This window comes from Haemaphysalis longicornis, unplaced genomic scaffold (genome assembly GCF_048455015.1).
Source record: "Haemaphysalis longicornis isolate Haplotype H1 unplaced genomic scaffold, Haemaphysalis longicornis Haplotype H1 scaffold_3, whole genome shotgun sequence".
Lineage (NCBI taxonomy): Eukaryota > Metazoa > Arthropoda > Arachnida > Ixodida > Ixodidae > Haemaphysalis > Haemaphysalis longicornis.
In genome coordinates this window covers 67,496,062-67,567,680 of record NW_027526335.1, presented here as the reverse complement: position 1 = coordinate 67,567,680, position 71,619 = coordinate 67,496,062, and the positions used below count along the sequence as shown (strand labels likewise).

General features: G+C 48.8%; 2 protein-coding genes across 4 annotated transcripts in view; both read left to right on the top strand.

Moving 5' to 3' along the window:
- Positions 1-38,185, top strand: part of LOC144174577 (monocarboxylate transporter 12-B-like) — a 78,186-nt gene extending 40,001 nt beyond the window's left edge. For 2 of the 3 annotated variants that reach the window (XM_077703349.1, XM_077703350.1), the window contains exons 2-5: positions 25,909-26,107; positions 32,981-33,124; positions 35,283-36,374; positions 37,828-38,185. In XM_077703349.1, coding sequence (XP_077559475.1) covers positions 25,930-26,107; positions 32,981-33,124; positions 35,283-36,374; positions 37,828-38,024 — 1,611 coding nt within the window. In that variant the 5' untranslated portion in view covers positions 25,909-25,929 and the 3' untranslated portion in view covers positions 38,025-38,185. Of the gene's footprint in view, positions 1-8,143; positions 8,299-25,908; positions 26,108-32,980; positions 33,125-35,282; positions 36,375-37,827 lie in introns of those variants that run through there. The other variant, XM_077703348.1, reaches the window with a different exon arrangement.
- A 7,639-nt stretch (positions 38,186-45,824) lies between these two features.
- LOC144174574 (monocarboxylate transporter 12-like) lies at positions 45,825-70,255 on the top strand. The gene is made up of 4 exons (XM_077703344.1): positions 45,825-46,047; positions 48,031-48,174; positions 62,823-64,142; positions 70,083-70,255. Exons 1-4 carry the CDS (start codon positions 45,870-45,872, stop codon positions 70,211-70,213), a joined length of 1,773 nt encoding a protein of 590 aa, XP_077559470.1. The 5' UTR covers positions 45,825-45,869; the 3' UTR covers positions 70,214-70,255.
- The last annotated feature ends 1,364 nt before the right edge of the window (positions 70,256-71,619 follow it).

Below are 71,619 nucleotides of genomic sequence, written 5' to 3'. Positions count from 1 at the left end.
TGGTTGTCTTGGTCGCCGTGCATGACAGCACGTCAAAATTTCAAGAGAGGGGGGGGGGGGGGGGGGGGGGGGGCGCTGAAGCCTTATAAGCACCCCTCAGCCCCTCTTACGCTCCTGCTGGCGACTCCATCGAGAAATACGGGACGTAAGGAGAAGCGTTCAACTTTTCGATCTGCTTGGCGAAGAGGCCGCCAGCTCCAAGCGCAGAGAATGTGATAGACGCAGGAATTGGGGCTTGGTTTCTTCGTTACGCCAAGCCCCAACGTGGTCGAGAGTGCAATCACTAGCTGGAAGTTCAATCCCAACTTCTTTGCCGGATTTCTTTATCCTCGCATCTTGTTCGTCCTGGAAGGTAGGATTCTTACAGGGATGCAGATCTTAGGCCATCGGGGCATACACTGATTTTTCTTAAACTCTTACAATCTGGGATTTTACGTGCTTTATTCCTTTGCCTGTTTCCCGTGGTGCTTTTTTTTTTTTTTTTACCGAGAAAAAAAATTCCAATGTTTAAAGTTCTGCGCGTCATCCTACTTTTGGAACTCAGGAATGCAATGAGGATCGAAGCTTCTGCAAAGCATGGGTCATGGCGTAAATAACCTTGCCACATTACAGTACGCAAGAACCACGGGAGGAAGAGACGGAAATATCGGCAACAGAGAGTAACTTTAAACGAGAAAAATACGCGTAACTACCCACATGGGAAAAAGCGAATGAGCGCGAATGTGTTTTGTCGTTTTTTTTTGTTTTGTTTTGTTTCGCTTTGTTTTTCCTTAGATGGAAGGAGGGCGTGGTATTTCATGATATATGTTAATACAACAGCCGCAAAGTATGCGAGGAACCGACACGCAAGGGAAGGCGAGACTCACATGCACATTGTCCTTATGCAAATTGTCCTTGTGCTGTTTCATATTTTTTGTTTGTTTTTTAGATGGGAATTGATGCCGGTTCTCCCTGCCTGTTCCCCCTGCAGCTTACATATTTGCTAATATTTGATGACGCCTTCACAAAACGTCGAATTTTTTTTTGCCCTTTCACTATCACTGAAATAGACTAATCACATTTGAGCAGTTTTCAATAGTGCGTGGTTGTGTGTCGAGAAGGCTGGTGTGAGTATTAATCATTCTGCTTTCGTCTGCTAAATTACGCACATTTTTTTAAAAACTGAGTTCGTAGACGCAGTTGTGGCTCTTCGAAAGTGGGGCAGAAGCTTTCAGAGCACAGTTGAAACTTGTGTGAGCTGTTAATAATGCGTAGCATTCTTTGCCGAGTACCCCCACAGCCAGGGCCGCGTGACACCCTGCATTCGCACAAAAATGCAGAAGTGGCGGAAGTAACGCATTTAGTCGTTATAATAGCGTAAATACAGGTCATTGGTAAAACGGGATTTCCAAAAACCACGAATTAAGAGAAATATAACCAATAAAATGTTTGCAAAAATTAACCGACGAAATCGAAAATATGCATATTATACATGTCCTCCAACAAACGAAGACTAAACTAAAGAAGAATACCGGAAAAGAATATTGGAAATACAAATAAAAAATATCGAAAACTGGTAAAACCTGCTCAATTCCTTACATCTGCCAGAAAAAAAACAAAACAAACATAATTGGCGAGGTAAAGGCACTTAATCCGTACATTTAGACTCGCTCGTCTCCGCCGTTTTATGCTGCAGAGCAGATTTACGGAATAAGAAAAATCGCTATAATAGTGTAAATTTACGTAATTGACGAAAAGACACAAAAAAATGTTAGAAACAATAAAATAACTCAACGTCTTCGGCTACTATAATCAAATCTGCCGTAACGGCTCTAGAGAAGCGGCGCAAGTATGCTACGCATTTTTAGGCATTTTTTTTGCATTCCTGAAAACGTTTTGGTATCATAGGCAAACAATTAATTTCCCCTCCCTCCTCACCGTACGTTTTCTTCTAGGGGCGAAGCCCCTTAGGGGTTGGGGCTGTTGGCATCTCCTGTCGTCGTCGTCGTAATCGTCGTCTCATAGTCACGGTATACTAAAACACCGCGACACTCGTTTGCGCCTCGCGCTAGAACGTAACGCTTATTAAAAACAGCGGGACACTAGTTTACGCCTCGCGCTAGAGAGCTTCGTGCTTCAGAGACAAGATACTTTTACAGCAAAGCTGCATACCTCTACCCCCCAACGTTTCATCTCCGTTGGCAAAAACTCCAAGGTGCCAGAAATACACTTATACACTGCATGCTTCGCCCCTCCCCCGGTTTCACGTTAGTGGGGATGGCCTGGGATTTTTTATCTTTTATTTTCCTTCACTTGTGGTGGTGCTTACATTTGTTGAGTTCGGTGCGCCTTAGGCCTGGTTCAGCCTGTTGTCCCAACTGTCGTAATATCTTTAAATAATTACGTCACTTGACGTCTCAGCCAACCGAACTGCGTGAAACGCCGTTTTTTTTTTACGTCCATAGCGCACAATGTGGCTGTTACGTCGGTGGTCTGAACATAGCATTACTTGGTGTGCTGACCGAGCATCCTCCCACAGGGAGCCTTCTCCGGCCGTTGTCGTCACGTGTGCCTTGTTTATGAGACGGCCGAAGCGTTGCCGGTATAACCGACGTCGGGTTTCCAGTGGCGTGGCGTGAGGCGCCAACCGAACTCCGGGCAGTCGAGCGAACGAGTGTCGCAGCGCGAGCGTGCGTGTTTTGCGTCAGGCGGGTCGAAAATAACTTAGGAGAGTGGTTCAAAAGCGGTGCCACTCGGACGCATTGATAGCTTTGTTCGTGAAATCAAGACAATTATTGATCATTTTAACAGCGGAGCTGTTGTACAAGCCATAGGTTCGCCGTTGCAGGAAAAAAAAAAAAAAAAAAACTAAGAAAATAGCGATCGCTCGTGAGCGCGTGCCTCGCGGCGAACGCCGAGTCCTCGGCTCGGGCAGTGGCTTTAGCAAAAAAAAAAAAAAAAAAAAAAGAAGAAGAAGAAGAAGAAGAAGAAGAAGAAGAAGAAGATACTTCAGCATTGTCGTCAAGCGCTACAGCGCATGCACAAAAAAAAAGCTCCAGCGCTAATGAAAAGGCACCCTGCTTGGGAGAGGTCACCGCGGCCGCTACATTCTCTAAAAGCCTTAATGGATAATTCGAGACATGGCTACGAGTGTGCCACTACCTCCCGAGACTACTTGCAGATCCCGCCACCTCTGCCTCGAGTCGATGACGGAGATTCGGTGGAATTCAATGCTGAGGATGACTTTACATCCACCACTCGACGCGAAGAAGACGACGACCTCTTCGTTGCATATGACGACATTACTAGCATTGCAACTATGCAAATAAACGATGATGCTGAAACATAACTATGTGTCCGGCAGTGCTAATCAAAAACAGCTTTGCTATTCAAGTCTTGCTCGTGAGTGCTAGATTCCCTAAATTCTTTTTTTTTTTTTTTGCTTTTGCTTTCTCCTATAATTTGTGCGGGAGCACAAATCATAAGAGAAGCCTGAAGAAAGAAGACACGAGCCAAAGTTAACAATTCGAGAAGTTAACAGTATGTTTTAATTTTTCTAAAAATTCACCGCTTTTTAGGGGTTTTCGTTGGCTTGTGCATCGACGCTCGTATTTCAATAGGATTGTGCTTGCTGTCAGTAGAAGTATTTCTTACCTGTTTCACTGCGGCATTATCGTCCTTCGACGGCTGTTGTGGTTATTTTCTGTCCGTCATGGCCTGTCCGAGAGTCGCGCACGTGCGTGGTGACCTTGGTACCGCATCCCCACGTTAAAAGGAGACTAGTGCTGAATGAAATTTTGTTTTAATTGAAAGATCACACCTTTCGCAGCTCTCCCGGCTTTTGTTCGAGGAGCAACGTCGCGTTATTTGCTGAGAAGTAAGCAAACAAATCCGGCGTTTCTCTCACCCGCTTCCCTTCCATTTTCTCGTGACGTAGCCGTTGCGTCACAAACTAGGAGCGAGGCACCGGAACAGCGGTGCGGTATCCTCCATGGCGACATGCAGCGCCCCTAGTGGCCGACGCCTCTGGGTAGTGGGTAGTACAAAAGCAGACGGCCCTCACCGACCTCCATGTGTTTTCAATTGCAATCCAGAGGGAAAGTTGGTTGTACTTAAATTTAATCCATAGAGGAAAAAATACGATTTAATCACATTGTGGCGCGTTTAAGCGACTGCATACTCAATAAAACGCCCTTAAAGCAGTTGCAGAGGCTAAACAAAATATCCGCTACTGTATAAAAGCCGACTTATCGGCTTTCTTTTCAGCGAGCTTGTCGCGATCTTAGCGATGTGGGACAGTATCCATAAGTCGGGTGGTCTAACTTCCTCACGGTCCTTACAGTTCTTTCTTCTTGCGTACCGTTGACAAATGAACAGTTCGCAAGTATACCATAAACACAGAATGCTGGCATATGCATGGCGACGCGAGAAGCGCAGCCGACTCAGCTGACACTGCTGGCCTGGCACCGCCTTGAAAACGAGTGGAAATTTTATTTTGTATTTTCGCAAACTAAATGATTATTGCTTAACATTTTACGCCATACGATTTACGAACGGCACGGTACATGTATACTAGCGAGTAGGTGAGGCAATAGCGTCAAATAAAGCAATTAAATGACTCAAAACAAGCACCAAATCGCACATCCGCTACTGCAGAGATGTGTAATTTTATATTTACATAATATAACACAGCCACATACATGGTGCGTTGCCCAAATATTTACATGCGATCGTCACTAAATGTGTTGATTATATCTACTGCATGGGGTCGGCAACCTACAGCCGCGGGCCGCATGTGGCCCGCGGGGCTGTATTATGCGGCCCCCAGCACGTCGTCAGAACCCCCACCCCTCACCCTGTCACTAACAATCTGAACGCCGACACGCCAGTTTTAACCTTAAAGGAGCCATGAAGAGAAAACAGAAGTTTGTTTTATTCGAAAGATTAGGTGTTTCATAGTACCCAAGCGCTTTCCCGGAAGCAAATGATGCTTTATTCACTGAGAAATATGGCAATTTAAGCCAAAATTTTAAATCTCCCGCTAAAATTGCACATTTCGTCACGTGAACAATGGCGTCGTATACGAGCCGGTCCATGAAACAGATACTTAGTATGTCGACTCCATATAGCACCCACACGCGGGAGTCGACCGAGACGGCGGCCATTTTAAAAATACTAGTAAAACCTAGTGCACCCGCAGCCCTAGTCATGGAATCGCCTGATCCGGAGAACAAAACTCTCGCCGAGGAGCTCGGGCTTGCATTTAAGAACGCTTCTAAGTGCACGAGCGGCAAGAGTTGTGGGATACGCGGTGGACGGGAAAGCGACCATTCCGCGATAGCCACAACAGACGAACGCCCAGCCGTCGGCACCGCTGCCTCGTCAGCCCCGTCGCGACGGACGAATATAGACTGGTACGTATCTGCCGTATTTTCAATTTCAGTAGCAGTATCGCTTATGCCAGTTGGCCGGTGTCGTATATGGAAAGCCGTTCGCTCGAGCTCTCTGCTCCGACCAGAAAGATTCGAGCGTCAATACGCGGTGTGTACGGCAATTTTTTTAGGGGCGAAGCTCCTTAAGTCATGGGTCTGTCCATCCCTTGTGTCTCGTGGTACGTGACCGCCGCATGCTTTCGGAGATGTCGCAAAGTGGGCTGCGTTGCACGCGCAAGAACCGGCTGCAACCGGCAGCGCAAACTCGGCACCGGGAGCGCGAGCTTGTCTGTGTTCGCCAACGGAGGCGCGAGCGCACGTGCACTGCGAGGGGTGACTGCCGCCACGAACGCAGGCAGTCGTTCTCGGAGATCGAACGAGACGCAAGGACCTTTGCTCGTTTCCTCTCGTCTTGTTCGGGCACAAGTTCGCCCTAAATAAAAGTTCTTTCTTTACCGTTGTGTCCCATCCTACGTGACAAATTGTGGTGGAGGTGCGGGGTAGTCCTCGATGGCGCGGGGTCTTTCACCAGGTCTGGGCCTGGGAGCATTGACTCCGAAAATAAAAGTTGATTTGTACAATGTACGCACACAGTCTTACGTCTTTCTTAATGATGTAATGGGCGAACTTTCACGGGAGAGTTACGGTTACCGATGATCTCCCCCTCTCGAGCTTCGCCCCACTTATCATCATTCATTCCGTGGATATGGCATGATTTTTTTTCCCAAGGTCAGAGCGCTATGACGGCGAATTGACGTCGGCGACGAGCGCCAGCATGTCCGGGTCCCTGCCGTAATCACTTCCTCGGAAATGAAGCGAGCACACTCGTACTTCCTTTATCTCTCTTTCTCCTCCGTTTGCAAAGTTCACAAAACGTAGCCACTTGCTTCGCCGAGGTTCGTCGTTGGGCAGCACATGAAAGGAGATCTCACCGGCGGGGATGTCGCACTCCCTCGACAATTTGCCCGTACTACATGGGCATTTCTAAACACAGCAACGAAATTTCATTGTAAAGTACTCGAACAAACTGAAGTTTTCAGTGGTTGTAAACTGTAAACGAGCTCGTAGCGGCAGCAGCAAGCCAACACGACCTCCATACCGAAACCTGTGCGACGAGTGGCACTATCTCGTTGCTGCTCTGTGTTCCTTACTCCCCTTGTTTCTATTTTTACCTTTGCTGGTTGGCGATATGACGGGCAACCTCCTGTGAAGGGATTACGATACCAAGCAAGGTCGCGGCTGTGCGTGCTGGGACGGTTCGTTGGCCCCGAAGAGCCTTGAACCCGAAAATTCGTCTGCGCGACGGTGGCGACGGCGAGATGTCGAGTTCGGCTGGCGGTAGTTTCGTACGCATTGGCATACACGCTTGCGTGTTCGTTCGGAACTTCAACCGTTTACTCCACCGTTCTTTGTCATAAAAAGAATGTGCAGTATGTTTCACAGGCATTTAGCTCGCTATGCAAACTGTAAGCCCTGCCTAACATGCGTTTGCTTTTGCCGGCCTCCGCCAATCGCAGAGCATTCTCGAGTGACATCATAGGTTCTGTTGCGGAAAATGAGCTGGTGGGTCGCATGGTCATTTTCTTTTTTTCCTAATTATGTAGCTTATTTGAGTGAAGTTTGCGTTATAAGTGGTGTCGTTATGGTTCTAACGAGGCAATCTTTCGAATGAACCAAACTTGTGTTTTCTCTTCATGGCTCCTTTAAATAGTGTTTGATGGGGAGACAAGGACAGAAAATTGGTCGCTTCCAGCTGCATTAATTGTTCCCCATATTCACACTTTGCCAGATTATTGTCAAATATTATTGGAAATCCGCTGAATGTTTTCTCTTCGCCTTCAAAGCCCCCCTCTCCCTCCCACCTGATTTGCCGTCCAGCCCTCCGCCGTGTCGACTTCATGCAACTCGGCACTACACCTAAATACGTTGCCGACCCTTATTCTAGTCTGTTAAGTGCAAACTGGGGATATATGATGCAAGAGCGTGATTAAATAAAGTGAGAGCAAACAAGGAAATGGGACGGTCACTCAGTTCGCCCGACCACTATGTTTTACGACCACTACTTTCGGAATCACAAAACAGATTTCACGCTTCTGACGCTCGCTGCATTTTGTCACTGAGCCACGCAATGAAACGACAAGCCAGAGCTGCACTTTGTAGTCGTAACGGCGACGCAAACCAGCAGTGTTTATAATTGGCAGAGCGCCGTCACCGTCGCAGCACTTCTGTCGACGCTGTAAACAAAGCTTTTTTTCTAAAGCAAGTTGATCGCCGGAAGAGATCGGACGTGTCGGGGTGGGTCGGAGACCATGTCGCAAATCAATCGGGAGTATCGAGCTCGTTTTGCTTCCGTCAACACGGGATCCTATGGGACACCCGCAGCTTTGTACTACCCGGAAGGACTGCCCGGAAGTCGGTTTTGCAGCACCCCCTGGGCAGCGCAGGAGGCCTAGGGACGACTACGGCAGCGTTTCTCTAGCCGAAGAGGCTGGCTTGGAAGTTAATGATTTTTCACCGATGGAATGAGAAACGCTTTTAGATGCTCGAGGGGCCGGTGTGCCCGCCTAGGTACTCCAGATTCCCAGACCCCATCCAGCCGGCTGCCAGCGAAGCCTTGTTTGAAGCCAAAAGCGCCGTTTCGAATACCAGACGCCGCTGCCCGGGCTCCCGGCTGGCGCCGGTGATCGCAGCCATCTCATATTGCCTTCTCTCGCGCGGCACGAACCTGGCGTGAAGTAAACACTCCTCACGGCAGCCGTGTCGCGTAGTCGACAATGCCCGCTCTTCTCCTGGCTCAAACACAAGGGCAGTGCGACCCACGCTTTACGATTATCAAGGCTTGAGGCGAACGGCAAAGCACAAAGGCGGATCGGTCAAACCACTCGCAGTAAGTGCATTTCACGGGCGATTATGATTGAACACGGCGCGGGAACGCAATACCGATAGCAACATCCGTGCGCGGAGAACGGGAGACTGGAAGATCAGGCAGGTCGCTTAGCCAGCTGCTATGCGTCTTGTTGAAGGGAATTTAGCCGCTTCCTGCCTGGTATATTGCTTGCAAAAGCTCGGGCGTCCATTGTCGTATACGTTATTGACTTCGCTAATCGCGCACCGATACTTTTAGAACACTAAACTGAAAGCTCGATGGCTGACTATTCAATAGTGAGGGAAGCAACCGACGCGGCCTATCTCGCAGCGTATAAAAGCTAGTCTGTTTTTCTTTTTTTAAGATAGGGTGAGCTCACGAAATGTTTTGATTTACGTTTATTTGACGTGCTCGACAACTTCGGAACTGCATGTTTATTCGAGGAAAACATTTATAGATGCTTCTCCAGTGAGCTCTCGCCGTTCATGTTTGTGACGTCACAAACTGTAGTACCCGAAAGCGTACGGGGTGTCGTCGCCTGTTTTCGCGTTTCTGGCGTTTTATGCCTTACTTAACATCCGCTGGTTGCGAGAATGGTGTGTTTAGATTCTCGGCACCGTAATTTAGCGATACAGGACGACTTGTTTTTACCCTTTAGTGTCCCTTTAAACAAGCACCTGCGAACCCCCCTATCACGGGTCCTTCCCACGAATACCTTTTGTTTTTGGTTTTTTCATTCACTGGAACAAAATTAGTTTTTTTTTTTTTTTTTGACTGACTACGCCCGTCGATTTTACTCAATTGAGGGGACACAGCCTTGCGTATTTGTAACAGGAGCATCGTGGTGATTGTGCGTTCGAAAATTTGTGACTCACGGTGAGCGGGTGCTTTCCTTACTTGCATAGTGAACCACAAAATTCGGCGCATGATTTTCACTTCGAATTCCATTTAGGCGTGCGTGCACGCGTGTGCGTTACATGCCAAAGCTACCCATGCTTTATGGTCACGCCGCATACGCTTGAAGGTATTTCGCGTTGACGGCCTGTTTTGTGCTTCGTACTATTAGAAGCATCCGGGAGCGAACCAAACCCAGCACACCGTGAATTGCCGCAAGGCCTTCGCCTCTACGAATTACAGCGGGAAGGGCCTCTACCGCGACTATCCGATTCGGTTCTCGATCCGAAGTTGCTTTGGGCAGCGCCCTACAGCTGCATTGGGATCGGCAATGTTCGCGCACAGCTGTTCTCTGGCCGCTTTTATTTAGCGCCTGGCAATGACAGTAAGCCCTGCTCGTATAGCTGCGAAACCATCGCTCCTGTGCCGATCCGCTCGCTTACTCGCGTCCACGAGGCCGCCCGTGTGGGTAAGAACGCGTCACTTATCTGGGAATTGCTGGCACCGGAGGTTGAGGCCATAATACAGCACAGCGTCGAGGCAGTCACTCTGGCTTCGCGTCTGTGTAAAGATGCTCGGCGGCGAAGGAAAGGGCAGGACTGTAGCGACTTAGTTTTAGAAAGATGCGGTCCGGACGGAGCAGTTGCCGGCACACTTTGCAAGGCTAACTGTATGCCCGTTCATTAAAAGCAACAACCACAACATAAAGCTTTACCACTTCAAGAGCACAGACTCCCACTGCTCAAGGGAGAGGGAGTGAATGGGGGGGGGGGGGGGGGGGGGGGTGGCGACATGAATACACAAGGTGGTAGGTCGTGAGAGCGGTGTCACATTGTGGGAAGTTGTGTGGAAAAATGGACGGAGATATCTGGGAGAGGATAGTGCGGTTGTAGAAGGTTTCTGTTTGTAGACGCCTATGTATGGGAAATCAAATCGGTTATTCTCCCTTTAACAAATGAGAATGAAGTCATAGAAAGCCACTGTTGAAGGCGGCTTGACGAGGCAACTCGCCCACACGGCGATAAAGAGGCCCATCACCTTCTCAACGTCCATTGGGCTCAAATTTGTTTTTCAATGTAGGAAGATGTTCTCTTCGACTAATACTGCGCATTTCTTTGTTAATTGGTATGCGTCCGAATCTTTTATTCCCAGGACAACTTATAACCTAGTTTTATAGATGTTCTATTGCCTGTTTGGAAAAGTTACATTTGCAGAGAGTATGTCTTGCGCTGGGTTCGGACCAAAATTGCGTACACGCGACTATCGTGTCGTGTCGGCAAGTAATCGCAAGCGCGTGCTCCAAAGCTAGTGTAAAATGCTCTGTAGAGAGAGAGAGAAACATCTTTAATGAACAAGTGAGGTCAGCCAGGCGGGGCGCCCGACTTGCTACACCAAATGGGGGTGAAGGTGTGATGAAGATTAATGAAAACTCTCACTTACACATGAATACTCAAACGCACAAACTCACACAAAAAGCACACACACAATCAGGCGATATAGTCATTTGTCTGAGAGTTCATAGCTCACTGATAAGTCCAGTGCTCCGGAGGAACGTTAGGAGCACTGTTGTCGCGCGACTTGCCATGCCGGTTGTAAGCCAGGGCCCAAGGAGGTGACTCGAAGATATCTGGGCGGACGCGGGAAGGCCCAGAGAAAGCTTTGCCGTGGTACGCTCAAGTTCGTAGCGAGGACATGCGCAGAGAACGTGTTTCAGGTCCTCGCGAACTGCACAGGTAGGGCACAGAGGTGAGGAAACTCGACGTAGTTTAAAAAGGAAATGCTTAGTGTACGCCACATTCAGTCTTATTCGATGCAGGACAGCTTCATCTCGCTTGCACAGACCACTTGGCATCCGAAATCGACACTCTGGGTCTATTGTGTGCAACGGATAGTAGGTATTATTTGGGTCTGTCCACAGCAATCGCTGAGAACTCTTGGCAAGCGATGACGCCAGAGTCGCTCCGTCTCGCCTTGTGAAAGGCACTGGCGTAATAATTGGGCTGGAATGCGCTGATGCAGCAGCTCTGTCGGCTTCGTCGTTGCCAGCCACACCGCAGTGAGATGGAAGCCACTGCAGAACAACGATGTGGCGGTTGTTTATTGCCTGCGTGTGCAGGTCATTAATTTCTTGAGCAAGCTGCTCTTGTGGCAGCACCATGAGGTGCTGAAGGGCTGCTCGAGAGTCGGTGAAGATTGCCCATGCCTGAACTGGAGCAGTTAAAATGTGTTCCAATGCAGCACGTAGGGCCGTAAGTTCAGTAACCATCGACGAAGTTTTGTGACCTAGTTTTGCGGTAATTTTTGTGTGGGTTGATGGGATCCATATTCTGATGGCAGATGACGTATCCATCACTGATCCATCTGTGAAAATGTGAGTGTAATTTTGGTAGGTAGTAGCAATGTGCTCCAATGAAAAGAATTTAAGAGCAGGCAGAGGCAACTTAGCTTTGCTCTGGATGCCGGGAACGGTTAATGTTATTTTCCAGGAGGCAAATCTCCATGGTGGCTGGGTATGCTCTGGTGGGCTCTGATACACTGCTGGTAATAAGGCACGTACCTCGGCTTCCGAGTCACAAGCCAGCGGATGGTCGACAGTCCTGGTCACAAACCGCAAGCGTGCACGAAGGAGTTCTTGCTGGCAGAGAACCGTTGGAGAGAGGCGCCTACTCTCCCTGAGAGTCCCAAGGGTTGAAGTATTTTTAGGTACCCCAAGGCACACACGAAGCACTTTCGCTTGTAAGCCTTCTAGTAGCCGTGAGTTCGTTTTTGTGAGAGGCTCGAGGGCAGGCAAGCTGTAGCGAAGCAATCCCTCACAGAGTGCATTGTAGAGCTTGATGAGAGACTCCACCGAGCAACCTCCCGCACTGCTGGAGATCATGCGAAAGATCGATGCGTACGCCTCAAGCTTGTGCCTCAGTTGTCGTATATGTGGGGACCACGTCATGTTCCCGTCAAAAGTCACTCCTAGAAATTTGTGGCTGTCAACGTAAGATATAGGCACGCCTCCGAGATCAAGAAGATACCGGGAGAGATCACGCCTGGTGAAAGCTATCGCAGCAGACTTCTCCGCCGATATTTCGAGGCCACGTGCTGCCAAAAAGGTTGCCATTGAATTAATCGCCCTTTGAAGCCTTGCGCGCAAAATCCGCCGGTTGCTTCCTGAGCACCAAATGCATATATCATCAGCATAGAGAGAAATTTGAACGGATGGTGGCAAGCACTGCTCGATTCCAATTAGGGAAATGTTAAACAACGTCGGGCTTAAAATTCCTCCCTGGGGGACACCTCGACGCACAGTGTGAAGTCCAGTGTCACCATCCTTAGTAGACATGTACAGTGACCTGTCGGATAAATAATTGCAGAGCCAGGCATACATTCGGCCTTGAACTCCGACGGACTTCAAGGCTATCTGGATAGCTTCGTGCGACACAGAATCAAACGCTGCTTTAACATCGACAAACACTGCAATGGTGATGCGACTCAAGGCTTTGGCTCGCTTGACATGGCTTTTCTGTAGCTTTTAATGTAGGTCATAATCATTATCATCATTGTCGTCGCCGTCATCATGATCAGCTTGTCTACGCCCATTGAAGGGCAAAGGCCTCTCCCATTATTATCCAGTTACCTCGGTCCTGTGCTAACTGGGACCAATTTATCTCCGCAAACTTCTTGATCTCATCTGCCCATCTAACTTTCTGCCGCCCCCTGCCACGCTTTCCTTCTCTAGGGATTCGTTCTGTTATCCTCAATGACCAACGGTTATCTTGCCTTCGCATTACATGCCCTGCCCACGCCCATTTCTTCTTATTAATTTCTGCTAATATTTCCTTAACACGCGTTTGTTCTCTGACCCACTCCACTCCGTCCCTTAATATTACACCTATCATCTTACGTTCAATTGCTCGCTGAGTCGTCCTCAATTTAAGTTGAACCTTCTTAGTGAGCCTCCAAGTTTCTGCCCGGTAGGTGAGTACCGGTAAGTTGCAGCTGTTATACACTTTCCTCTTCAAGGACTATGGTAGGCTGCTATTCATTATATGAGAAGGTTTTGCATATGCCGCCCAGAATCGTAACCCAGGCTTTGAGGATCCAGTCAAGAACCGCTACGTAACTGATGATCATTCTGCGCTCTCTGCAGTGGATGGTTGATGGCCGTACCCCGAATGCTTCCGTGTGTTGTATCTGATCGCAGGAATATGCGTTAACACGGAAGACGTGAACGTTGCGTGCACCTGCCGGTTGCAATTGCTAAAAAAAAAAAAAAGAAACTCGAGGTACGCACAAGCTTCTTCGAGTCGTTGGCGCACCCCACACATGCATGATTATTTTTTCGGCTTTATTTCCTTGATCTTGGGTGTGCACTTATTACACAAGCGCTACAATCGCACGCGTCTGAGCGGCACTTGGCACGTCGCCAAATGCACGCAGGACGCGAACATGCAAATGTTTTTTAACCGGTGATGTGCGGCGACGTTCAAGCCGATACGCGACCCTCACAGCTTTTTTTTATTTAGTAGTTCTATTTTACGCGCTCGCGTATGCTACAGTCGCCGAAGTGAAGGTCAGGGTCACTCCTCTGTATCGGTTTCTCTGTTTAGTCTGCGCCTCACCGCACAACTCGTGGCCCAGTCTTTGTAGCGAATGTGTAAACAGCCTCTATATTCAGAGTGCTCCCTTCAGAGTGCAGCGGTGGCGTAGAGGTCGAACATCCGCCTCGCATGCAGAAGGACCGTGGTTCGAATCCCGTTGCCGTGCAATAATCACAGGGGGAAAAAAAGTCCGCGTGTTGATGGAATCGCAGAAGGAGGCTTGGGCGCGGCCTGATCCCGGCGACCATTGCCGGCAACGCACTTACTCACTAGAGCATGATTGGCCACCGTGGTGTTGTAATGGCCTACAACCTCCCATAAATACGCAAATTATTCTAGGTATCTCGGAACAAATCATGCTGAAATTGGCCGCTAAGGCTGGGTTCGGACTGTTGCCGCAGCTGTCGTAATAAGTTAATAACTTTAAAGAATGACGTCATTTCACCTCTCAGCCAACCGAACTGCGTAACACGCCGTTTTTTTACGTCAATAGATCACGATATGGCATTTGCGACGGCAGTCTGAACATAGCCTAAGACGACTCTATAATGTTACCGAGTTTTAAGTGCAATGCACTTCTTAAGCGACCCTGAACCTGCGTCCACCGGCGATGTCCGCGCACGTGGAGATGGGCGCGCGCAGCCTGGCCGCTGACATGGCACATACCCACGTGGGGGATTGGCCAGGAATCGCCTTGTCTTCCTTGGCAACGGGGGGAGATGGGCGCACGCTGCCTGGCCGCTGACATGGCACATACCCACGTGGGGTATTGGCCAAGAATCGGGCGTGAGAAGGGCTAATGCACCTGCTTAAAGGAGTACTGACACGAAATTTCAAAGCTGAGATCCGCTCTAGCAATCAAGTACAACGACAACACAAATAGGTGTCTGTGAATAAATGCATCTTTCTTTCTTTGTAGTTGTGTGTGTGTGTGTGATCTCTCTTTCGCGAACATTACCGAACCGCACAAATTCAACTCGTGCATTCGCACTTTCACATTCTTCCCCTCGGGGAAATGCGGGGAATTTTTTATTTGCTTGCTGTAATTAGTTCACAGTAAAGTTGTAAACGTTGCAGAATTCCGGTCTGCCACCAATACACAGCCGTCTACGGGGGGAGTATGGTTCCATAAAACGGCTGTACCTCTTGTTTTATTGAAACTATTCAGGAGCACATTACGCGATAATTAATCTAGAAATATTTCTAACAAAGTTATGCGTATGTTCGCAGTAGTAGAAGGGCTCTAAATTGCAATATAAAGATGCTTTCTGGCATAATTTCTACGTATTAAAAATGATATCTTTTAGGCCTCTTTGGGCGGAATATGCATACCACATTGTTTTGGTGTTGTGCACGGTCCCAGTAAACGCCCCGAAATTTTCTCCGTTTTTTTTTTTTTTTTTTGTGACTGGCATACACCAGCGAGAAGAGTTACAGTTGATTCCGCAAAACTGTACACGGTTAGTATTCTCCACTTGCGCATGTAAAAAAGCCGTAAGCAAAATCGCTTGGTAGTGTTTGATCTAGAATGCTGGTTTCCACTTTGCTGAAGAATGAACTTGCATATTTGGCGTTCGGGAAGAACTTTTCTGATCAGCATTTTAGAAAGCAAACAGCGTGTGGCTTTGATTGTGCGCTGCGCATGTGCGAATCTGTACCGCTATCTGGGTTGCATACTCATAGGGCGCAGTAAATACCGCAGTAAGGGTCAATTGCACTGGTAAGGGGGTTTAGATAAGAGTAATCAACTGTAAAAATCTTACGTTAGGCTAAAGCCGTTCTACATCACTTAATTGCACACAGGGACACGGTGTTCGGTTCAGTGAACTTGTGGTTTCGGACGAGCCGTGACTAGCTTATAATGAATACAAGTGGTCGCTTTGGTTTTCTACGTGGTGATTCGCTACAGGCGACCACCGTTGTAGGAACCGTAGGACCACTGATGTAGGCGAACCGTCAGTAGAAATGACTGATGGGATGGGCGAAAAATAACTCCGTAGACAAGGACTCCATGCGATATATACTTTTAATGCCTCGTAAACCGTTTCCTTTTGCGCCTATCCCCCAGGAAACATCTCCATAATAGGAATAGCTGTGCGTAGCAATGAAACAAATAGTCGGCGATGGCCACGAAATAACAAGTGACGCACGCAAATGGCGGGCGTGGCCGGAGCGAGGAAAGTCCTCCAGCTGGAAACTCTGCTTTCAAAGATGGCAACACGCGCAACTTTGCACTCGATGGCCACCGTGCCTCGTGTTGTCCATGTCCTCGCTTTGTGGGGGTTCTGCGAAATTTCCCCTTAAATCAAAGCTACTGGTCGCTCGGCGATCGGTTAGTCACTATGATGTCCCCCGTGGCTCGCGCCACTGCCGCTCGGTTGAAGAATAGTCTCCGTTGAGCTTGTCGCCGGCTGCTGGCCCGGTGAGGCGCTTCGACAGGGAGACATGACGCACGGCGCGGTGCTTCTAAGCCGTCTTGAAGCGTGTGTCCTTGCTTGAAGACGTGGTGGCGTTATTGCCAGGCTACTGTTGTGTTGTGTGATCTGGTTCTGGTGTTATGTACCCGCAGCTCGATGTACATTGAGGTTACAGAGTTGGGCACGTCGCAAGGCTCAGTGTTGCGGGTGAACAAGGTTTGGCAAAGGCTCTCACCCAGAGTAACGGAGACCAAAGAAATACGCAAGGGGAAAAGAAATTATGATGGTGATGATGAGAAAGCATTTTCTGTAATTGAACTATAGTAATTTGGCATTCATTGCATCAAAGGTAGTGCTGAGATGCACTCGTAATTCGATTATTATTATTATTATTATTATTATTATTATTATTATTATTATTATTATTATTATTATTATTATTATTATTACTACCCTGCAGCAAGATATATTCTCCTTTGCTAACTGGTGCTCAGATAACAGACTAAATCTTAACCCGGCGAAAACAAAGGTCATGTCTTATACCCGAAAAACGAACCCCATTTTCTTTCGCTACAGTATTGATGACGGTTTCCTATCTAGAGTCGACGAGATCAAAGACCTCGGACTGCTCTTCGACAGCGCCTTAACTTTCTCGCCTCATGTCACTCAACTGACTCGGCGGGCGCTCCGCTCGCTTGGTGCTGTGTGTAGGTTTTCAAGAGACTTCCAGTCTCCTCATTCGTTCCTAAAACTTTTTATGGCACTTTGTATTCCTCAACTTGAATATGCCTCTGTCATTTGGAATGGAACCTGCACATCTAATTGTCAACGTGTAGAGCGTGTACAGACGAAATTTTTATCCATATTTATGCATCGTTTTCCCTCTGAGCCTCTCCCGATAACTGTCTCTTTAAGTTACCGGCGCACCCGTTCAGATCTTGTTTTCTTATATAAACTGCTTCATGGTACAATTTCATGCCCGGAACTGCTTGCAGCAATCGGGTTTCGTGTTCCGAAAAAAGCAACAAGGCTTAACCACCCTTTCCACACAGCTGCTCAACTTAGCAGATGTTCTCCTCTTGATAGACTGCAACGCCTATATAACCTTCACTCAGGGGAACTTGATATTTTTTGCCGTCCCCTTGGGGGGTTTTTGTCCGGGCTGTTAGCCGTGGCGCACTAACTTCATTTCGACAGTTCTCGTGTTCCTCAGTTATTTTCCGCATGTGTATATTGTTTCCACAGAGTCTGTTCTCATTTGTTCATATATGTTGTTAGTGCTGCGGGCGTAATCATTGTATGTACTATGCTACACTTGTGTAGTCAACTCTTCATACATATGTTTAAGTGGCCCGGGCGAACCAAATGTTATAGAAACAAATGTTTCTATAACTTATCAGTTTATGTGAATAGTTACAAACATTTCCTGTACTTTGTTTCATACGTTTTTGTGTAATTGATGCTTCAGCCGATTGCTATGGTCATTGTACGCTGTGTTTGTGCAATGTACCATAACTTCGTATAATGTAGTTTGGATACCACTTTTAATTTTTTTCTCTGTCGTATTCCAGTTTATTGCTTTTCATTCACCCACATTTTTTCCTGGTTTTATATGTGTCCGCCGCTGATGTATTTCAATGCGGCATTTTTTCTTTTTTTTTTCTCAGTGCGCCAGCACCAAGGCTTCGGCTGTTCCTGGGCACTATAATAAAGGTTGATTGATTGATTGCTTGATTGATTGATTATTATCGTTTGTAATAATAACAGTATTCGTTTATTCGCTGCTTATGGCATACTTGCTATGTCAGTTTGTTGCCTAAGGGAGACCGGTTTGGGAGATGGGCTCCTGGCGGTTCCATCTCGCTGGCCTCATGCAAGTGTATTGCGGATGATAGAAACCAGGGCGGTGACGGTTCAGAGCGACTCACGATGATGGCGGCCGGGCAACCGTAAAAGTGCGGGGAATTCAACGTGGGTGTAAGCTTCGTCGTGCGACTCCAAATGCAAACGTGCCAAAACTCTTCAGTGTGCCCTGCGAAGGAATTGCATCCAAGGTGGCACGGTGCACCTAAGGTATGCACGTCCGGTGGCTCTGACTCTCACGGGCGGAAGGGAGGGAGGGAGGGAGGAGGCAAAACTTCACCATTCCTTCCTAACGGAAGTTGAGAGAGGGGCGAAAGCTTTCGCGCATCAAGAGTGCGTCCAACCTTCCCTGAAAGTGCGTCCGACCGATCGTCAAACTTTCGAAGACCGAAATCGCAAACGAAGAACGAACCCATGCGACGATTTTTCGCCCACTAAGAAAACGCATCTACGAGCGATCTATATAGATGTAAACCGATACGTGGTTTATGAGGTGAAGGTGTGCTATTGCACTTCTTCTCCATAATCTTTGCGTGTATTGTCTATGCGTGTATCTATGCGTCTATTCATAATCTATGCGAGTACCTAGAACCGTTTCTTTTTCGTGATTTTCAGCTAACCGTTTTGACACAATGGAAGCCCCGTTTCACGCACGTGCGTTGTGTCCAGAGATCTCATCAGAGCTTTTCGGTCGCCCAACCTGTCTATAAGGAAATGCATTAGCTTTCTGACAGAACGCCACCGGTCGCACTAAGAAAGCTCTCGCTTTAATAAACGTTCTTGTAAAACAGTCAGCACTGAGGAAGAGTCCTTATTCCAGGACTCCCTGTGTCCGTCCGGCTTCTTGGGCTCTCTTCACCAGCCACAGGCGGGCTGGTTGGGCATCATTACGCAGCCCCTTGATTAACGAGTCTCTGCAAAGGTGGTATGGCGCGCCGTTCACTCCGTTGATATGCAAAGGGCAAAAAGGCCAAAAAAAAAAAAAACCGCCTTTCACGCTGACATAAATATAGGAACGAAGTACATTTATAGCCGCACGCTTGGGTATTCGAGTGCTCGGGTGGGAAGAGCGAAGAATCTTGCGCCGACAGGAACGATGCGTACATTTTCGGAGCCTGTGGGCCCGCGTTTGTTTATGCAAATAGTTATGACGGCGGCGAAACAGTGCTCTTACTGTTGTTAACCTTAACCACGCCTAGGCGACAATTTCCCGGAGGAGTTCGTCGTGACGCATGACGCAAATGAGCAGACGCGAAATGACGTTTGTTGCTGCTGTCAAGGTTTCACATCGGCGTTCTCAATTGGGAACCAAGGTGCACCGGTACGAACAAAACAAACAAACAAACAAACAGACAGACAGACAGACAGACAGACAGACAGACAGACAGACAGACAGACAGACAGACGAACAAACAAACAAGCAAGCAAGCAAGCAAGCAAGCAAGCAAGCAAACAAGCAAACAAACAAACAAGCAAACAAACAAACAAGCAAGCAAACAAACAACGAAACGAACACACAAACAAACACACGAACGAACGAACGAACGAACGAACGAACAAATTTTAGGGCAGCGCTTATACTTCACGTGTATTTACGAAGGGATCAGTATCACTCGTGGCCCGTGGGCTCATGCACTTGCCGAGGCTCACTCACGTTTGAGAATGAGTGCGAGTAAAACCCAAACGACTTGGCCCCCATGAGCGGAAATGCAATTTAGCCTAAACTCTTTCTCCTTACTTTATACAGATGAGCTGGAGCTAACGTGGGTGTTGGTGTAGCGCATGCCAGTGAATGCTAATGAGGCCATTCTAATAAAGGGCCTGAAGTTTACTATTTACCGCTCGAGATCACGCCATATCACTGTTATTATTATCAGTGTGAGCGACATTAGCCTTTGCCGTTCGGTTCACTTGCTGTTTCTGAGACGTTGTGACGTGAAATTTTGCCTTGGTAACGTTTACATCTTGTCTACGCGGAGCACTGGCGGCTATCAGCGAGCACCTTTTCAGCCAAGTCATCGAAGTCCTCTTGAGTGCAGATTGCAGTCTCTCTCGCGCGATGTGTACAGTTCAAGTGCGCTGCATCTTTTTCCCCACCGCACCCCGGTGAAGAAGCGGCACCTTGACGACCACTTGTAATCTTTTTAGCTGTTCACACAATCGCAAGGCCGCTGACGGGACGATTGTCCTAGCGCGGGTGTCAAACAGAGCTTGTAGGCATTGCGTGTACCGGTGAGTCACACTCGCATAGGACTGTTTCCGAGCTATCTGCAGTATTTTATCAACAATGACGACGGCATTTCTTTGACAGCGAGGCGCTATCTAAGGGTCGATGTTCCGGGGTGCTTGTGTAGCCGCCAGCTGCGACCACGCCCGAAATATTTCCGAACTCTCATGGCGTTTCTCAGGAACATAACAACATCGTTCGCAAGCTTTGACTGGTGGTTCCTCGCCCGGCATGTGAGAACCGATGTTTTAGTAGTGGTTGTTTTTGTATACGTACATTGCACAGGTAAAATCGACATCACTGTGAAAAGGGTAGACTATTTGAGGTTCGAAACAGCCAGTTCTCTCACCTCGCACTATACTTTTCTGCTATCATCGCTGTCGTAGATCGATGTCTGCAGCTAATATGTTACCTCGACTACAGATCTCGTACGTAAAGTTCGTGTTACCTTTCTCTCTCTCTCTCTCTCTCTGTATATATCAGTGTGTCGAACCGAAAAAAATACCGGTTCGGTTGCGGTTCTGGTTCAGGCGAAATCATTTCGTTCCGCTTCAGTTCCGGTTCGACAAAATCACGTACCGAACCGGTTCGATGAGTTGAATTATCACTGAAATTAGGGGAAAAAAAACATTTAGTAGTTTAAAACGACAGTCAAATCAAAATAGTACAAACAAAAATTCGAAATGCTGGTATTCCGCAAGGGCATTGGCGCATTTACAAAGCAAACTTTAAACAATTACGAGATATTAGAAAAACAGACGAAGTGGCGACGATTTACCACCTACTTTCTCGCCCAGACTTTATGTTGTCCTGGGGGGGGGGGGGGGGGGGGGTAAAGAGAATTTATTATAACCCACATATCAGGGCTCAGCGACTAGTGATAACAGCGCTGCCCTAAGAACAAAAAATTATCCAATCAGTCTGCATGTAACATGGTCATTATACACACTGCACAGAATTTTTGGCGTGGTCGTCCTAGCGACTATTCATAAAGCCACCGCCAAGAGATATGACGTTGGGATATATTTTCTGCCCTTTCCTTTTTGTTGAAATCGCAATCGCCGCAATGGGATCGCCCATCACACTAACCTTGAAGCTTTAAATTTAGGCCTGCGTACTGGTGCGTTCAAATACCAGCGCTTAATATCAATAGTGCACATTTTTTATATTTGTAACAAAACAGAAAAATCCTACAACAGGCACATAAATACTTCCAATGAATTAGATTATTTAGTCACCCTGAATAATTTGTTAGCTGTCACCTTATCGAATGTGTTCGACACACTTGATAAAAGTGGATTGATAAAAGTAAGCTTTAGTTAACGCTCAGTCACTGCATTATTACTCTGACCACTGCACTTCCTTTTGCGATAGCTATGCCAGATGTGTGCATTACAATCAGTATGTCGTCGTACCGCCTGACCCCTAGCCATCGTTCCGGGTGCTACATTGAGGTATCTTATAACAGATTATGCCGTTACAAAGTGAAAGGGAAATTTGACGCGCGGAGCATGAGATGGGACTTTTTTGGGTAGACGCTCTTTAATTCGTCCACAGCAGTTCTCCCCTCCGGGGCGAGTAGCCGTAGAAGTAATGTAGCGAGTTGGGCAGTCAGTACAAGTGCACCTTCTAAAAAAAGGCAGATCTGGAAGAGACAAAACTGAATCAGCAGCAAACAGCTTAACCACTGAGCAGCCCCTGCGGTCACACTTGTCAAGTATTAACAAGGTTTTGCAGGTGTCGGACCTTTTAAACAAATTACGAAATGCAAAAAGTTTGCACACATCGGGTGTGGGCTTTCGCTGTTGCGCAGTGGAGGACTCCTGCAGCATGATTGCTCCAATAAAGCCGCAGCTAGGGAAGGGCAAAGTCGTTTTATAATCCCCCGCAAGCTGCCGAGAATGACATTTCGTTTGGTCAGTTTGCACTACGCTCGCGCTTCCAGCAGCAACAGACAGACAATTGCTGCATTGGTGCACATTCATTTCTCCTGTTGTTACATAGAGCATGATAGTGTTCAATTGTCTGGAGGGGAAAGTGCGCGAGCGGGTATGAAGTTGGTGGCACGTAAAAGAAACAAAGGCCTGAATTGCATCGACTGTGCAATATCAACAACGGAGGATCGAATCGTTCCGGCATGAACCGGTAACCGTTATTTATTTTTTCGATTCAGTTCCGGTTCGGGTTCAGCGTGCTCAAAAAATAACGGTTCGGGTTCGGGTTCAGTGCCGACAAAAATACCGGTTCGGCTCCGGTTCGACACCCTTCGAACCGAAAAAAATACGGGTTCGGTTACGGTTCGGGTTCAGGTAAATTTATTTTGTTCCGGTTCAGTTCCGGTTCGACTACTTCGATCCGCGAACCGGTTCGGTTATTATAAACGACTAACTGCAACAACAATATCAAAATAAATTACGAATAAACCATCTGAAATCAGCACATACGAAACGAGACACATCGTAATAGAAGGCTCTGGTATTTCTACCGGGAATGGTTCCTTAATGGTCACTCAAAGGTTACCTCACCGACGTTTTCGCATTCGGACTTCATCTAATTGCGTTCGACGCAGTCGGTGTAAAACCCGTGACCTCCTTATAAACCCGCTTACAAGTAGAACTCGCTAACTATCCCGCCACCTCGGCGTGTAAGCAAGTAATTGAAGGAACCATGGGGAGAAAATACAGCTTTCTTTATTTGAAAGAACTCACAGAACACACAGGAGCATTTAGGATTTACGATATTGTAGGAAAATGACATCCCGTGACGCTATTTGTTTTGCACAGCCTAATTCCAATTCTCTTTCTTCCGTGCAAGCCGCGACCAGCGCAGTACAGGCCTCCATTACTGGTTTCCATGTCATGATTCATGGATACAGCGTTTACATTCCTAAGACTGATTGAAGAAGAATTCTACCGGCACTGCGACAGTAGTGGAGCGGCAAAGTCCAGGATTGTCAAGATGGTCTGAGCGATCGGGGAAGAAGAAAAGGGATAAGAAAGGCACGCAGAGTGTCCTCAAGTGAGGATATAACAACAGATATTTCCGGAGTTTGTTGCTGGCGGGCGCTCACGCGGCCGTTTCGCTGTTGGCTGGGAACGTGAAGTTGCGGCTGCAGGTGTGGTTGCAGACAGAGGAACAGGTGTCGGCGCTGGTTCTTTAGGATCTACTGCCACCACCAGTGGTGGGAAGTCCTTGTCCATATTGACGCAAAGAGAAGACTTGACAGGCATTGTGACATGCCTGCTAGGAGGCTCTTTTTTACGATCACATGTCCTAGCGTCAATAGACTTGTTCTCACGCTGTTCTTCGAGGGCGACTTTCGCGGACTTGTAATCACAGTTATTGGTGCTCTTCAGCTTTTTCCTTCGTAAGAACCTTACAGTGTGTGAACGTGGACTCGTGCTTCTTGCCGCAATTCGGACATAGTGGGACATTGGCGGTGAACGTGGACTCGTGCTTCTTGCCGCAATTCGGACATAGTGGGACAATGGCGGTTTTCTGTTGTACAGGCTGAACGGCCGTGACGACCACCACAACGGGGGCACCACTGGGCAAGTTTGTATTCCACATGTCCATATCGCTGGCACCTGGTGCACTGTCGTGGATTTTCAACGTATGGAAAGACGCGGTAACGAGTATAACCCAGGGAGGCGTGCTCAGGGACCGTTTCCGTGAAGAAAACAACTCTCACATTCTCAGATTTTCCCCCTAGCCGCCGGGCAGATCTCACGGGTATTCTCTGGAGTAGGGCATCCGAAATATCGACATCGGTGAGACCTACCAGAATTCCTTCTATGACAACCACACCAGAAAGTAGGACGGGGTTCATACGCTTTAACGAGGAAGGCGGCAATGCTGGACACTTTCAGAAGGCACTTGGTGGCGTCAGTGTTTGGCGCGTCCACGGCTAAGAGGTCGAGAGGATGATTCGGACGTACTGGAGAACTCCATGGACTGCCGACCTTGTTTCTTTGCAAGTGGATTGAATTTAGTTATGATTTGAGCTTATTTGATGGCCTTGAAGATAACTGTAAGGCCATGCCTTAGAGGTTGCATTGAGGAGTGGCTTTCTCCAGTCAACTGTAGCTTCTTAGATTCACGGTGGCACTTGCGTGGAAGCACTAGCTGGTAGCCGAGAGGAGGCCTCCGCAGTCACGTGGTCTTTTTCAGTCGACATAGCTGTGGCAGCAGGCGTATTCAAAATGTCACAGAATGCATCATGACCATCCGGCAGAGGGTGGGTCGCTGGCAAATCGGCAGGTGCACGGGCCGCCTGACCAGCAGGTATCGGCGCTGACGGCGTATTACAAAGGTCCAGGGGAGGTTCGGGAGCATTTCAGAAAACCACCGGTGTAGAGGAAGTCATTGGTGCGAAAATCACAGGCAGCACATGCACTGACGGCACGGTATCGGGTAGGAGGCTGGTGGTGGCTGCCGGTGTCCCACGTGGTTGGCCAGTGGCAGATTCAGGCAGCGGGCCGTGAGGTGCGGCGCCCGTCTAGGAGCTCATTACCTTGCTTTCGCAAACTTCAGAACTAAGCACACTTCTCACAAACCTAAGAAAAGGCCAAAAATACAGAGCTGGCAGAGGAGACTAACCACCTCCTGCTCTGTCTTCTTTATCCGTCACGAAAAAGCTTCTCATTCAACCATCGTCGTCGTTAGACGGGGGTGGGGGGCGCTGATCTTTTGATTCCACAATGGACATGTGGCTGCGTATCGAGTCGGGTAAATTTTACTCATCGTGTTTAATTTTGGAAACGTTCCTCTCTTCAGCTGTCTCCAGTCGGTGGCTTGTGCCCTAGTCAGGGATTCGTGGGAGGGGGGGGGGGGGGGTGGAGGGTATCTTTTCCTGGTACCACGGTAATATGCCAGTGTAGCCGAGTATTCCGTGGGGACTGGCGTGTGGGTTCTTCGAGGTCGGTATCGTCGGGTGCTGGCTTCCTCTTGCAGCGCCACACACTCACTATCCTGGGTGATGTCTACGAAATCGTTTTATTGCTGGACCGGCATTCTTCCCCTCCGTGACCTTGACTGAGAGGCTTCACACTGCGACAGAACGACGTTGCCTAACAACGCTCCTTCTTGGCCTTTATCGCCGAGCTTCGTTCCCCCGCGACGCGAAACTAATACTTTCGCTTAAGAACTGTATGATAACTGTTTTACTTACCAGCCTCGGGCATTGACCGGCATCTACGAGAAATGCCTGAGGCTGTTAAGTCAAAAAGTGTATAACGCGGCCTCTTTTATTAAACAACCACCAGAAGGATGGCCACCCAGCTTCTTATTCCGCTCTTCACGTGACAAGTGATAACCTGGTATATGATTGACTCTTGCCCATGCTTACGCGTGTGGCGACCAATTTTCGCTCGGAGCCAACTTACATCATATAATGCGATAAGAACTATATGACTCTGTGCACAATCACTGACACCTAATGGCGGAGGCCTGAGGTAAGCATTTCGTTGTTAGTGTCCGAGCGCCCGGAAGACTGGCCTGCTTGCTTTACAGCCCGGCCCAGAGAAGAGGACGCTTTATAAAAGTGAAGGTCGCGCGATAAGCGGTGCTGCGGTTACGTCGTCCCCGGCGCGCTGATACGACACGCTTCTTCCCGGTGCGCTCGTCCCCGCCGATGCTGCAGGAAGGTGGAGGAGGCGGCAGCATGGATTCGGCGCGCAGCTGGGCGGTGGCCGCGGCCTGCTGCTGGATCAACGTGTTCACCTTCGCCATGATCCGCTCGGCGGCCGTCGTGTACGTGGCGCTGCTGCGCACCTTCCCGGTCACCAGGGAGCAGGCCTCGTGGCCTGTCAACCTCTCCGTCGTCTGCTACCTCGTCACAGGTGCGTGCGTGCAGGGGGCGCTGCGTGCGCTGCTGACGCAGGGAATGAGCTCATGCCCCTCCCCCGTTGTACTACAGTGTACTGGAAGAGAGAGGTGTATCGTTCGGGGCCGATTAGGGGGGTCCCTTTTGTGATGAAAATTTCTGCTGAGGAACTCCTGAACTATAGTGCCTAGAATATATATTCTAGGCACTATACCTGAACTATTGTACACTATACCTGAACTTTCTTCTGTTGTAAGCAGCGCCCCTGGCGGCCGCTGCTTACCAGTTCGTTTTAGAAGTTTTGTTTGTTTAATTAATCCTTATTTATTGCCCCAGATAGTCTTATTTCTTCTTTTTATGGTATAAAGTTTTATAAAACCCGTCAAATAACTGTTGAGTTTGATTTAAAAGCTTATAGAGGGCGCTGGCTACATCAGGAGTTCTCTGGGGAACGCCTGCGTGGACTGCGCTCCATACATTTTTTTCGTCGCAAAAGGGACACGCGCTGTCCATTGGTTTTTACCCCGCACGACACACCTTACCTCTTTTTGAGCGTAGTTGTACTGCGTACGCGCGCTTAGAGATACGTGGCTTTAACCATAGGCTTTAGCGCTAGCCACGTGCGTCAATGTTAGGTACGGCTACGTCCTAAAGCGGCTTTGAGAGCGAACTGGATACGGAGCGAAATATCAGCGCTCTCTGTGCCCACGTTGCTAGATATCACGCGACGACGCAGTTTTCGTATCTATACTGCTTAAATATTGTTTATAGACACACGCACACACAGTAAACGGAGCTAGGAAGGGGGGGGGGGGGGAGGAGGAGAGCGGGGAAGTTAAAAAGTGAAGAGGAGAGATATAACAGAAAGTTACGGTGACGCCTAGTGACGCCATAACCCGAATATTCATACGGGTGATGACGTCACGAGCGCGTAGAAACTACTTCCCAGTGTTCGACGCTGGACGCAGATCACGCTCTCACAGCGGTGTATTTTGTCAGAGCCACAGGGCATGCCCACGGCAATAGACAATCTGATGCGAAGCGTCGATGTTAAGTTCGGCCGAACGACGATGGATGGGATGCGGGATGAAAACAACGGCGACAGATGCAGCGTCACTAACATAACGTTAACGTAAAATTTTCCAGCTTCGAAGTCCTTAGTGTTAGAGAGTGGGTAGCGTCTGAAATCGGCACTAGTTACATACAATATTAATTGCATTTCAAACATTACCTACACAGAGAAAAACTCCCCCTCGCACGAAATTCGAGCGTGGATTAAGAAACCCTGCGTGGTCTAATTTTTAACTGTAATCTTCCATTATCCGGTGCACCTCACGGGTCATCTACCTCTTGGACGCGTTGAATCTCCAATTTGAATTTTTTGGTTACTTCAAGGGCGATGAAAGGCCGTTAAAGTATGTCACTGAACTTTTCTCCTTATCTGTTCATTCTTTTTAGAGTCTTTTCTCCTTATCTGTTCATTCTTTTTAGAGTTAAATCTAGAAGAACCCGTTTTCCCACGTGAGAATTTGGGTAACACGGAAGCAAAAACTAAAAAAACAAAGAATGTGTTAAGATTGCATAGATATAATGCAAGATAGAAGGAGTGGATCTTAAGTTAAACTGAAGGTGTCTTCTATAGATGAGGTAATAGATGTAAACAAGTGGGGACATCCTTGGTATACGTTTCGTACGTCGTACATGTCGTAGCCAAGCATACAGACAATGCACTTCACAGTGAAAGCTACTAATTCTATGCTTCGCTTTGGGACCTCGATGTCACGGAAAAAGGAGTAGGGTGCTTTCGGTATAAACTTAAGAAAATTCTTTAGCCACTTCGCAGGTACCGGAGATAGAAACCGGGGGACTCAGTGCTTCCAAAGCGGAGCCAGGAAAGCTCGTCCAGGATTCTTTTGCAGCAAAGGCGGCTGCTTCGTGTATCTCTCTCCGGGGCGATTTTCTGTGATGGGTTATAGGTTAGCATTGTCTGCGGCGTTTCTAAAAGCTGAACAGCGGAGATGTTATAAGCTAACTTCCCCGCTTTTTTTGCGTGCGTACACCAAAAAATGCCGCTCTCCTCCTTCTCACTTCGGCACACAATCGCCCTCAGTTCCTTAGGCCACGTGGACGTTCGCCTCGGGTGCTTCATTTTTTTTTAATATATAAGATGGTGTATATTTAGGGTTGTTAATTTTCGGGTTTTATATTTTTTTAAATCGGAGGGTACAAATTGGGTGCAATTTTTTAGGCTGAAATAAACTCAGTTTATGTTATCAGTAGGTATCAGGAGTTTCGTAACTTTAACGCGTTAAAATTGGTGTTTGTTTCAATCTGGCAATCGGAAGGACATCAGGGTTTCCTAGCAAATACTCTCCGAAATTGGGAAATTGTTTGGAAATGAATCAGTAATGATAACAGTAAAGTACAATGATAACTTCTGAAGAATGAAACACGATTCACAAAAAGCTGGTCATTTATTTTTTAGGCATTCTTGTTTACATGCATTATCATCTGCATGCGCAACGTGACGGTCTCCATTCGAGACCTCTCCAATCGTTGAGCGTACCTCAGCCGGGAGAAAGTCGTCTCGACGTTACATCTTCCATTACCTAAGCACAACAATGTCAGTGCAGCATATGCCAGCCCGGAGTAGCGAGCAGTAGAGTCATACTAATACTCAATGAGTTCGGAAGCTGTGTTTGTGGGACTTGCCCCCAGCAAGTACATGTTGAGAACGGCGAACCGTCAGCCACGATTGTGCAGATCGCTAGTTTGAAAAGGTACATTCGGTGAGAAATCGAGTTTAACGCAATTTTCTTGAAAAATGTTCGGGACGTAAAAATCCGGTAAAATCGGGTTTTACCCGAAAACGAACAACCCAATGAATATTGTCCCCGAAAAAGAATACTTTTCCCAGCAATGCACTTGTGACTAGGAGTGAAGCCGACTTAAAAAAGAAAAAAAAAAAAAAGGTCGGTGTTAGTTTAGTCTCTCTAAGCTGTCTTTCCCACATTGCGGGTGTACAGTGAAGCGTACTCATGAAGGAAAAAAAAAAAATATGCGGCAATAAGCGCGAGCGCAGTGGAAGGAGATGACCACCGACGATGATCGGGCCGCGACGCCAAGCGTGGGAGCGTGATGCCCGTCGGGACCCCGAATACCGCGTGGAGGAAAACTCGAGACGTCGACGTGTCGACAATCCCGCTGAACGCCTCCCGGGGGCGAGGGCGCGGTTTGAGTGGGAGTTTGGGACCAACCAATAACCCGCGAACAGATCCGCTGCCCATCCACCTTCACAGAGGCATTGAATTTGTTTCGACTCGGCCCATCCTGTGTTACTCCGTGCGGTGGTGCAGCTCAGGTTTTCAGGGCGCGGTGGCCTGTCAGGCATGGACAGAAGTGCCAATGCGAACAATGTAGACCTGCCCTAACCCATAGTTGCATTAACCTAACCCATAGACGAAGCGGCGTTTGGCAGCCAGCTTTCCCAGTGTTTTATCTTCCTGACGTAATGACCTATGGGGCCATAAATGTCATAAATGTAATTGTGGCCACATCTTACGACTGTGTCAGGAATATATCGTTGGTATTACGTACGGGAAGGCGTCCCGAACCGGGCTCCGTCGCCTCCATCATGCGCGTGGGGGCGTGGAGGTGAGCGGCCAGCAAAGGTTGCGGCCTTGGTGACGACGACAGGAATCCGGAGGCTAACTTTATTGGTTTACTGCATGGCGAGAGATGGGCCCAAGCAATACAGGATCGATACCCTTCCGGGTGAGGTTGCAGTAAAGGCGCGCAAATTAACGGGGCAAGAACACATGAAGACAGCACAAGCTGCGCTGTCTTCATGTGTTCTTGTCCCCGTTAATTTGCGCGCAGTTTGTTTTTTGAGATGCATCATTACCAACTCACCCAGCTTTCAACCCTTTTACAGTAAAGGACTCGAGTAGAGCGACAGCACAGATTAGCTGCTGCAAAACGAATAAACTCTCCACTCGGAGGCACCGCGTATTTATGCCCGAAGCGCTAACGGTCAAACAGCTCTAGTGTTTTTGCACATGGCCCGCAAATAGTACAGACGCACACAGCACTCTTTCCAGAGTTTGTGAGGGGTAGGCAGCAGCGGCGCTCGCTGAGCCCGAGCGAGGGGGGAGAGGAGATCTCTGCCGCGGCGTCCACCCCGCCGGGGGATGTTTCAAATTGAAGATCCGTTGGCTGTCTCTGCAACGGTTTGAGTCACCGACAGCGAGGCGCCCAGGCGGAAGGAGAACGTAGTGGCAGGCTTTGCCACAAAGCACAAAAGCATTGCGCGAAGCTTGCACTACGCGCGAACACAATTTCGCGCTAACGATGAAATACGGAAAGAACAGTGGGGAATCCAAAACAGCAGGGGTAACCAAAAAAGAGGCAAGGCAGATTGAAACGAATAAATGGAGGGAAAAAATGGAAGCTAAAACGTCGTTAGTGATGTACAGGGCTGAGAAGATGAACATCAGAAAGGAAAATTTCTACGATAATTCCCAGGGCAGTGCTTTGCTTTTTGAGGCTAGAGCAGGTTGCCTGCGAACTAAGAGTTTTGTGGGGAAGTATTCACAAAATGATGGGGTATGCGTGGTCTGCAGAAAAGAAACAGAAACTATGCGGCACATCGTGTTAGAATGTGAGGGTATCCATCCAAACCTACATGAAGGGAATATGGGGCTTTCAGAAGCCCTAGGATTTAAGGGTATCACAGAGGAAGTTAACTTCAAGGCCGTCGAGGGGACGAAAAGAAGATTAGAATGCTGGTGGATGAAAAGCAGAGAGGGGAATATTGCCTAGGACAGTTACCACCTCTAAGAGAAAAAAAAGTATTTTGTGCCTAATAAGCTTTTTGTGCCTGCCCTAAGCAGCGCTAGTATTGAACCAAAAGTGTAAAACATAGGTATATTAGTCCTTTTTGGTAAGATGACATGTCATCACCCCGATACAAAGGGGAAACCAATAGAAATCATCATCATCATCAACAACAACTGTGGCGCGCTGAATCGTAACAATGGTGAAAGACTGGATCCCATTGGGAAGTGAATTCACGTATGTATTGCACCTCCCAAAACCAACTAGTGATTTCTCCCTTAATTTCTACTTAAATTCGCCATAAAAATCAAATCTAACCCGTCTTGACCTCAAGCTTTCATAACAGCACACTCGGAAAAAGAGTATTGTTTCGGCGAAGGTTTTTTTCTTCTAATTTTAGATGAAGTTACGCAACAGACTGTACCGTAAGGATTATGTTTCTCTTCGTTTTTGTTGCCGCTTAGGTGTCTCCTCCTTGTGGTTGCCGCAGACCTTCTAACCTATGACCATTAAGATGGCCGGGCCTGGCCACAGCTTCGGGTGTTATTTCAAACTTTTTCTTGAACACGCTAACTCTGTCGGTCTTTAGGACCCGTCGTCGTTGTTGGCTCTGTACACTAGATAGTTCTTGAAGATTGAGCCATACGGCTGACGGGACCCCTATCATAACGCGAGCAAAGCATGCGGAGCAGTTTCTGGATGCATGACGCACAAGACACATGGTGCCCTGCCCGCACGGAAATCCATCAATCACACACGAAACATAACTTTCTACCGTCGTTTCGCTCGTGCTGAGTGCGTAATGTTCGTGGTAATGGCACAACTGGTGCTAGGCTTCATTAAGATATGTCCGGGTGCCTCTGACTGCGTGTGCTCGACTTTATTTTGTTCTTGGGTGACCTTGGTTGTGGTTGTGCACTCTTAATGAGCGAGTGGGTTATATCCGTGCAGAAAGGAAATGGCTCCACTGCGTCTGATATAAGACGTATTCCACATGTCGTATAGCAGAAATGGTACAATAAACCGCGAAATCAAATAAATTTGCTGTATCGTGGTGTACACTGCATACGTAGAATGAGTATTTGCGCTGATATTCTGTTTCACTGGTTCATTAACTCAGAAAGGAAACATGGCTGTTGCGAAATACGGCGAAAAAGAGCTGGAAATGTAAGTTATTCACAATATACAAAGCACGCACGAAAAATGCGAAACCTAGCTTATAGCGCTGTTGAATGGCCTAGAAGCACAACCGGTGCAGCTAACATGTCTTCTAATCTTATTGGAAGTTCCGTTTCAGCTGGTGTGATTTTAGCTCAAGAGAATAATAACCCTTTCTCGCGATGAACGCGATTACCACTTCAACTTTGTTTTGAACGCGTTAGCTTGGGCTGTAGCAGCCGACCAAAAATGTCAGTGGAACAGTTGTGATTGTATTCATTGCGGGGGACATTGGAGATCAATTCTGAATTTGTGCAATAACGTAAACGACCGTTACGGAGAACCTAAAATTATCTAAGAAATTAAGGCGCTGTTTATACTCAGTGTTTGCAGCCGCCTTGGTAGTGTTACACGTGCTGGTTATGTATGATTAGCGATATTATATCGTAACTACTACAGGAATGGCAATGCAAATGCGCAAGACCAAGATGAGTCGACCTTGATTTTATTCTAATTAATGCGTCGGAGACCTTGAATATTGCTCTGAAAAAGTCGTTACTGTTAACATTATATTCTGTTTCACCCGGCATGGGGAGGTAGGGTTCTCGGAAGCACGTTCAAAAAGCAGGGTTCATAAAATGGTTCACTTGCGTCCGTGTTTTTTTTTTTCTTCATTCACCAGAAATGTACGAAAAAAAGTTTACGCAGAACCAATCTCTTAAGACTGCCGATGGGATGGGAATATTCCTGTTTTGTGGCAGGCTTGTGTTGAAGAGCGGATTTTGCATCACCCTCCCTCTCTTTCTGGCCAGCGCCTTCTCAGTGGTTTCACACGCCCATTCTGAGAAAGGTCTGGCATCGTAATTCGAGATTGCACCACCACTCACCACTGCAGGCCCCATCGCGGGCGTCCTTGCAAGGTACATCCCCATTTGGAAGCTGACCGTGCTCGGATGCCTGGGTGGCTCGCTGGCCATCTGCGCCTGCTTCTTGGGGCAGTCGATGCTTTTCCTGGACGTCTTCCTGGGAGTCATCCACGGTCAGTGCTCATTCACTCCTTAGCAGGCATCAAGTACGTACGAGAAATCGACCAAGCACGCCCAAAATTACTCAAGGTTTGTTTGCTATAACTCGGAAGAACTGCGAGGAAAACGATGACAAATTTATGGTCTCGGTGGTGACAGAAAAAATTTTTGTTAATTTATATCTTTGCTACAAGTGCCTACAGTGTCGTGTAAGCATTTAAAAAAAAAGTGAATCATAAGCAAATAATCACACAGGCCATAGCCGCAATAAAGTACAAAGGGTCCCTAACAGGTTGCCCGATACAGAAAAGAAAATGTTTGCGTCGAAGAAAAAATTCCATTAAGAAACGTGTTGCTGTCGTTTATAGTGTTTAAAAATGATGATTATACGGACGCAGTGGTGAAGCGCTTGGTTTGACTTAATCCTTTGTATTGCATTTTAAAGCCAGCACGCACGGCGGTCTCTTCGAGTACTAATGATATAACCAACAGCTCAAACAGATCTGTGTCGGAAATAAAAATTACTGCTGTCATTGTGTTTCACCACTCGTGTTGCCGTAGAGGTTGTACGTATATGTTGTAGAGGCGGAATGCTCCAGCGCACCATGGAGCATGAGATGAGATGCCGGCGCACTTTGGAAAAAATTAGGGGATCTAAATCAATCTGCAGCCCTTCATTAGACGCGCTTCTTAGCTCATGCGTAGTTTTAGCATGTCTAACCACACATTTAAGTTTAAGCTTCATAGCGCGGCTCCACTACAACATACATAGCGACACCATGACGGCCAGTATATACGCCTTTTTTGTGCCAGGCTCCACACAGAATGTAATATCAATGTAAAGCACTTTTGATTCTCCCTTATGCCATAGTGTACAATCAAAAGCTCCGCGAGGGGTGTTTTATGATTCTCCGGTAAACATAAGAACGAGCATATAGCCGAGCGTTTTTTAGCACTCCGAAAATTCAGACTTGCTCGATATTCCGGACTTTCTCGAGGAGCCGACAGTTGTCCCATAGGAGTAATGTATGTGAAAAACGGACGTTTCGGACAAAATAAAGCCAAAAGTTCTATTTCGGCACAAAATTTTCTGCGACAGAACCACGGTGCGACTCCAGGTCGACGCCATTTTGAATCTTATACTACCATTGGATGGGGATTGGCTTGACTTCCGCCGTGCTAACAAACTTTGGTCTCAGAGGCCGCAATTTTGCATTTAGTCTGCGGCAGAAACAATCTCGAAGGCCGGAAACGGGTCACACGTAGCCAGTTTTTAGAGACGAAGCACTTTAGGGGTTCGGGATGTCGGCGTCTCCTGTCGTATCATGTAGTCACGGTACTAAAACACCGGGACACTCGTTCTCCAACGCCTCGCGCTGGAACGCATGCTGCGGTGTATGACACGAAGACAACTTACGGCCAGTCTGTGTCACATTTAATCGCTTAAGCCCGGATAAACGCAAGAGAGGGCGCCACCGCCTCAGCAAGCGCGCTATTGCTCCTCCCACCGGTGCTTCACCGACGTCCAATCAGCGCGCGCCGTGTGGCAAGAGAGAGACTTAGAGTCTTGGAATACACTTATACATTGCATGCTTCGCACCTCCACAGGTTTCACGCTAGTGAGGTGGCCCGGGATATTTTTTATACACCATTTTTTTAGGCACCAGCTTACGCTGACTTATAAGCAACATCATCAGCAGGTTATTCCTGAACTGTTCGCGACTTCTTCAGTTCTATTTAAAGGAAATAAAGTTCGTTTTTGCTACTCGCGGATTTTTCGGACTATTTTAGCTCCCCCCCCCCCCCACCAGGTCCGAAAAATCGGTCGGCTATCGCATAACAATCGATGTCAACGACAAATCTGACTTAAGTTAATCTTTCCGTGTGCTAAAGCCTCAAAAGTTCATGTAGAGGTCTACAAGGGCAAAAATTACTGCAAAAAAAAAAAAAAAACACTGTGAGAAAAACGTGTGTCAGTTGGAAAACGATGCGTCTGAATACGCGCATGCACGATATAACCCGCGTTGGCCGGGTAAGTTTTAAGGCAGCAATGTGAATGCATAAACCAAGGTTTGGAGATTGAAACCGGTAGAACGAGCACTTGATTAAACCCGATCGTACGTGCCATCAGATGGAGCTACAAGCTCTCCGTCTCTTCTGTCCCATACGCAGGCACTTGCATCGGCCTTCTAGCCCTGTTCAGCGTCGTGATCAACCAGCACTTCGTCAAGTACCGCGCCATGGCTTCCGGCATCAGCAACGCGGGCTTCACCATCGGGGGCTTCATATTTCCGCCGGTCATACAACTGCTCACGGACAAATACGGCGTCCGCGGTGCCCTCTTGCTCTGCGGTGCGCTCATGCTTAACTCGGTGGCGGGCGCCCTTCTACAGCGCACGCCTCCGCAGGTACAGACGCAACCGGCTGAACAATCGTCGTCAGCCGATGACGACGCCAATGACCGTACCTGCTCGCTTGAAGGTGCGCGGAAAGAAGACGTCGTGATCGCAAAGCCTGACCAACGCGAAGGGACTCACGAAGAAGGGCCGCTGTTTAACGGCGGTGATTTCCAGCGTGCAGATGTCGACCCAGATACCTCCGCGAGAGAAGATGAATGCAGCCAGATTGTGCCTTCAACCACGGAGGGATGCGACGGGGATAGCGGTGCAGACGATGACGAAGTTGTAGCGAAATCGCCCATGCTAAGTGTAGATAGTTCCTCCTCCCCAAAAGTACTCATCAGAAGTCCTGTCCAGCAGGACCAGTTGAAGGTGAACACTCGAAGACCCAGGAGCAAACATCTGCTCTCGTTCTTGCTTCTGCCAGATTTCTACCTAATCACGTTCTCTCTGACTGTGATACTCTTCAACATGACCACGTATATGACCGTCATCGTCGACTTCGCCGTGGACCGCGAAATAGCGAAGTGGGATGCCGTGTACCTGATATTCGCCTACGCTGTGCCTGACCTGCTGGCCCGGCTAGGCTCCGGCCTGATTACGGACCGGAAGTACCTGTTGAAGAGCACCATGATGGGCTCTCACCTGGCGCTCTGGGGAACCGCTCTGTACCTGATGCCGATCTGCAGGCCGTACGCTTGCCAGGTGGTTCTGTCGGCCCTGTCCGGCTGGTGCAATGGTTCTACGCTAATACTCATCGCTGTGCTGTTCGTGGAACTGGTGGGCGTCGACAAGCTCGGCGTCTGCTTCGGGATCGGCACGTTGGTGGCCGGACTCACCGGTCTCCTCAGGCCGTCGCTAATAGGTGAGTGTAACGGTGTAACCTTGTTCACTGTCACCGGTGTCGTTGTACATTCGCGTGTCCGCATCCCAAGTCGAGCTGACTAAAGTTACAATAATTTAACAACTACACCAGGTTCTCACTAGTTTACAGTAACCACCACGGATGTGTTATATGGAACCGGAAATGAGTGCGATAGCTCTAACAGAATAATGCGGCTTTATGACTACCCGTTCGTATACCCCTGCAAATTATAAAAAGTACAAAAACTGGGAAGGACAATACCAACCTCTTCCATCCTCGTCTTTCGTTACGCGGGTTCGATTTCACACAACGGGCCACCGCAATGAACATCCCGGGATTAGCGGAGATTGCGCTAGACGTGAACAGCCATTCGTAATTTTTGCGCGATTGCTGTGAGAAGTAAATTTTCTAACTGCGATTCAGCAGTGCAAGTAAAGGGGGCCGAGCGCATCACTTTGGTGCTCCGCAAAGGTCTGAGTGCTCTACCACAGGTTCCAATGCGTTCCACCAAAAGCCTTCTGAATGCTATCGGAACAAAAAATGGCCGCGTATCTGCTCCTTTCGTTGCAAATGTCGCCAAAAGACGATAGCCGACTGGCGCCCCTGCCAAGTGAAGGCCTCCCTTCTCTTTCCCGCTCACCTCACATGCTGTTCCTTTGCCGTCTCGTTCCTCACAAGATAACACGCTAGAGGTTTGCTCGTCAATTCAAATTTACCGCGTTCCACTGCTCCAAGACCGGTGTCTCGATGGCAGGGCTGCCGTACGGCGGAGACGCGCGTGAATTGAGGCACCCTACTACAACGTTTGTAGAACCACATAGGCCGACTCCACGAGCGTTCCAAGCGGAACGCGGATCCCACCTAGTGGAACCTTTCGTTGCTGTTTCCGTTTGATTTCTTAAAAGCCGCCAGAAGGTAGCGGTGGCAACAGCAGGCGATTGTTTTCTGCCGTTGATGTAGTATTTCATTTGCTCTCGCAAAAATCAAGCATCCATGAATTTTGAAACAAAGGAACACTGCAGATATCAAATATGAATTGATTTGCTGCCTTGTATTTGCGTAATGTCTTGTTCTTGTTCAACAATATTGACAAGTACGAACACTCACACCGGAATTAAGACGTTTCGATTTGGCTGTAAGTATATAAAAGCTATTACGTAGCTTTCGTTTCACTTTGGCCGGTTGGCTGAATCGTGTCACTGACAGGCAGATAGACGGACAGACATACAGACACACCAAAATAGCCCAAGAAAGACTATCGTCTTTTAAATGCACTTCAGTACACAGAGTAGGCAGTAGAATAGCGGGGCGCATGGCTGTGCTTTTTAAGGAGCAATATGATGATTCCTCGTCTTACGAATGTCAGTTACGTCAGGAAGAAAAGTGTTTGCTTGTGCATGATTACATCCACCACGTGACGCCATATTCTTCGTTCTTTCTCTTGCCCCTCCAGGATTCTACAGAGACAGTCGTGGCGACTACGAAGGGCTGTTCGCACTTGTCGGGGGTGTGACGGTGTGCATGGCGCTACTCTGGTTGTGCGTCTACGTGAAGGAACGCTGCGCGTCCTACAGGAAAAAGACTGATTCATCGAAAAGCGGTCTAAAGCTTGCGGCCAGCTTTACAGCCGCAGAGAGCAACCGGAGATAGCAAAAGTGCACATTTCAGAGCATTTATCCCTTGAGGGGACGAAAGTGCCTCACATCCAGTGTTCTATATTATACAACATTTTTTATTCACCGCGACTGCAGATGAGATGTTTAAGCATGAAATATAACTTTTTCATCAACCTGATGGCAGTGAATGTCCTTTGGCGAGTCGTTATATTGCGAAGCCTATGAGATGGGCGTGTTTTTCACAGGCCAGATCTCGGATCAGGCTTTGACTCGCCGCAGAAAAATTGCGGATCCCGCACAGAGGTGGGAATCGACATAACGCGAAACTTTCTTCGTGGCATACCAGGGTTGATATGAGCTGGCTTGTGACATCATTTTTAGAGCTAGGCGTAGTTGCTGATTTTGCATAACGGTAAGCCGTGACGAGTGCGTCGAGAAATGCGAGACGTAAGGGGAAACGTTCAAAATCTCAATCTCCCTGGCGGAGACGCCACTAGCTTCAAGCGGAGAGAACGTGCTACACGTCTACAGAAGAAGAAGAAGAAGAAGAAGAAGAAGTCTTTATTTTTAAGCAGACGTCGTTACAATTCCTGCTGAAGGGGCCGGAGCTAAAGGCATTGAGTGCCTGACGAGGGCTTCCCGAGGGCTTCCCCTGGGGTTTCCCCAGGCGCTCCTTTCCTCAAGTCGTGTTCACAGCCGACCCCTAAGATGCAGTTCCGGGAAGAGAAGCGTCATTCTTAAAAATGTTTAGCGAAAAAAATCAAAGATGGTACACAAGAAAGGAGACAGGACAAGCGCTAACTTTCAACTAAACTTTATTCACCGCCGGAGCTGGTAAATATATAAACGACTGGAGCGTGCGCAGCATGCGCTACAGTAGGGTATCACAAGTACGCAAATATGTCAATCACCGAAACGCTCGAAAAAAGATTTCTCTGAGTTAAAAAGGACCACCGACGTATCACTGATACAATTATCGCCTTTTTGCTTGATATAAAAGCGTTATCTCGTGCAACTTCGGCAGCTCCCCCCCCCCCCCCCTTCCCTTCCCCATCAGTGGCTCACCAGAACCTGCGGCCGCGATAAGCGGAGGCTAGCTAGCGTTGTCGGGTATGAGATAAAACCCAACGGCCAACGAGGCCATAAAGCAGAAGCAGCAGCAGCCCCCCCCCCCCCCCCCCCCAAGCCTGAAGAAAGCTTCGCTTTAAAAGGGAAATCAGGGAGTGGAAATCCCGGAAGCATCCCTCTCCTCCATTTCAGAAAGCGGAGCGTAGCCAGCGTAGCCCTTGAGCCCAGGCGGCGTCCGGGTCTAGTGGGACGGGACCTTTTTGAAGGTCAGCTTCGGATCTGAGCAAGCATGTTTCCCACTCCCTAGTGTGGTGATCTGGACATGCGATGTAAGCAGGTCCTTCTCACGTGCCGAGACATTACACATCATTACCGGCTAAAGTCGCCTACGATTGCCGCCTACCCATGCCACTTGAATATAAGCGCCGATCCACCGCCTGGGGGCAACTGCAGGCCGGCACTTTTCCCGATTCCTTAGCCTGGAGTGCGAGGACAGTGCATCCCTTGCTCACGTCAGATAATAATATCCTTCTAAGCCCTCTATGCTTTCAGGTCTTCCGTTTTCCGACACGCCACTGTGGACATGTGCTATACTCTTTGGGTATCTGGCACTTTTATATAACAGCAGAAACTGTCGGGTATGCGCTATATCTTAGGTGAGCGTTACGCTTTGAGGCCTTGCGAAATCAATCAGAACCCAGAGCTGAAGTACAATGAATGTCTTTGTCCAGAACACCGGTTAACGGCATTAAACCTCGGAGTAACGTTAGGCCTAACGTCCCGTGTGTAGGCTTAACGCCTACATGAGCTTAAAATTGTGCCAATTGAGGTGCCAAGCGACGTCATGCTCATTGTGCATCGAGCTGCGGGTTCCAGTAGACGACGTTACTTCAAAGTTCAAAGTAACGCTCGTCCTAAAGTGGGGTTGTCGCGTTCCAGTGTCGCACCCTCCCTTTACGGTGCATCAACCCTCGTGCAAGGACTTATAAACCCGTAAGTACGGTGGCTTCCCAAATGAGGCTTTACTAAGCGGCCTTCACAAATGAACGGGTTCCCGTGAAATAGCCAGACGTAGGCTGATGGTGTATTCGCATCAAATCCGTGGCAGGGACGGGAATCGAACCCGGGAAATGTGGTGACAGGAAATGACCTAAAGGGACCCTGCAACACTCTTTGAGCAGTGCAAGTAAACCTGCGCGACGTTTAGATTACACTGCCAGGAGTACCTGAGCCAAATATTACACGTGCCCGTGAAGTGGTGGGCGCGCAGATCGCTGTGAAAGACGCGGAAAAATCAACCGCGCTCTCGTCAGTTCTCATTATGCACCCCTGGCATGGCCTAAACGACGTCATTGAGGCCATGGCTGTCCGATCGGCTGGTCAACTTCGCGGCTTATTTCTGCCATTCCCTATGACGATCCGCCCTCGTCCGCGCTGTGTACGAACCTCTTCTATGCCTGAACCTGTAGGCACCGTTTTGCCGTTTCTTTTGTGTTTTGAGGGCGCGCGGAGTTTTAGGGATGAGCTCAATACTTCCCTTTCAACGGGGCCACTCGACAACAAACGTTTATTGCTTCAAAAGCTCCCTACCAGCCCGAGCGCTCGCTTGCGAGCAGGCACCTATGCCTGCTTTTTTGTGGCACCAGACCGGAAATAGGCCCCTCCAGGTTGCGGAGAAAAGGAGAAAACTCCCCGGCCTGTGATATATCGAAGGCCGCTGAAGGGAACGCCGCGAGCCGCCCCTCTCTGCGGGAGAGAGCGCACAGCTTTCGTCGCGTTGTCCGCGGGACGAGAGTTGGTCGAGTTGAGAGGGAACGATTATGCGCGATTTCTCATCGCGCGTAGTTTCGGTGGTATTGAACGGGTTTTCATAATTCTTGGGGGAGAGAGAGAGAGAGAGAAAGCTCTTTATTAGAAGAAAGCAGAGAGGTCTGCAGGCATGTATTCGCCTACATGCTACTCTGCGGGGATGGGGTGGAGGAGGTAAAGGCCCTAAAGAAAGTAGGGCGAAAGAGAGGGGAAAAAAGAAGAGGTAAAAAAGAAGGCTACATGGAGTGTTCCGTGGGTCACGTAAAAGTCCAGGTGTTCTCACAGGATGACGATGTGTGTAGTTCTACAGTGTCTCTGCGACGCCGATGTCGTGTAAATAGTCAAACAGTGCATCTAACACTCTTCGCTGGGATGATGGAGATGACCATGGTCCAAGAAGAGCTTTCAATGATAAAAGTCCATTGTTGAGGCACTCGATCTTCTTGGCGAGGTCGTTCCTTTCCTGTTTGTACGCCGGACACTCTAATAAAACGTGTTTAGTAGTTTCTGGCAAACCACAGTTATCACAGTAAGGGTTTGTGGTTTGACCGAGGCGATGCCGGTAGGAGTTCGTAAGTGCTGCGTTGAGGCGCAGCCGATGGTAGAGCGTCTCAAGTCGACGTGGGATTCGCTCTGGGAGCCTCATTCTCAGGTCAGAGTCTATGTCATACAGAAAAGGGTGGTGAGTTTCGGGAAAAGACCAGAGACGGTTTCGTTCCTCTAAGGCAAGCTGCTTCGCTAGCGCTGCAGCCTCGTGCTTTGTAACGAAAATTTTCCTTACATTGCGCAGTTGTAGCCCTCTGCGAGCCGCCTCATCTGCTTTCTCGTTGCCGAGAACGCCACAATGTGCGGGTATCCATTGCAAGGTCACACGATGCCCAGCGACGTAGGCTAGAAGAGATTACTGGGGCAATAGACTCTACCCCAAAATACATTCCTAGTAGTCGATGGTAAGTGCTGCAGGGGCTCTTTAACCACTATCAGGCATAAGACTTGAAACGTGGCCACCGACGTAGCGTCTAAGAAACGTTAGGCGGTGCCTCACGGGTGATTCACAGGGTGACTTAATCTGGCGAGATGCAACTCATCTACTATACACGGTTTACAGAGAGGATGCATGGGCGCAACCATATTGGCACTGCTGGCCTTTTCGGGCGCGTTTCTCGCCGTGGCCTTCAATGGGCCGGGGTGCATCGGCGAGCGCCGGAGCGGCTTTATGGGCGAATATTGCAATTATTTTGGAGCATCGCTGTGAATTAAGAATTATCGGACGCCTAAATATTGTGTGCCAACCTTCAGAGACGCGTTCATAGATGTGTAACGAATTTTTTTTTTCGATTTATACGTACACAACAACCATGTATATCAGGGGTGGCAACCTGCGGCCCGCTCACCCTGATGCGGCCCCCAGCATGACGTCGCAACTTCCCTCCCGTTGTCACTTCTGAAGGCAGACATGACAATTATAACCTCAAATGCGGTCAGACAGGGACAAAGCAAGATCGCTTCCAGTTGGCATGGCTTTCTATCTTCAGACTTAGCCACATAACGCCTTCTTACTTTCTTTGCACCGGTCCAAAAAAAGCTCCGCCTCCCACGCCCCTATATGCTGTCTGGCCCTTGCCGTGTCGGCTGCATGCAACTCGCCCCCCCCCCCCCCTCCCCACCCGCCCCCCTCCCCCTCAAAAGGTTGCCGACCCCTGATATAAATGAAACGGCTTTGAGCTGCTTTTTGCCACACTTTTGAGCATGTACGGATTCGTTCGCACACGGATTACTAACAGAGTTCGAAATAACGTCGAAGCTGCAGCCTCCGGCGCAAGGCAACTTTAGCTCTGGTTGCTCCAACGTGCATAATACAGGCCTGCAGTGCGACGAAACACATGCGATGCTTACTGAATCCAGGTTTATGCGCTCGTCACGAGTAGGAAGGATGGGTTAGCGGCAAAGACAAACGGCGAGGCTCCGGGCGCACCGGCAGCGCGATGAAAGGCGTTTGGTGCACTTTAAGTACCGCGGGACCAGATGTTCTACGCTGTGGCAAAGCTGATATGCGCGAGCGCGAACTAGAAAAGGATCTGGAGTCACAGCTCCGGTCGGCAGGCTGGCTCGTACGTTTCCTCCCGACGACACGCACGCAACGTGCAAGCACAACAGGAGGGGCGTGCTTTGGAACAAGCGTGACGAGGCAGATTGGTGTGTACTGCACTACGCTTGCCAGCAGCCTTCTGTTATGGTTTGAAAAAGTCACCCTTGCCGATGTTCTTGGAACAAAACTTTCAGTTGGAGAATGGCGATCGAGAGACGCCTGGGGCGGTATTCTCGTAACTGTCCCTTTTGAAAACGTCCCTTTTGCGTCCCTTTCATCGTGACGTACTTCCGGTTAAGAAGTGGACGTTGGCAGCATAGAGGAAGATTGGCAATAGGTTTGCCGCGCTTGCGTTACGTCACTTCCGGTTGTTTGCTTTTAGCCAATCAGGGCTCGCCAAAAGGGACACTTTTGAAAGGGACGCAAAAGGGACAAAACTCGAGAATAGCGCCCCTGGTCTCCGTGTCGCTCTCATGGTTCGGAAAGCAGTGCATTGCGGAAGGCCGCACATACGGGCAGTCTTTGTGAAGTTGCTGCCAGTAAGACTCGCGCGGCGATTCGTCCCACACCTTGAGGTACCGATCGCAGCTGATACATCGACTACGGCGCAAATTTTCCCCCGTGCCTTCCATACTTTCTCACTGCGCACTCCGCTGCGCACCATGGCAGCCTACGACGGAAACGGAAACCGCCCCGTGCTAAAGGCCAGTCATGGCAAGTGCGGCACTAGCGTCACCTGTTGAAAGTCCGCCCAACTGCTCGCTGTAAACGGTCTATACAAACGCATGTTATGAATACGAGTGGCGCCACTGTTGGCGGGGTCTTCACCATCCGAAGTTCGCTTATTCGCACGTTTTGCGTTCTCATCTAGTAAGACTGCGCTTAGGAATCCTTTGCAACCTTTGGTGCAGGAGTCATTGTTACAGGGCGAAGCGTATGTTAAATAATATTGCTACAGCGGAAGATTGGGCGAGTAGGTGCATTATTAACAGGATAACCAACGCGAAATGCTGCAACACAAGAAGAAAGCTGTGTCTGTTTGTACCCTTTTCCTTTTCTTTCGTCGTTTCGTACTGGTTATCCTCTAAAAAGTAAGGTTGTAGTAGATGCTACTCAGCCAATTAACTTGTGGTTGCAATGAACTTGTTGGCCATAAACCTGTCAGTTTGCTACTTTTGCCAGAGAGCGCTTTCTGGTGGTCACAGTTTTGCAGTCCGTGAGGTTGCCCAGTTCAACATAAGCGTGACGCAACGCCTCGCTTACGCCTTTGCGGCGGTTACGTCGAAAGCAGCCTGCGTCAACGACACCACAACCGTGCGTCAACGACGTCGTAACTGCGTCTATCGCAGAACCATCAAAGAAGAGTATAACATTGTGCTCCTGGCTGCGGCTCAAAAAAAAAAAAAAAGAATGCTGACACAACGGAAAGAGCAGAAATCGCAGGCTGACGTTCCAACTCTAACCGTAGATTCGGCTGATTAAATTGTAGTTACTTGTAGAAGCTGGAGCGGGATATTAAAATTAGAATTGCGGGGTTTAACGTGCCAAAGCTACACGCGGGCTATGAGACATGCCGTAGTGGAGTGCTTCGGATTAATTTTGACCATATGGGGATCGTCAAGGTGTGCCGAAATCTCAACGCTCGGAAATTTTCGCTTTTCGCCTCCATCTGAAAAGGAGCCACCGTGGCGGGAATCGAACCCACGTCTTTGGGCTTATCATAGCGCAACGCCTTAGCCACTCAGCCACCGTGGCAGGTGGGATATTAAAATGTGTGAGGGTGTAGCATGGTGCGAGATATGTGACACAAGTTAAGGGAGAGTGAGGTGAGGGATAAAGATGCCAAAATGCAGCACGGTTTCTTAAAGGGACCCTGCAACACTTTCGATAAGCGCTTTCACACTTTCCTTCGCCTGTGGAACCATTGCCAAAGCTATACTTATCGCCAGCACGGGGCGGCACTGCGTGATTTGCTCGTCGCTCAAGATGCGCCTTCCATTTCTGCTTTCTTTTTGTGGTTTTTTTTAAGTTGCTTTCGAAAAGCGTTCATTGCTGCAAGGAAAGCCGGCCAACAGCCGCTACATGGCCTTAGTGGCGTAATTAGAGCCGTTGAAGAACGTCAAGACCGAGAAAGCGAGAAAAACCTTTTGAGCGTGTTTACAATTTATCTGATGGGCATAGAAAATTTTTGGCTGAGGTACTTTGCGACCCCCTAATCTTAGTACTGGGTGTATTGGGTTATTACGTACTGCAAGCATTTTAGATTTCAATAGAGTCGGAAAAGTGTTGCAGGATCCCTTTAAACCGCCGTGTTTTCTTTCTCGTGGGAGATGTTCAGCTAGGGACTATCTTCTGCATGCATGACAGGAAATATTGATCTGGAAGCATTCTTTCTTCACAGCGTCGGGTTGACTGAGAAGTGTTGGAGGGATATATCTCTCTCTCTGCCTGTCTGTCTGTCTGCCAGTCTTTCCTTCTTTCTCTCTCTGTCTCTCTCCATTCAGTCATTCACCCGTCCGTCCGTCCGTACGTCTTTTTTATCTCTCTATCGCTCTGCCTATCTCCCTCTCTCACACTCTCTCTCGCGTTAACCGTTTCGCCGTACTGTGTATGCAATAAAGGCATGCAATAAAATTGTTCCAGCCCACTTCGCGCATAGATGGGACAAAAGCGTTCACTCCCTTTCAGTACATTCTCAAGTCACAACTTTTCAGAAAGCACAAATTATACTTCCCGCAAGGTGTTAACGGATTAGCAAATGGAATCCCGAATACCCGTTTACGACAGCCGGCTGGCCATGCGCTAAGGACTGCGCGATAAGCACCAAGGGCTCAGATAAGAGCCAAACGCCATAACAACCGAGCATAAGCAAGGACACCGTGCTTCCAACTTCGCCGGTGCTCCATTCCGGCCATGGACTCCCAGAGAAGCTGGCTCGCGGCTGCCGGTTGCTGCTGGATCAACATCTTCTCCTTCTTCATGATTCGTTCTGTGGCCGTCGTTTATGTCAACGTCATCGATACCTTCCACACGACGCGGGAACAGGCATCCTGGCCAGTCACCTTGGCGGTGACGTGCTTCTTTTCCGCAGGTAAGTACCATTGGTTTTCTTGGGTCCGCGAGTTATCTATGCTGTCGCGGTAAGCGTCGTTCTGGAGGCTTATTGAGGCGTTAGACCTTTACACTACATGTCAAGGCAAGGCAAGTGCGTGGAATTTGAACATATCTACATTTGGTAAAGCGATTGTTGCATCTCAGGTGCTTCCGTCGAAGCGTATACGAACAGCGTTCGCGCTTTCGGGCTAGAAGACTCCTGTTTCGTTTGTTACACAGTAGCATTTATTATGTGCAATTGCACAAAAAAAGACATGAAGCGGACGCTTCAATTGCACAAAAAAAAAAAAGACATGAAGAGGGACGCTTCAGGACTTTGCTGGCTGATCACTATTCACTCAGACAGTGAACAAAAAGTCGCACAGCTTGCAGTCGTGGTCCAAGGCTGGAGCAACAGCAGAGCTGGGGGTCGGTACACTGACAGCGGATCCCAGGAGAGAGAGAGAGCAACCGGACCCCAGCAGTGCAAAACCGTTTTTAACGGCACTGTGAAGCAAACACCGTTGAAGTATTTACAGTGTTTTATTCAGTAGCAATCGTCGTCATCCCTTTCGTCGTCGTCTTCCGACGGCATAGCCGCGTAGGGCAAATCCTCTTGTACCGCGTCCACGCCTCGGTAGACCTCCACTTCTTCGACAACTGGCCCGGCGGCCGTCTCCACGTGTGGATGGTGGTGGTGGCGGTTCCAGAGACATGGCGCGTACCCACTCAGGGGGATTGGCCAGGAAATGGGCGCCTTACCAAAAGAAATTATGTAATGTTTATAGGGAAAGAAAAATATTTAAATATTAGAATGGAATAGCAGTAGGTGACTAGAGAAATAAAAGTAAGGAGATTAGAGAAAGAAACAAAAAAAAAAAGGTAAAAACGAACACCATTTAATGAAAATTGGAAGTAAGAAACACGAAGAAAGAAAGTGGTACACACGAAGCAGTGAGCTATAGGCGCGCATATACTTGACAGGGGAATCCAGCGGGGCCAAATGATGTCTAACACGGCAGACGGCCTGATTCCAGGATGAATGAGTGCAACGCACGGCAAAGATCCCCGTGGCAGAATCCCAGTTCCTTCGCCCCGAATGATTGTGAAGGGATGGCTTGACAGATTCGTCGTCATTGCCTTCGGCGAGGCGGACCCGTAACGCGCCGGTTGCTACACGATGACGACGACGACGAAGGCGGGTGGTTCTCATGTGGCATAAGCCCACGCGCAAGCCTGCACGACGCCGTGTGGTCGCCGCGAGGCACGACAGCACACGATCACTCCGCGAAGTACGCTCAAGGTTTTCTGTCTCCTTTCTGTCACAGCTTGAAATAAAATCGAAGGCCGCGTTGTTATCATTTGATTGATTGATTGTGAGGTTTAACGCGCCAATGCAACGCAGGCGATGAGGCGTGCCGTAGTGGAGGGCTCCGGATTAATTTTGATCACCTGTGGTTCTTTAACGTGCGCCGAAATCTCGTACGCATGGGGGTTTTTGCTTTTCGCCTGCATCAGAAAAGCGGCTGACGCGGCCGGGACCCGAATGCGCGTCCTCGCGCTCAGCAGCACAAGTTATGATTTCCGCTCCAGAAAAAAACAGGAGGGCTGGGTTCGCGATCCCCCAAATTTCCCAACTCGTGAAGACGTGTTGTTTTTCATATCTATTTTCGGCAGCTCATGCGCCGTAATAACGGCGACGGTCACACAGCGACACAAACACGGCGACTGGCACATGGTGACGCCGCTCCCACGGCGGCTGCAGTCACAGACCAGTGCGAGCTCTCAGTGGGCAAGATCCGTTTTACAATGAAGCATTGAAGCACACTGCACACAGAAGCACGCTTCTCTTGCTATACCATATAGTCTGTCACTGTCTCACCCGTCGTTATACGAAGTTGAAAGCCTTTTGGCCTTGCTCGCGTGCCGTGCGGTTTGTTTCGCACATGTGCAGGTCCTGTTTTCTGGTGTCTGTTTGCAGCCCTCATCGCAGGAATTCTCGTGAGGTACGTTCCTGTCTGGAAAATCACGTTCACCGCTTCCATCGTCGCCGGCGCCGCGGTTTCCTCGTGCTACTTTGCCACCGGGATCACCTACCTGTGCCTTCTCTACGGAGTCGTATACGGTAGGTACTGTTCAGAGCAGACTCTCCGGACGCTGGTGGCGCTTCCGACCGATGACACGTACAATGGCTGAAAATTAGACATGGTGAGACACGCAGATGGACGCACATATGACTCACTAAACGACCGGGGGATCAAAGAATAATAATAAAAAAAAAAACGGAGGAAAGAAGGCACGGAGTGGTGCAAAAGTTTTCAGGGAAGCTAGCTCCTATAAACAGTGTAAGGTAATGAAGTTGCAAAGAAAATCTCGCAAAACCTGGGTCTGCGAATGGAAGCTGGTGCCTTCAGAATGCGAGATAAGCAAGAATCTCCAACGCCACCGCAGCTCGACGACTCTAGTTGATTAAAGGCGTACCTAATGAATTCCTTCCGGCCGTCGACTTAGAGGTGTGTGTTAAAGGCATGTATTAAGACCTATATGCGTAATTTCAGCATGCTTATTACAAAGGTAGCGATCAGGTAAGTGGCAAAGCACGTCTCCGCTAGACGCCCTCTTTGCTTGGCGATGCTAACGAGGATGTGTGCCGAATCTTGGAAACGGGAACAAGAATGGAAGGACGCAGAGGGGAAAATCAGCGATAATAAGGAGAGGAGACGTCGGCAATTGTTCCCTAGTGCTTTCGCAATCATCACGTCGTAAGGAGGGAGTAGATGTAACCGAACTATTTAACGTACGATTGGAGAAGTCTCTTCCGCAGTAAAAATTTTGCATGATCGTTTGTTTTGGTGTAGTCGCACTAGAATAAAATTTATGACTATCTGACGCACCCAAGCGCGCTGTCGTCCTTGTAGCTGCAAGCCCGCCGAGTTCCGCAGCGCGCCAGCCCACATGCAAATAAATAAAAAAGACGTGTTTGGACCCAAACTCGGCGCATGCACTAAGTCGCGCGACGCGTTTGTTCTGATTTTGAGGTGCGTTGGTGCCCTGATCACCTGGAAAAGGCGTGCCTTTGTGCCCCAAAAGTTCATGTTTCGCATGCTACGAAAAATGCGCCCTCGTCTATTCGTTCACCTGGAGGCTGAGTTCGCCGCGCTGGGGGAAGAGCAGTTTCTTGAGCGGGGCTCCACTCGGTTTATGCGTGTGGTAAACAAACAAAGACAAGTCTCTATTCTACCCTATTTATTGTTGTATTGATGGTGAAGTTTTGTCGTGAACTGTAGGTTGTGATGTACAGTGATCTCTCGGTGTAATAGTTGTTATAGTAGTGTGTGCTCTAGTGAACTGTGGAGAACTGCAGTGAGTGGTGTGATATAGAGTTGTGAAGTGATACATGTAGTGTGCACGGTTTCCTGCTTGAGAGGCCTTTTAGTATGTTTTCGATTACATTCTTTGGAAATATTGATATTTTCAGGCGATCCGTGTAGTATTTAGCACACCGGGTCTTTTGTATCGGTTATTATTAAATTTTCTTTTCGACTTTCTGCAGCCGATTTGCAGAGCTTTTCTTTTCAGACACTTTTTCAACCTATATGCCACTGTTGTTGCAGTTTGAAAAGTGGCGCAAATTCTGTCCACAACGCCACACGCATGGTGACCGCGGGACCAGCTTGATTGACATTACCCGCGTGGCAGTTCGGTGCGCCGAAGAGTTCGACATACAGTGGCTGAACGAAACGTCTCATTTTAAATTCAGGACACATTTTCAGTTAACAGAACTCTGCTAACCTCCCCTACCCAGTTATGTTTACATCAACTGTGACGAATGTTTTCTTTCGCGTTAGAAATAACTGGATTTGTATGGTCAGTGTCGTTTTAATTGCCAAAATATTGATATGTGGGAGCCTCTCCACAGGTTCTAGTAGTCATACAGCCTGTATAACACCCGTTCAAACTTCAGACGCGCAGTTGACGCCGAGTGGCTGTTTTTAAATAACCCGGTGCCTGAATATCTAAATAAACATAAAAAACGTTTCCAAGAAAATCGGCACAAGAAACCTCCCTGACTTCACCAAATATGCTTGACATGTAAAACACCGATAAAAGATGTTCTCCAGAGCATATTTCCTTTCCGTAACAGGAAAAAATTAAACGGGACACTTCAGTCTGTTAAAGGCGAAAGCCTAGCGATGCTTACCAAATACTTCTGAATTGCTGCATTATACAGTAGACTTTCGTTAAGACGAACTCGGTTATGGCGAATTTCATGGTTAAGACGAACTACACTTTTGCTCTCTGGTAACGTGCACAATGCAGTAAACGGCCGCTTAAGACGAATGTACGAACAAATTTTCGCGGTCCCTTCGAGTTCGTCTTAAAGGGAGTTTGCTGCATTTGCGTTTCTTTCTTCACTTCCGTTTCGTCTTCTTTAGACGCGAATTATTCCATAATGCGGACTTGTAACACACGTCACAGCTTCCACAGAATCATAGTTTCGCGCGGTTGGAGTGCACCTGTTTTAGGTACGCGCCATCACCTTCACGTTGTGGGGGCCCGTGTTCCCCTACGCCTCGCCTGCACATGTTTCCGCGAGCTGGGAGCCGCCATTTTGGGTAGCCGGCGCGTCACGTAGGTAGTGTCCTCTTCATGACCCCGCGCGACGCGCCGAACCGGCTTGCCGCGAACGTGTGCGCGAGGGCGCGAGGGAAGGAGGACCAGTTTGTCACCTTCCTTAGCGCCACCCTCTCCCCGACCTGGGGAAGACCTCCTCTCCCCTCCGAGCTGACCTGCGGGACGAACGAGCGCTCCGGCGGGGAGTCGACTGGGCGATTTGGTCGGAGTCGGTTGGCTCGGCTGTGCCTACGCCGAATGCCCCGATGACGGTGAACCCGGTTGGCTCCACGGACTCTGCCGAGAGATTCTGCCCTGATCGGTCGCCTCGGGATGCCTCCCCTGCTCCCGCTGCCGTGATGACGGATATCGAGGTCTGAGCCCAGCGGCTTGAGCGAGCGACAGGAGCCACTGTCTCCCCGCGAGCGATAGTCGTGTTGTCTGGTGTATGCACTGTATCTGCCAGGCAATAAAGCCTCACTTTGGATTGCCGGAGCCTGTCTACCGCATGTGAGTACTCGAACCCGTGCGTGAGTCTTCGGATTCCGCAGGGCTAGTGTACGGCGCGTAGCGTTCTCTAGCAAAGCTAGCCGGGGTCCTCTGCTATCCCGTACGTTAGCCCACATTGGCGCCCAACCAAGGTTTTTTGCGATGACAGGGCGGCACCCCCGCTTCTCGTTGCTTGATTCCGAAGTTGAGGGCTGGTTGTCGGACGAGATTGCTTGTGGTAACGGCTTGCGGGACGCCACTGTCGACCCGCTGCTGCCCACCACCGCGCTCACGCCAGAGCTTTGTCGAGGCGGCGCCGATCTCCCCGATAACCGACGCGCCGCGCAGGAGAGTTACGGGAGCCATCCCACTTCTGCCGGCGTGAGGCACTACGACAGCGCGAGGGATGATTACCCAGTCCCGCGCCTGTCGGCCGCCACCACAACGCCCAGGCCCCTCTGGGGCCCAGGCAGCGCTATCCTAGCAGGCAACCAAAGCGCCGCGCGGGAGAGTCACGGGAGCTATCATCCCACTCCTGCCGGCGTGCCGCACGGTGTCGGCGGGCGGAACGCTTCTTGCGACCACCTGCCGTCACCACGGGCTGCAACGAGATCATGCCCTCCGGGCCTTGGTCGTAGCAACCCAGCGGATATGTTTGCAAAGGAGGAGCTGCGCCGCAGCTCTAGCGCACCCGACCCCGCCGTGTACGAGCCTCACGGCTCTAGCGGTGCGGCGGTCGCCTCGTTCGCCGGCGTGTTTGCGCCACGAACGTACCCCACCACGCAGACCTCGCAAGCGGTTACGGCTAGGGCGCACGTCGCCTGCCTTACGCCAGCGTTGTCTCACGAGGAACCACCCCTGCCTTCGGCAGCAGTCGATCTCGCACAAGCCCTGATCAACGCGGTGCGCGCACAACCGAGCGTCAGGCCTAACAGCTCGCTCGGTAGCCTCAGAATACCCGAGTACGGCGGTTACTCTGACCGCATGAGTGCTACGGAGTACCTCGAGGCGCTGCACCGCTATCAGGAGGCGTCGGGTATGTGATTATAGGACGTGTTCTGCCTATATCGCTGACCGCCCAGGCTGCACGGTGGTACCGGCTGGTGGGGCGCGACGCTCGTACGATGGGAGAATTTGAAGCGCTCTTTCGTAGCGAATTTCTGCCCCCAGATTACGAGCGCCGCATGTTGAACGAGCTAGAGATGCGAACTCAACACCGAGATGAGTCTCTGCTCGAATACGTCAGGGCAATGCAGGAGTTGTTTTTGCTTGCAAAGCCCATGGCGTCGGAGGCGGAAAAGGTTGAGAGGGTGACGAGACAAGCCCACCCAACTTTTGCAGCGTACCTTCGAGGCAGTCAGTTTGCCAACCTCAATGAACTGGCCAGCGAAGCAAAACGCATCCAAGCCGATATTCTAGCTGCTCGCAGCTATCGGCCGCCTCCCCCAGCCCACGCCACGCTGGAGCCAAGGTGCGCATGGCAGGGTGCGTCCCCACCGCCCATGCCGCGCGCCGCGGCAACAGCAGCGTACGCGGAGAGCACGGAAATAGAGCCGCGCGATGTGTCGGAGCGCGCGCTCGACCCGTACTCGTACGCCATGCGGGCGCGTTCTGACGCCCAGCAAGGCATGCCGCAGCACGGTTACGGCCGGGGACAAAACGCGCATGAGGAACCCAACAGCTACGCCTGTGTGGAAAGCTCGAGGGGACCGAACACGCAGCGCGACAGTCAGGGAGCAGTAGCGCACTCGGAACCCAACCGCTACGCCCGTGTGGCAAGCCAAGGGAACCAGTCAGCGTTGCGCGGACAGCGGCCTCCGGCTGCGCAGTCGCATCACGGCATCGTCTGCTACAAGTGCCGCGCAACGGGCCACTATGCCCGCGCGTGCACCGCTCCCTGCCCGGCGCCGGAAAGGCAGCGCAATTCGGGAAACGCCAGCCGCCGTCGGTGAGCACTTCGTCGCCGACGGCTATGGCTACGTTAGGTGGTGAGCCTGAGCCCCTAATCCCGATGGCGTGCAGGGTGAAACGCCCCAACGCACTAGCGCCTTTCATCGCCCTTAAGGCCCAACCACATGCACGCGTAAAATCGACGTACTCGCGCAACGACGTACGCCTGCGGCGGCATACGCCGCTGCCTTTACGCCGGCCGACGACGTCGGAGAGGGCGAGTAACCACATATCGCCGCAACGCGCGCGTAAACCAATGCGCCGCGCAGTGTGGCTCGACTACTTCGGACTCAGCTTTGTGGCGACCAGTTCAACTACATTTTAACTCAAATAAAGCAAATAATGCCTATTCTCACAAATATACGTATATTTATTACAGAAACAACTAAAACAGTTCTCGGGACATTAAAAAACGTCAAGGATTAGTATGCATACTTGGCAGGCACAAAACTAACGAATCCCTTCCGCTACATTTGGCGTAAAACGCCTTGCTCCCATAGTTGCTCGTTGCTTCGCGTGTTTTGTCCGGTTGTTTGGTCACCGTATTTTACAAATTACTTCGTTTTATCGCATAATAAATAGTGAAGTTAGCTTATTTATCAATTCCCTGTCTTGTTATGCGACCTGACCGCCGATAACATCACCGCCAGAGGTGTACGTCAACACCGTACGCCCGAAAGTTTGCGTCGATATCTGGCGCGCTCTGACTTAGGCGTAACAAGCGCGTACCAATGCATTCGGCGTACGCCGGAGTACGCCGGTTCCTTACGCGCTTACGCCGGTTTACGTCGTTGCGCGAGTACGCCGGTTTTACGCGTGCATGTGGTTGAGCCTTTACGATCGCTGGTCGAAAGTTTGCGGCGTTGCTGGACAGCGGAGCGTCTGCTACGCTGTTCGGCGATGATGTCCTCGCTCATTTGCATCGGAGAGCTATTCGATTGCGAGCTTGCGACATCACTTTCCACCTAGCGAGCGGGAAAGCCAACTCAGGCGGCTCGGCGAGGTTGGTGGTCCGATGGGAGAAACGAGTGCGACGCCACAGATTCGTACATCTCCCGGGCCTGACAGTGCCTGTAATTCTCGGCCGTGATTTTCTGGCTCGTACAGGCATTGTGATTGACATTGCTAACGGAGGGTGTAGGCAAGGCGTTCATGCAGCCCTGCTCCCGTTTGCAAAGCTGGCCGAGGTATCGGAAGCGCACTCCGCTCCGAATATCTCGCGCGCGCGCGGCAAAAACGCAACACTGCCGGAGACACTTTGCACTCCGGAGGCCGCGCGAGCGGGCAGGGAAGCCATGTGCCATGTCTCCCACCCGCGCAGCCGCCGCCGCGACGGTAGCTCGACGAGCGCGCCTTGCGCTTCCGAGAGCTCGCGCGGGCGCTCACCGCACCTCGCGGCGCCCTACGCACCCTCCCATCGCGCAGCGTAACAAAGGGAGCCCCGAAGGGACGGCCGCCACCCCGCGCCGAATCCCGGGCAACCCCCCTTACCGCCCATGCCGGCAGTAGCCCCTGCCTACAATTCCGGTACGGCGTTCAGCAGCGAAGAGTTCCTTAAGGGTGAGCAGAACTATCCCTTTTGTAAATAGCCTGTACATAATATGGATATATTGTTTTTTTTGTTGTTGTTGTTGTCTTTGTTGGGCTCAGGGAAGAGCCGTGCTCTGAGATGGAGCGAGGTGGCGCGGCCACCGGGTGTCCGGTAACAGCTGGTATTGCTGTCGGCACCAAGTTGTAAATATTTGTGAACCCGAATCATTGACAGGCCAGGAAGAGCCGAAAGTCTGAGGAGGGGGGCGGCGCGGCCGCCGTGGCGTCCGCTAACAGCTCGTATTGCTGTCGGCGCCGAGCGCAAAGCAGTTCGTATTGCTTCAGGCGCGTTTATTTGTTTGTTTGAATGTTTTGCTTTGTTGGTTTTCTGGTTGTTCTTTTTCTGGTAGGTTACGTTTCTGCTCAACCTAAGGGGAACTTCTGCTGATATACATCCCATCAAAGGAGGCCTCTGACCCCTTCAAGGTGGTTATCCCGCGCGGTCGGCGAAGAGCGGTTTTTGAGCTCTTTATGCGACTCGCGGGCGGCCGGTAACGAGTGGGGCCAAAGGCTTACATTTTAAGTTCTGCCACACCGTGACTTCGCTTGATAACCTCGAATGTAGTGTGTGATACCGGGGCGGCCTTCTGCCCTGAGCACACGAAATTCCGGGTTATCCAACCGCTGCACCAGTGTTAGGGTTCCTTTTTTTTGGCCCTAGCCTGGCCCGAGTACACTGTTTCGCTTTCCCACTCGGAAAGCAGCAGCAGGGAAGTTGGGCGTTGTTTTGCTGTTACTCCCGACTTGTTTCTGCAGCACGTCCCCCCTGGCGTTTGCCCCCGGTCTGGTCATGTCGCCCGCAGCCACACCACACGCCGCCGGTTCCGGAAGCTGCTGGTGCCTACCATCCCCGGCAGCCCAGGCCCCGTCCCCAGGCCGCAGCCCGCTTGACGCGGTCCAGCGACGATCGAGATGCGGCCTCCTGAGCAGGCACACCTGGCGCCTCTCCAAGGCACCTGCCACGGGCGCTTCACTGGCAGCACACGAGCACTCCAAAAGCTGCTCTTCTGGGCTGGTCCCTGGCGGGCCCGGCCTGCACACTGTCGAGGCCACGACCCCGTGTCGACTGGCTATTCTTGTGCCCTCACAACCATGGCGGCCGTCTCTGCGGCGGAAGCTGGTGGCCTTGCCGGACGAACGACTGGCTTAAGAGGCCCCTCCCGTCTGATGAGACGTCGGCCCGCCTGCTGCCTCGGCCTGCGGTTTACACCTCCCGCTCTCGCCTGCTGTTTACATCTGCTGCCTTGACCTACTGTTCCTGGGCTGCCCCACCTCCGGTGACTACAAGACGCGCTGGACTGAAGGTGTGTCGTGGACTGTGCGTGTGGTGTGGTGCTGCTTCGAGATGGGAGAACTGTTAGGAACTTTGCGGACCTTTGTTGACCGGGGGCGAGTGCTGTTAATTTCGGGGTGTGTTGTACTTTTGCTCGGCAGCGGTTGCCCAAGCGGTGTTGGCTCGGTCTTGAGGAGGGGGGGATTGTGGGGGCCCGTGTTCCCCTACGCCTCGCCTGCACATGTTTCCGCGAGCTGGGAGCCGCCATTTTGGGTAGCCGGCGCGTCACGTAGGTCGTGTCCTCTTCATGACCCCGCGCGACGCGCCGAACCGGCTTGCCGCGAACGTGTGCGCGAGGGCGCGAGGGAAGGAGGACCAGTTTGTCACCTTCCTTAGCGCCACCCTCTCCCCGACCTGGGGAAGACCTCCTCTCCCCTCCGAGCTGACCTGCGGGACGAACGAGCGCTCCGGCGGGGAGTCGACTGGGCGATTTGGTCGGAGTCGGTTGGCTCGGCTGTGCCTACGCCGAATGCCCCGATGACGGTGAACCCGGTTGGCTCCACGGACTCTGCCGAGAGATTCTGCCCTGATCGGTCGCCTCGGGATGCCTCCCCTGCTCCCGCGGCCGTGATGACGGATATCGAGGTCTGAGCCCAGCGGCTTGAGCGATCGACAGGAGCCACTGTCTCCCCGCGAGCGATAGTCGTGTTGTCTGGTGTATGCACTGTATCTGCCAGGCAATAAAGCCTCACTTTGGATTGCCGGAGCCTGTCTACCGCATGTGAGTACTCGAACCCGTGCGTGAGTCTTCGGATTCCGCAGGGCTAGTGTACGGCGCGTAGCGTTCTCTAGCAAAGCTAGCCGGGGTCCTCTGCTATCCCGTACGTTAGCCCACAACGTGTTACGCGACGCGCACTATTCTAACGTCTTTTCCATCCCTGCCAGCCCTGCGTCCATATATATATATATATATATATATATATATATATATATATATATATATATATATATATAAAGGCGTGGGTTCGGTCCCCACTCCGGGCGCGTGTTTTTCTTTCTTTCTTTCTCACGTAATTAATAATAAAAAAATAATGTAACATCACGAACGATTAAACAAAAAAAAAGTCTAACCACTCCCCTATGCCTTCTTTGGCGTTGTAGACTGCCGGCATTTCTTTCTATATATATATATATATATATATATATATATATATATATATATATATGTAGAATATATATATATATATATATATATATATATATATATATATATATGTAGAATATATATATATATATATATATATATATATATATATATATATATATATATATAAGGACTGCAATGAGGCAATAAGGACTGCAACTTTGATATATATATATATATATATATATATATATATATATATATATATATATATATATATATATATATATATATATATATATATATATATATAGAGAAGAAAAACTTCGAACAAGGTAAAAGCACGATTGTGGCCTACGTTTCAGCAAAGAGAACTTGCTTTCCTCAGGGCAATCTCTCGCCTGGCAGGCAGGGTTTATATAGGGGTAGGACCCCAGGTGAAAGGAGAGGGAAAGATGGAAGGGAAATTGAGCAAGCTGATTGGTTTCGGAGTGTGTCGGGGGAGAGATTGAGGGGCCAAGAAGGTTGTCTAGTTTAAGCCGCGAAGTAGGTCACACGGAAGTCAGCTGATGGTTGATATTCGTGGAATTTTTGGACAGAAAGGATGAGAGGGTGCTTATTGAACCGCCGCGGGGTATAGGGAAAGGATCTCAGAACCGCCGGAAGCAGACCAGGCGGTGAGGGTGGGGTCCTTATCAGAAACTATCTGCAAGCCTCAGGTCAAAACAAAAGATAGAGACGGGGAAAACTAACTAGGTCAAAGAAAAAAGAAAAAAAAGGAGAAAAAAAAACAGGGAGGGAAACCACATAAACCCACACACTAAAGAAAAAGCAATGACCCGGCAACTGAAATGGCACGTGTCACCCACGGCAACATTCCTGGAACAGGCCTGTCCTGAAACTCAAAAACGAAAAGATAAAGTTAGAGTGACGTACGGGGCACAATACCACGCGGAGTAAAAAAAAAAGGAGAAATTAAATAAATAAAATTGAATTCCAAAAGCAAAAGTTGGAGGCATGAGGGCGAGTATTAAGCTAGACGCTAAGGAATGAAAAAAAAAGAAAAAGAAATTAGGTGACCAGGTACAGAGCAGAGTGAACGGTCATAGACTTTGGATGAGGTATATGCACGGAAATGCCTAATGCTGTATTCCCGGTGAATATCGCAAGGATTCCAAGTTGCCCTTAGACGCATTAATTCCAGCAGGTTCCATGGAGTTGAATTTGTGAATTAAGTAGGATTCTCGGTATTTCCTGTCCCTAGGAGACTTAAAATTTGACTGAAGTATATATAACTTAAGGTCATCAAAATTGTGGCCTGGTTGGTTGAAATACTGCGCTACAGCTATGGAGGATTTGCTAAGAGTATCTGCCCGGTGACCATTAAGCCGTAGGCTCATAGGTTGGCTCGTTTCGCCTATATACTGTTTGTGGCACATTGAGCATTCCAACATATACACAATGTTGGATGAAGTGCACGTAAAACTTGAATTAATCTTGTGGACATAATTACTGGCTGTGCTTTTTACAACGCAGTCTGTTTGCAGGTGCCTACAAGTCTTGCATCTGGGGCGGGAGCAGCTGGCTATGACTGGTTGCTTTGAAGGCCCTGTTTTAGCATGCACTAAAATATCTTTTAGATTCCTGTTTCTCCGGTAGGTAACCCTTGGTGCTTCCGGGAAAGTCTTTTTAAGTCGGTCGTTACTGGCTAAAATGGGGTAGTACTTCCGCAGTATATTGTTTACGTTTGGGAGGGCGTTTGAAAATTTAGTTATTAGGGCAGGTGGCCTGGCGCTTTCGTTTTGCCGCTGTTTCTTGAGAACGTCATCCCTTTTGAGATTAGACACACGTTGGTACGCCTGATCGAGCGAGCTTTTGGGGTGGTTCCTGTTCATAAGGGTGGCCTTGAGTTCGTCTAGGTGCTCTACGTAGTCACTGTCATCACTGCATACTCTTCTAAGCCTGGTGGCTTGTCCTCCAAAGATCCCTTGTTTGCAGTGTCTGGGGTGATGGCTTTTATAATCTATGTACTGCTGCCTGTCTGTTGGCTTTCTAAAAAGCGTGGTTTTAAGTTTACCGTTGTCTAGAATGACGGTAGTATCTAGGAAGTTCACTTCTTTTTCAGAATACTGGCAGGAGAATTTAATAGTCGGATGCGAAGAATTGAGATGGGATATAAACGTTTCTAGAGTCGCGCGACCGTGTTCCCAAATCATAAAGATGTCGTCGATGTAGCGGAGGTAAACCTGAGGTTTATGCGGAAAAGAGCTTAATAGGGTAGCTTAATAGGAGCTTAATAGGAAGCTACCCTATTAAGCGCTTTTCCGCATAAACCTCAGGTTTACTTCCGCTACATCGACGACATCTTTATGATTTGGGAACACGGTCGCGCGACTCTAGAAACGTTTATATCCCATCTCAATTCTTCGCATCCGACTATTAAATTCTCCTGCCAGTATTCTGAAAAAGAAGTGAACTTCCTAGATACTACCGTCATTCTAGACAACGGTAAACTTAAAACCACGCTTTTTAGAAAGCCAACAGACAGGCAGCAGTACCTAGATTATAAAAGCCATCACCCCAGACACTGCAAACAAGGGATCTTTGTAGGACAAGCCACCAGGCTTAGAAGAGTATGCAGTGATGACAGTGACTACGTAGAGCACCTAGACGAACTCAAGGCCACCCTTATGAACAGGAACCACCCCAAAAGCTCGCTCGATCAGGCGTACCAACGTGTGTCTAATCTCAAAAGGGATGACGTTCTCAAGAAACAGCGGCAAAACGAAAGCGCCAGGCCACCTGCCCTAATAACTAAATTTTCAAACGCCCTCCCAAACGTAAACAATATACTGCGGAAGTACTACCCCATTTTAGCCAGTAACGACCGACTTAAAAAGACTTTCCCGGAAGCACCAAGGGTTACCTACCGGAGAAACAGGAATCTAAAAGATATTTTAGTGCATGCTAAAACAGGGCCTTCAAAGCAACCAGTCATAGCCAGCTGCTTCCGCCCCAGATGCAAGACTTGTAGGCACCTGCAAACAGACTGCGTTGTAAAAAGCACAGCCAGTAATTATGTCCACAAGATTAATTCAAGTTTTACGTGCACTTCATCCAACATTGTGTATATGTTGGAATGCTCAATGTGCCACAAACAGTATATAGGCGAAACGAGCCAACCTATGAGCCTACGGCTTAATGGTCACCGGGCAGATACTCTTAGCAAATCCTCCATAGCTGTAGCGCAGTATTTCAACCAACCAGGCCACAATTTTGATGACCTTAAGTTATATATACTTCAGTCAAATTTTAAGTCTCCTAGGGACAGGAAATACCGAGAATCCTACTTAATTCACAAATTCAACTCCATGGAACCTGCTGGAATTAATGCGTCTAAGGGCAACTTGGAATCCTTGCGATATTCACCGGGAATACAGCATTAGGCATTTTCGTGCATATACCTCATCCAAAGTCTATGACCGTTCACTCTGCTCTGTACCTGGTCACCTAATTTCTTTTTCTTTTTTTTTTCATTCCTTAGCGTCTAGCTTAATACTCGCCCTCATGCCTCCAACTTTTGCTTTTGGAATTCAATTTTATTTATTTAATTTCTCCTTTTTTTTTTACTCCGCGTGGTCTTGTGCCCCGTACGTCACTCTAACTTTATCTTTTCGTTTTTGAGTTTCAGGACAGGCCTGTTCCAGGAATGTTGCCGTGGGTGACACGTGCCATTTCAGTTGCCGGGTCATTGCTTTTTCTTTAGTGTGTGGGTTTATGTGGTTTCCCTCCCTGTTTTTTTTTTCTCCTTTTTTTTCTTTTTTCTTTGACCTAGTTAGTTTTCCCCCGTCTCTATCTTTTGTTTTGACCTGAGGCTTGCAGATAGTTTCTGATAAGGACCCCACCCTCACCGCCTGGTCTGCTTCCGGCGGTTCTGAGATCCTTTCCCTATACCCCGCGGCGGTTCAATAAGCACCCTCTCATCCTTTCTGTCCAAAAATTCCACGAATATCAACCATCAGCTGACTTCCGTGTGACCTACTTCGCGGCTTAAACTAGACAACCTTCTTGGCCCCTCAATCTCTCCCCCGACACACTCCGAAACCAATCAGCTTGCTCAATTTCCCTTCCATCTTTCCCTCTCCTTTCACCTGGGGTCCTACCCCTATATAAACCCTGCCTGCCAGGCGAGAGATTGCCCTGAGGAAAGCAAGTTCTCTTTGCTGAAACGTAGGCCACAATCGTGCTTTTACCTTGTTCGAAGTTTTTCTTCTCTTATATATATATATATATATATATATATATATATATATATATATATATATATATATATACAGAAACATAGGTCGGCAGTCTACAACGCCAAAGGAGGCATAGGGGTGTGGTTAGGCTTTATTTTTTACTATGGTTAATGAAGTTAAGATTCTTTTTTAAATATAAGGAAGAGAGAAAGAAAGAAAAACACGCGCCCAGAGTGGGGACCGAACCCACGCCTTTCGATTAGATCTCGAATGCCTTACCAATTCGGCTATCTGGGCGACTGTGTTCTCCTTCACTTTCTGGGCTATTTATATTTATTAGAAGTGTATCTGGCACTTGAGGGTGGTAGCCAGCGCCACCCTCAAGTGCCAGATACACTTCTAATAAATATAAATAGCCCAGAAAGTGAAGGAGAACACAGTCGCCCAGATAGCCGAATTGGTAAGGCATTCGAGATCTAATCGAAAGGCGTGGGTTCGGTCCCCACTCTGGGCGCGTGTTTTTCTTTCTTTCTCTCTTCCTTATATTTAAAAAAGAATCTTAACTTCATTAACCATAATAAAAAATAAAGCCTAACCACACCCCTATGCCTCCTTTGGCGTTGTAGACTGCCGACCTATGTTTCTGTATTTCCTCAACGAGCCCCTCATTTACTTACTATATATATATATATATATATATATATATATATATATATATATATATATATATATATAAATATATCAAAGTTGCAGTCCTTATTGCCTTATTGCAGTCCTAATATATATATATATATATATATATATATATATGTTATTTCAAGATATATATATGTTATTTCCTATTCTGATTCGCTACATGCATAGCGAGGGCCTCGGTTCTGGCAGTCTTGTTGCCAAAGGGAGCTTAAGAGGGTTCAAAGCTGGTCGACCACTCTGGACATGTCGTAGACACTCGAGTCACGACCCGGGGGTTAAAAATAAGGTCCCCTTCACCCCGATTAGTCCGAATGGCGCTGGCTACCACCCCCAAGCACAGGAGACAAACATACCTAACATAAATACCCCAGAAAGTGAATGGGAAAATCGCCCCGCCGGTAGCGTAGTGGTTATCGCACCAGACCGGTATTCTGGAGGTCGTGGGTTCGGATCCCACCTGGCGGGCATTTTTTCTTCACTTTCTTTCTTTCTTTCCAAATTCTTAATCTGTTTCAATGATCTACCACTTCCTCCCCTTTGCTTTCCGAGGTTTTCTCGACTGCCAACCCTTATTTCTGTGTTATATATATATATATATATATATATATATATATATATATATATATATATATATATGAGCGTGCACCGCATATGAAACTGATTGTCCTTTACAAATTTTTTAATGCGTTCGCACGACATATGCATGCATCTAATGTGTGCAAGGCTCCGCCGTGTGTCCGCACAGTTCACCAGAACATTCCATTTTCGTTTTGCAGGGCTTGGCGTCGGCCACCTCACACTGTCGAGCACGGTGATATATCAGCATTTTTCCAAGTACCGGGCCGTGGCATCGGGAATCAACATGGCGGGCTACTCTATCGGCGGCCTTGTCTTCCCTCCCACGACGCAGTTCTTCTTCGACGAGTACGGCTTCCGGGGCGCTTTTCTACTCTCTGGAGGCACCATGCTGAACGCCACCGCTGGGACGCTTCTGCAGCGCATCCCCCCTCCTGTGCAATCGGCGACAATTTTGAGCAAGGCTGCGCAGACTTGCGAAGAAAGGGACGTCATCGATAATGGCATGGTAGCTGCACGTGATAGACCAGAGGAGACCAATGTGCCAGGGTGCTTAAAATACCCTGATATAACTCACTCGAAGAGCATGTACACTTGCAGGACTAATGACGGTGAGACGCCAAGTAGCTCATGGGTTGCTGACTCTCAGTACCGTGGATACTACGATGCGCCTGGTGTGATCAATGAGGGCTTCGAGCCTGCAGCCCATGAAGATAGAATGGTGATGGAAATGCAGCTGCCCGCGCTTTCGTACAAAATAGGCTCGGGGAGTCTTAGAGAGGCTCACTCCACCCACAAAACGAGAAGGCGGGCATCGTCAGCAGCAGAAGCGGCTCTTCCCATTCAAAACGTCCTTCATACAGAACATGCCTGCAGCAAAAGAGAGTTCCAAACTTCTGTACGGTGCATGTCTTCTACAACGGACGAAATAACTTCGGTCTCTGAGCGCCAATTGTCCCGCTGTGAAAGGTCACAAACTTGTGCCCGCGTTTCCGTTGCGCAGACAGCCCGAAGAAAGCCACCCGGATCGAAGTCAAGACGGCAGGCCCTCAAAGAGCTGTTCAGCTTTCTCACGATTCCCAAGTATTATTCCGTTCTACTCTCCTATGTCGTGATTGTAACAAACAGTTCTATGTTCACAACTATCATAATCGACTTCGCTGTCGACTGCGGCATAGACAGGTGGAGAGCGCTCAATCTCATTATAACGAACACAGCTCTGGACCTGATGGCGAGGCTTAGCATGGGGTGGGTAACGGACAGAGAGTTAATATCAAGAAGCACGTTGATGTCCTTCTGCTTGACTGTGTGGACGGTCGCTTACTTTTGCTTAGCTTTTTTTCACTCCTATTCTGTGCTGGTGGCAGTGTCCGCCGTGGCAGGATGGTGCAATGGCTCGACGTTGCCGATGATCCCTGTCCTGTACATGGAAATAATGGACATCGGCCACTTCAGCGTAGCCTATGGGCTGACCTCTTTCACTGCTGGTCTTATTGGACTGACAAAGCCGCCCCTAACAGGCAAGTATTGTTCAAACTAACTACTATGTTTTTCTATTTCTTTATCTCCTGTTCCTTCACCTCTCTGCTGACTTGTCATGAAAGTGCACCGTGGATTTTAAGAAGGGCTTCTCAGGTACTTGTTTTAATTTCCCAGGTACGATGCCAAGTGCTGTCATTTGCAACATTTATGAACGCTCAAACTGGTTTTTGTTGTGGTTAAACCAAGTGTTGTGGTTAAAAGTAGAGACCGGCGGTGGGACCGCCACCGGCAAGGAAAATTAAGGTTTTAGACGCCTTGCCCTGAAAAGTTTCATTTTGACGTATATAGGCGTCAAATATTATAGTTCAGTTATGTATAGGCTGAAATTATACTTCCTTCACCTGCGTATTTGAGGACAAATTTTTGAGTCGCAATGAAAACAGGACGAATTTTTCGCTGTTAGACAGCAATTTTCTATAATTCGTGCAAATAGGCCAGACGGCCAAGACAAGTATCACCATTTCAACAAGTTTGCGTGAAACGTCCGGTGATTCGGCACTAGTAAAATAGCTAAAAAATCCACGAAAAATCGGCGCCATCTCAATATTTTAATCCTTGAACTTGTTCCCCCTTTAAGTCGATATTTTTGTGCGAAAAAATGAATGCTCAACGCCCACTGAAGCCGGCGGAGCGTGTTTGTACTTCGGAACGCTCGATGATATGATTCCATCTGGAATGTCAGAATGTTTGCCACTCACAACCTTTGCCAGTTATTTCAGCACAGGGAATCTGGAAATTGTCGTTCGAGACAGATTTAGGATTCGGAATTGCTCTTTCTGCAACCTGTCCGTCGTGAACAGCGTCGGACTTGTTTTGGGCCTCCGAATCGGGCTCAGCATTTTGAGTCAGAATGGCGCCCAAGTTTCCAGTTACTGAATGGTTTATGCTACAAAGGCGAAATGAGCATGCGAATGTGCCGACGTACATCAAGTGTAGCGGGGTGTATAATAGTCTGGGGTGCGACGCTCTAGTCGGCTGCGAAGCTGGTAATAGTACTAGAGCTGGACTGGACTGGAAATGACTTTATTTCGATAAAACCTGCAGTGGGCTTGGAGCTGTTACGACCCCCGCCCCGACGTGGCCCACCGTCGCGTCTTCTTTGCGGCCCTACTATGCGCTAGCCCCTTTGCGGAGCCCGTGCCTTTGGAGCGCAATGAAGACCTGCTGCGTTTTTTTGTATTAGTTTTCCGCCCTTAGCCGTTTTTACCAGTGGGTAACAACGGGCTCTGAGGGAATATGCACAATCAGTGACTGCTCTTGGAACACAAACGGGCCCTGAAGCGTTATTCGTTACTGCAGCTGTTTAGTCGAGAACGACCTTCTAAGCTCTTCAGAACGCCGATTAATCCAGTGGATAGTACCGTGAAGTGCAGTAATTCCGGATAAATAAAACCGTCATCCTGTACTGAAGAAGGGGAGGACCAACGCGGTTGCTGGGAATAACACCATTCAGTAACGAAGCACTGCATACACATAAATATTAGACAGGAAGCAAGATTGTTTGCAACTTACACCCCTCAAATTACCCGACACGGCAGGTGACTGCTGTCGCCTCCAGTCCCCCTGCAGTGGGCAGCAGAGACGCCGAGTTGGCGAGGCCGGTTGGTGCTGGTTTGGTGCCGCGCTCCACTTTGGGAGATATATATATATATATATATATATATATATATATATATATATATATATATATATATATATATATATATATATATATATATATATATATATATATATATATAGAGAGAGAGAGAGAGAGAGAGAGAGAGAGAGAGAGAGAGCATAAACTTTATTAGAGCGTCGTAATGTGAGGTGGGGTAGTCATGGAGTCCAGGACTCCATTGGCGACCCGTGCCGCAACGGCCCTTCCACCAGCCTAAGCAATGTGATAAGCTGCTGACAAAATGATCCGGGCCTGCCGGTTATAAAGAAGTTTAAGCGGCAAGTTCGGACATCCATGTAAGGTGCAACAGCCGGGGCTCCGACGAAGGGAGAGGGGCCGCCAGCTCTGCTGTTTCTCCAGCCTTGCACCACTAGTGCAAGCTGCTCCAACGGTTTAGTTTTTTTTTTTTTTTAGTTATAAGCGTCCCCTGCCACCGATTGTTCGGCCTGTAATCACGAATCCTTGCATACATCGACACGGTTTTCCCAGTGTTTGAAATGATTTATTTACTGGTAACCAGTGTTGCCGCTTGTGGTCTGGGAATTAATAATAGAATAATTAATTATTTAATTAATTATTTAACTAATTAAATGCAGAGAGGGGAGTTTTTTTAAAAGGCCCCGTGGGTTGGGGAGGGAAAAGGGATTGGGAAAGACGTCACTAATAAATTGCAATAAATATTACGACGCGATGTTCAAGTGTCCTTACAATAGTACGTAGTTGACTCCCGATGCCCCATTAGAGGAACACACACTATGGAGTTCCTCGGAGGGTAGGGGGTGTCCGGCATTGTGGTCTCCAAGAACTCTCGAAATCACGAAACGATTGACCAAGTGAATGTGCTTACAATGCCTATTTGGAGGTTTTTTGGGGTGGGAAATATTAATCCACGCAACTATTCCTGGCGGAGTTGAGCCTTGCTGCATGGGACTTGCGGGCCAGGTTCAGGCTCTCGTACAGGGTCAGTGACCCTCCGCGGGGCTCAGTGGCTGAGGCGTTGCGCTGATGAGCACGAGGACGCGGGTTCGATTCCAGGCCGCGGCGGCCGCTTGTCTGATGGAGGCGAAAAGCAAAAATGCCCGTGTGTACGATATTTCGGCGCACGTTAAGGACCCCCAGGTGGCCAAAATTAATCCGGAGCCCTCTACTACGGCGCGCCTAATCGCCTCTGTGGCATCGGCGTGTTACACCCTACAATAAATAAATAAATAAATAAATAAATAAATAAATAAATAAATAAATAAATAAATAAATAAATAAATAAATTCTATAGGGGAATATGAAAGGCAAGAACCGCGAAGACATCTATGGTGAAGTCACTGACCACGATTATTGAGACCGTCAATGACCCCGGCGTCGACCCAAATTATGCAAAAACCCAAGTGGAATAAGGAAGGCCAGAAGCGAACCAAAGCTTGCCAGCCGCGTATAAGAGGTGATTATTGATTACCGAAGTTAATGAATGTTTTATTAGTGATTGATAACGTTGATCGCTAAGGTGGGATTAATGTGTGATGAGATGGACTAAGGTGGTCTAAGAGGACTTAGGTTTATTAAGGTAGATGATCAGAGATTCAGGCGAGGAATAAGGTAGAATAAATCAAGAGACGGATTAAGGTGGTTTTAGATAAATTAAAATAAGGATTATAGCGGGACTAAGGTGGGAATAAGGTGAAAGCTGAATGTCGCTGTAGTTTCACTGCTTCTAACTTGAATGCACTAAAAAGCATGGTTGCACTGGTTAAATTTTGAAAATCCCCCTCTGGCTGCGTCCTGTGACAAATCAATTTTCAAAACTTCGAGATAACGCAGTCGTGACTATTCAAAGCGGCGCTGTTAGACCGAGCGTTATAACTACGTCGCACCAAAAAACCTCTGGCGAGGAGGCAAGGAGCCCGTAAGCAGGTGTTGGGAATGCGTGCCTCGAGGAAAAAATGAGGTTAGGGAGGTCCCAGGAATCGAATCTGGGACCTTTGCGCCGCGAAACTGGCAACCTAACCAATGGGCCACCCCGAAGGCCCTAGTGGCACGGGCTTAGCAGCGGCGGGGAACAATAACCTGTGCAGCCGGTTGGAATGAATCAATTGAAAAAAAAAAAAAAAAAAAAAGATTGCGTTGGCACGCAGTGCACAACACCTACATGTAAAAAAAATGGCTAGATAGAAATTTGCACAAGTATTAACGCCAAATGGGTTAATTTTGAAGCGTAAGAAATAAATAAACCTAGCAACAAATTTAGGCTCCCATAGCGTGCAAAACTATTCCACCTTGCCTTCCCAGGCCGCCTAATTACGAGACGGGACGGCAAATGAACACATGTGTTTGGGAGGTTGGGAAGCAATAATAAAGGAACAAGAAAAACGACAACCTGACCTCCAAATTAAGCACAACAGAAAGTAATTGAAAGACCGCCGCGGCATGAAACAGAAACCAGGGGAAAAACGCTTCCCGGGGTGGGAACTTCACCTGCGTCCTTCGCGTTATCAAACTGGCTTCTACGCGATTGAGTTCGTGGCGTCGCGTGCTGTTCTCCTCGCCAATTCACGTGCATTCGCGCCTGAAGTGGGGGGGGGGCACCGCGTTCGCGCCACAGACGCCGAGTTCGTGAAGCCGTTTGCCGCGGGTACTAGCGCGTGCTAACGTGCTCCACTTTGGGAGAGATGTGACAGGCTGCGGACAAAACGATCCGGGCCGGCCAGTCATGGAGAATTTTCAGCGGCAAGTTCGGAAATTAGTGTGAGGTGCAACAGCCGGGTTTCCTACAAGCTCTGCTGTTTCTCCAGCCTTGCACCACCAGTGCAAGCTGCGCCAATTTTTTATGTACTAATTTCGAGGTGAAGCGCTCCCTAATAACAAATTATTCTGCATCAACTTCAAGTTCCTATTGCGCGAAAAACTGGAAATGTTGTGGTAGTGCTTGTTTTTTCAGTACAAAAATGGCCGCCGCTGTAAAGAGAAAATAAAAAGCACATTACATTTACATACATTACATAGAAAACTCATTACGCGGTGGCTCAGTGGCTAAGGTGTTGCGCCGCTGAGCACGAGGTCGCGGGTTCGACTCCCGCCCGCGGCAGCCGCTTTTCTGATGGAGGTGAAAAGCAAAAACGCCTGTGTGTACGAGATTTAGGCGCACGTTAAAGATCCCCAGGTGGTCAAAATTAATCCGGAGCCTTCCACTACGGTGCGCCTCTTCGCCTGCTTTGCGTCGGCGCGTTAAACCCTACAATCATAATCAATTATAGTTCAATATATTAGGCGCACGTTAAAGATCCCCAGGTGGTCAAAATTAATCCGGAGCCTTCCACTACGGTGCGCCTCTTCGCCTGCTTTGCGTCGGCGCGTTAAACCCTACAATCATAATCAATTATAGTTCAATATAACGATGAAAAACAAAAACCGAGGCAAAAGCCGGTTTCGAACACCGTCCTTGGAATCAAGAAGATAAGACGAATCCTCTACACTACAGGGACAGAAGCTTCGGTCGGTGCTAGCCTAGTCTTAAAAAAGCCATGAAAACAAAATACAAGTTGGGTTTATTACAAAGACTGCTTAGCCCCGATAACAATGATCGAAATGTCATCGCAATCTTCGAACAAATAACGGAGATATTAAAGAAAACGTGTGAAGCAGTCGCGAACCCCTAGCCAATTTCCCGCAACTTTTCTATGACGTCATGAAACCTTGTTTGTGCGATTGGCGGCCACGCGACGACACATGACTGGACGTCTGTAATGGGGCCTCTAGTTGCATTTGACCGCATCACTTGAATGCTAACGTGCAGTTAACGCACTGAAAATTACGTTTTATTGTTGGCCCGTATGACGTCGATCTTGCTCATAACACGTCACTGTGGCGCCAAATTTGAAAGTTTTAAATACTTCTTGCTTTTTTTTTTCGTAAAAAAAACAGCAACTTTTGTGGCTGTAATGGGGCTGAGTGAGATACTGAATCCTAGTTCTTTCAAATTAAATGAAGTTGTATTTTCTCTTCATGGCTCCTTCAAATATTCGAATGTCGTCGTACGGCACACCAGCTATGCCTGCAGCGATCAGCTGTAGTGCCGTCGGACACTGCGTTTGACATTCCCATTCAAGGGAATTGACCATTGACGATGACGGCATCGGTCAGAAGCTCACAGCCGATTTATCGATTCCCGCTGTCATAAAGCTTTCTAATTCAAAGCATGTAAGCATAAATAAGTGCCCCGGTAATTTTGTTTCTTTGCTAACTCGCTTGTTCCGATTTCATCCGGCAGGTTACTTCAGGGATGTGCTGGGGAACTACTCTGGCCTGTTTGTTCTACTAGGAGCCTGCACTGCGATTGCTGCAGTTCTCTGGACCTGCTCTTCCTTGCACAACTGTTGGCGGCGCCGGCAGAAACAATAAACGAAAAAGTGAGATTTTTCTCCGGGACACTGTGTTTGCTCGTTGCTGCGAAATGATTTACTAACTCAAAATTTAATCTCGGGGTCCGATGCTGAAGCAACAGGCCTTTAGAAGTAGGGAAGCAAGGATATTAAACCATGTATGGCAAAGAAGAGAAAAAAACGGAATGAATGAATAAATGAATGAAACGTCACGTGCCATAAAATGGAGGCGGAAACCAAAGTCCGTGCCCTACCGTGAAGCCGCGCTTCCGCATGTGTCTGAGAGCTATGCGTTGGTCGGGTAACCAGTCATGCCAGGGGTGAGCGGGGCTTGCGGGCAAGGTTGGGAGGGAGCGAGATCATGCGCTGCCCATGCCACGTGCAAGATGTCCGGGTGTCAGGCGCAATGTATGCAGCGAGCCGTTCCGGGATTCTCGAAGAACGCATGTAGTGCACAAAGTGCGGTGTCGATAGTGTTACATTCGGTAAGGCGTCCCGAACAGGGCTCCGTCGCCTCCGTCATGTGTGGTGGCGTGGTGGTCGAGCGACCAGCAAAAGTTGCTGCCTTGGTGATGACGACAAGAACACGAAGGAGAACTTCACCTTATTTATTGCATGGCGGAAAACAAGCCGAAGAAATACAGGAACAATGCCCTTCCGGGCGAGCTTGCAGCATTACTCGACAGGGCGACAGAATGGAATCCATCCACCGAGAGGGTGGGTTTTACACACAGAAGCCGTCTGCGGGGCTTCCCCAGTGCTTCTGTGCACACGGTCCGAAAATAGTACAGGCACACACAACACTCTTTCGCTAGTTCGTGAGGGCCGGCAGTAGTGGCGCACGTTCAACCTGAGAGAGGGGGAAGGGAGATGATTGCGCTAAACTTCGTCCTATTACGTCTTCGGATGACCAAATAAGAACTATCGATTGAATACCTGGTGTAAATGCTGGGGCGTGCGCATAAACCCAGTTAAAACCGTATTTCTTCGCATTACTAACAAGAAACAGGCACTGATTTACTCTTACAGTATCAAAGGCACTCCAGTTTTGCTTGCAGGCAGTTATAAATATCTTGGTCCTACCACATTGAAAAAGATTTGTTCATCCACCCCTAGAAAATCAGCATTACTAAGACACACACTCAAAAGCTCTCCCTAAAACTAAGCTCCTCGCCTTCAACAGAATAGTCAGGCGTTTGGAATACGCCTCTAAGTTTTGGGATCCGCGCACTAAAAAAGATATTATCAATCTCGAAAGAATCCAGAGATTAGCTGTTCGTTTTATTTTTTAGAATACCGAAGAAAACTAGCAATACTTAGGGTTTTTTTCTACCTGCCAAAGAGAAACAGTATTATCGACCTCTCACCAGTCCTCACTCCGTTATCTTCGCGTCCTGCAAGAGGATACGATTCCTTAAACTTCAC

Coding starts and splice junctions, on each gene's coding strand:
- LOC144174574 (XM_077703344.1), top strand. CDS start 45,870: ATGGACTCCCAGAGAAGCTGGCTCGCGGCTGCCGGTTGCTGCTGGATC. Junction 48,175..62,822: donor TCTCTACGGAGTCGTATACG/GTAGGTACTGTT, acceptor TTCGTTTTGCAG/GGCTTGGCGTCGGCCACCTC. Junction 64,143..70,082: donor GACAAAGCCGCCCCTAACAG/GCAAGTATTGTT, acceptor TTCATCCGGCAG/GTTACTTCAGGGATGTGCTG.